The sequence below is a fragment of the Nicotiana sylvestris genome, chromosome 6 (genome assembly GCF_000393655.2).
Source record: "Nicotiana sylvestris chromosome 6, ASM39365v2, whole genome shotgun sequence".
Lineage (NCBI taxonomy): Eukaryota > Viridiplantae > Streptophyta > Magnoliopsida > Solanales > Solanaceae > Nicotiana > Nicotiana sylvestris.
Window position 1 is genome coordinate 34,059,288 of NC_091062.1, and position 72,089 is coordinate 34,131,376.

At 40.1% G+C, this 72,089-nt stretch overlaps 2 protein-coding genes across 2 annotated transcripts; one reads left to right on the forward strand and one right to left on the reverse strand.

Annotated features, from left to right (window-relative positions):
- Positions 1 to 19,739: 19,739 nt before the first annotated feature.
- On the reverse strand, positions 19,740 to 20,851 carry LOC138870463 (uncharacterized). The gene is made up of 2 exons (XM_070148268.1): positions 20,468 to 20,851; positions 19,740 to 20,291 (listed from the first exon to the last, which is right to left on the reverse strand). Exons 1-2 carry the CDS (start codon positions 20,849 to 20,851, stop codon positions 19,740 to 19,742), a joined length of 936 nt encoding a protein of 311 aa, XP_070004369.1.
- Positions 20,852 to 48,889: 28,038 nt separating this feature from the next.
- On the forward strand, positions 48,890 to 50,220 carry LOC138870464 (uncharacterized). The gene is made up of 2 exons (XM_070148269.1): positions 48,890 to 49,711; positions 49,801 to 50,220. Exons 1-2 carry the CDS (start codon positions 48,890 to 48,892, stop codon positions 50,218 to 50,220), a joined length of 1,242 nt encoding a protein of 413 aa, XP_070004370.1.
- Positions 50,221 to 72,089: the final 21,869 nt, after the last annotated feature.

Here is a 72,089-nt window from a genome sequence, read left to right on the forward strand (position 1 = left end):
TCCGGAATTCTCTGCCAGGCCAGTTCCAGCATATGCCCACCGTATCAATAACTACATGCAGCGCCAAAACATGACTGCATACCTTAGTTGAATTCACACCTTGCACCACTTTACTCACAGGACCACAATAATATTTTTTGATCAAATTATTCGAAATTCCACGAATTTGATGCTCCCATTTCACCTCATGACATACATAGGTCTTGCTCTAACTCTTACAATGCCGCCGCTACGGAAGAGATGTGTAGAAATTCATAACCAACTGCTGAATCAACAAATTATTGGGTCTATACTCTTGACAAGAACCATCACCTCATTCTGAACCAAATAATGGTCTTAGCTCTTTAATATATTTCATATAATCAGATTGTACTGGTTTCCAATGATCTCGTCTCACCCAGTACGAACCGTTCAGGAAATAAGCCATCTCGGACATGATCAAAGTCTCATATGATGCCACAATGTGCCAATAGGCTATGAACTCGAACGTGACAGAAGGAAAACGAACTCTGGAAGGAACTACTCAACCCACACACTAATATGGACTTTCCTTAGAAAATAGGAAATAAGGCATACAAAAATAGCATATAGAAAAATGTACTCAACATCACACTGTTGCGGCATGCAACTCGATCCAAACAACATACCCATGGCGGCGTGCCACCCGATCCACACATAAAATTCACACAAGGTGATACACACCGAGCTAAATTGCTCATTACAACAAAAATATCGAATATCGGTCACAAGCACGCTAAGTGCATAACACCATCCCTGGGGTGACATATAACACCAAAAGCTACAACTCAAGCACAACTGAGGTGCGATATACGATCTGAATCTCAAGAGCCATTATGCTCATATAACATCATCTCTACGCGGAACCTCAACACAGAAGAAATTCACCAAGCCGTCTCACAACTCACATGGCGCAATATATTATTACATGAAATAACTTACGACGAAATAACACCCCGACTACTCTTCCATAAGGAGCGCATTACTGAAATGAACACACCTGGCCTGATATTTAGCCCATATTTACATTTAAATCCATCCACAGACCTCAAGTTGATTATGATCGCACTGAACTAAGCTAATAACATTTCAAAGGTCCATAATAACTCCTCTTTTTCTCATAGCACACAAGAAAAACCATCATAACCGGAGTAATCCTCCACAGTCCACAACCCAATAGACCGAGTGCCCTCCAGGCATCAATTCTGAATTTAACGTCATCACCACAATCTTAATACTTGGTTTAACTCTTCAATCAATCAAGTGACTACATGCCACACTTATACAAACTTCCAGTGGGGCAAGCTCCTTCCGTGACAGACAACAAGTTTGTACATCCAAACCACCAGTCGTACTAACGCTGAAAAGCGATCAAGAATCCTTGACCAGGATGCAAAGCCTGGTAACACTGAAGGCGATACCCACTTACTTTAAACATCGAAACTCCTTTCCTGCTCATCCGAGCTCGTGACATCCTTGTCAACACCGAACTGCAACCTTGATCCTCAATTCAAATTTCATACCACTCACTGCACCCATCAAGCCAATATACAATAGAACACAATTTTCGTCATAACTCCGGAACCACTAATAGATTAATATTTCATCATATAAAACTTTTCACTTAACTCACTTTAGGAGAACCATAGCAACACACAGGTTAAATCTCATAACTGTTGAATATGCAAATCTTCAAGTAGTGGTCTAATCCACCATAGCCCTTGTTGGATCCACCTACACATAACATGTCATAACAGTGGAATACGTCTGAATAACATCAATTATGGCGGCCGACAGGCCTCACCCGTACCGTCACAAATCACTTGCATAACTTAATCACACTAAGGGAACTAGTCACTGCCATCATCATGCTAATTCAATCATGGTTAACCAATCTACTTCTTCTAACTTAACCTCAATTGCCTTAGGAATAATAATAGTTCCATTCAACACATAGCGAACTCAGTCCGCACTCATCCCGAGTGACCTTGAATCACGAGACCATATTATCTCAAATTCCGCAAACCATTTCATACCTCCCTTGTGCATGCATTCGCATCCTGAACTGGTGTGCCCATTCTAATAATCCCACTACGGATCCTAAGTCTTCTCTCATTTTCCTCCCAAATGCTACACTGCAAGTCAAAACATCATAAAACATCATGGGCCTCTTCTCATAAGCTGCTACAAAAGCTTGATTCTTAACCGTACCTATAGGCTCGAAATCATTAGGAACCACACTTTACCCCTTTGAATCTACTAGGACCGTTGTTGAGAGCCACCCGCTCTGACTTGACACCGAATATAATCAACTCCATGAATCTTCTAGTACATGAATACCTTCTCGCAAAACATCTGGCAGAATCACTTCCCTTGAAACCCGCATCTATACAAGGCATAAATCCTAAATCTTTCCCCAAGTCTGAACATGAGCCAATAAGGCCAACCATAGCACAACTTTAACAATTCCTTTGCTCAAATTACCACTTATGCTCCTTTCCCGTAGCTGAAATAACCCATCAATATGCTAATAATCAGAAACCTCGCAAGTAGTTAACCATGCAACCCAATCATAGGCCTCTCCCACTTAGCTTGGAGCTACTACTACACAACTCTGGAACCCACCAAGATTCTTTACTTTTTATTGACATAGCCTTACGAAATCAACCGCCAAATTCCTAGAAATCCTTCCGTTAGCATTCCATGAACACTCTGAATCTCTCGCAACATTCCCATGTTCGATTTCTTACTGGGTGGCCAGTAGGACTCTTCGCAGAAGCCACACGGCCGCTGATCCGCTCACAAAAGATAACCCACCTGAGTCCGAGCTCATTATCTAGATGCACAAGTCCCTTCACCCCTCATGGACATCAATTATTTGTGTAGCAACATCTTTCCAATTCAACGTTATGTTGTATCCTTCTTAATTTCAAGCAGCTCCTTTCGGTTATATCAAATCTGCTGCCGCATAATAGCCCATACTTCATATTAGACCCCAATCACCAATCACTAAAATTCTCAAATCATTCCAAACTCTCCTTAAGGTGCGTAGTCATCCTACCACAAAGCTCATATACAACTCCGCCACTCTCTCACTTTGGTGGAACTCACACCGTTAATCGACTACTCGACCCTTGCTTCTTATACCTGGCCTTTTAGAAATTTTTACCATCGCCTGACACTTCCCACATGTCATTCCTCATCCTTTGCTGCTCAGTTTTTGCCTTAAATAAAATCTATCTTCGTAGCACTTGAACCCACAAATCGTTACTAACTTTAAACCTTTCTGAAGATCATCTTTCTCGAGCCGTCAACATTAGAAACACTGATTCAAGCCCGAACCACCGCACCCCGCGATCTCTGACAGCCGTTTCTCCAATATTATTTTACAATATCTTACCCCAAAGGCGAATTGCAGAAGACCATATCACCGGTGAACTTAACACATTTAATCGAGGACAACGATAACACGTCGTAGATGAAAATTCCACCACACTTGGAAACACCAAGTCTCGTTACTCCATCGATCCAAATCTGAACATTCATAGTCCGATTGCCTTTCCTCTACCGAGAATAAAATACTGAATCACTGAATCACGCACTGAGAAGACCTTCTTTCAAGTCGTTTACCGCCCCAGCACATAGGCAAGAATCCTATCACCACGTCAATACCGTGCGATAACCAATCATAGTAATCTGTGCATAGCCTCAAAGCTCTAAGAAATGCAGCTATCGAGCTGAAATGACAGAGTATCCATCTGTAAGGCAATGACAATAGCCCAATCAACTATGCCGGGAGAACATCCCGCACGCATTTGCAGTACCATTACAATTCTTCAATTCTCGATTTATAACAAGCGCTTCGCGTCACATAAGATTGAGTTGGAAGGAAACAAGGGCATTAACCTCAAGAAATTAAGTCGCACGATGAGGAAATCAAAAAAGGAAGTGCTCCTAACAACCCTGTAGCCTCCCGAAGATAAGTACAGACGTCTCCGTACCGATCCGTGAGATTCTACTAGACTTGCTCATGACTCGTGAGACCTAAAGGAACCTAGTGCTCTGATACCATGTTGAAACAACCCAAAACCCGCTAAGGGTCGTGATGGCGCCAAACACCGCTGTCACGCAAGCCAACCAAAATACTTAATTAAATTCTTATCTAAATAAGTTTGAAAACATAAATTTTTCTTTCAATTCAGCTAGTAAAAGATAATCTTTGCAAAAGAAAGGTAAATAAAAGAATGTTTAGAAGGAAATACAGAATACCCCATAGTCATCCCAGAACCCGATGTCATAAGTGCATGAGCTATTTCTAGGAAGCAATACAACAATACAACCGTTCAGAATACAAATTGGACAGAAGATAAATACAATAATCTTGAAGAGACTCTACTGGTTGCGGGTCATCTTGAGAAGTGCAGCTCACCTAAGTCTCCGCATCAACCATGCTGCTACGCCCACCAGGCCACTAGTGACGCATGTGCCTGTGCAACAAAAATGAACAGCATGTGTAGTATGAGTACAAAAATGATGTGTACCCAAGGAGTATCCCATCTAATCTCGAAGAAGTAGAGACGAGAGGTCGACTTCGACACTTACTAGTGATCCAATAGTAATATATTATAAATGCGAGTAATCATGGATTTATTAAGAACGACAGTAATTTCAATTAAGTCACAAGCAGGTAAAAGTTCCTTTTTTATTATATTCATAATCTATTAATTTTTAATTATCTCAAGTCTAGGAGGGCAAATATCAATATCAATAAATTTCAAGGCAAGCAATACAAGCATGCGCAAATCATGCCGAGGTTGTATGGCCAGTTCCAACAATACTTAAAATGTGCACTGCCAGAGGGTCGAATGGCGTGAACCATAGATGCATCTATTTAATCTACCGAGGCGTTCGACCCATTCCGAAATTAAACACACATAGACAGTCAATCTAGAAGTCAACAGGGAACAATTATCCAGGGAAATGCCAATTCTCTTTTAAAGTTTTTTGAAAATAAAGTTTAAATCTTTTTAGAAATTCATTTACTAATCCGATATGATTTAAGCAATTCAAACTGTCAACAAGGTTATAAATATTCCAAGTACAACATGCTTTTGGGTCCTAGACTACCCAGACAATTGCATAATAGTAGCTACGCACAGACTCTCGTCACCTCGTGCGTACGTAGCCCCCACAAATAGGAGCACATAATCAATAAACTCACCTATGGGGACAATTCCCTCTTACAAGGTTAGAAATGAGACTTACCTCGCTCCGAAGATCCATAACCGGCATTCCATGCTCTTCCGAACACTCGAATCGATGCACAATGCTCCAAAACTAGCCAATAATAATACAAATCCATCAATATATGCTCAATTACCCCTAATGATCCAATTTATAACAATTCCTAACCCCGATCGAAAAGTTGACCAATATGCCCTCGGGCCCACGTGCCCGGATTCCAAAATTTTTTGAAGAATAAGTTTACCCAAAACCTCACAAACTCAAATATTTAATTTACTCTCAATTTCCTACCCAAAATAGCGGCCAAAATCCAAAAATACCATTTCTAGGTTTTTCAACAAAAACCCCAAATTTCTATAAATTTCATGCTCAAATCCATAAATAATCAATGTATTTAACTCAAAATAGGTGGGGATAGCTTACCTTGTCGTTGATGATGAAAACTCCCACTTGAAACCCTCCAAGAATCGCCCAAACCAAGAGAAAGATAAAAGAAAATGGCCAAATCCCGACTTTAAAACAAGCCACTGCCTCTAGCCCTTTCTGCACCTGCGGTGTCTTGACCGCTTCTGCGGTCTCGCAAGTGCGAACCAAACTCCGCTTCTGCGGTCCAGGGCTCCTAGCCATTCCGCTTCTGTGTCCTCTCCTCCGCAGATGCGGTCCCACATATGCGGTAAAACAACCGCATCTGCGGTCCCAGCCTAGCCGTCCATGTCCGCTTTTACGGCACGAAGGCCGCTTCTGTGGCTCTGCACCTGCGGCCCTAGTCTCGTAGGTGTGGTTAATGAACTCTAAAATTTCAAACGTATACTTTCGGTGTTTAAACCTATCAAATCACGTTCGATTGACCTCAAATTTTGTACACAAGTCATATTCGACATTACAGAGCTACTCCAACTTTCGGAATCGGAATCCGACCTCGATATCAAAAATTCAACTCTCGGTCAAACTTCCCAGAAACCTTCAAATTTCCATCTTTAGCCAAATAACTCCAAAATGACCTACATACCTCCAAATTTACTTTCGATCGCGCTCCCAATATCAGAATCGCCATACGAAGCTATTCCCAGACTCGAAATCCCAAATGGACATTGGTAACCTTGAAATGCACTTCAACCCAAACTTATGAGATTCTTCCAAAATGCTAACTTCCACAATAGGTGCCGAAATGTTCCCGGGTCTTCCAAAACCTGATCCGGACATATACCCAAGTCTTGAAATCATCATACAAACCTGCTAGAACCTTCGAATCCCGATTCTGAGGTCGTTTACTCAAATATCCAACCTTAGTCAATTCTTTCAACTTAAAGCTTCCGAAATGAGAATTCTCTTTCCAAATCAACTCCGAACTTCCCGGAATTCAATTCCGATTGTGCGCACAAGTCATAATACCCGAAGTGAATCTGCTCATGGCCTCAAACAGGCGAACGATGTGCTAGAGCTTAAAACGACCGGTCGAGTCATTACAATTGCAAAAGTTACTTGTTTATTACCGAGGAAGACCGGAATTGATGATAATTGATAAGCTAATAGAGATAACAACTATTGGATCTTTGGTACTTATAATTCCCCTTGCATTTTCTTCTTTTAAAATATTTGATATTACAAAGGCGAATTTAAGGTGAGAATTTTAAGTTCAGCTGAACAAATTGTTGTCTATTCGATATAATATATATAGATGCGTATATAAACTCACTAACACTAATTTCTAAATTCGCCATCATTTGACAATTGACTTGTCCTTTTTGGATTCCATTTATAGATTTTAAAAATCCATGTCAATCGAAAAAGTAATATTGGAGAATTTCAAACCAAACCAACTTATTTAAAATTTGAAAACAAGTCAAAATAAACCATAAAGTTATTTACCCGTAAAATGGTACCGTTTAATTTGTTACGTGGTTTATAGACAAGCGAAGTGATTTGATCCAAAAATAATAAATAAACTAGGTTAAAAATAAAACTTAGCATTAAAATAGAAGGAAATGGCAAGCCTGGCTTTGGGAGTGATGCTTTCGAGAATAGAAATAAGAACATTATAAAAAAAATAGGTAAAGTTATTTTATTTAGCTTGGGAATAGAATGTAGCATAAGTTTTGCCAAGAATTTCGTGTCTTACAATGGCTGTTGAGTCTACTATTTATGGCGATACCTAGGGAAACAAGATTCTAAGATCAAGCCCCTCTTAAATGACATATTACGGGGCCATTGATGAATGTTTAATGGCAGGCTATGAATGCAAATATTTCTTGCAACGACTGCCCATTTAATTCTAAGGAATATTCTTCATTAAATGCCATCCGGTGACAAATATTCGATTCGCTCACGTTGATTGTGCTTCCTTCGGGGTCAGTCCAATGTTAATTGAAGCTATTGTTCCCGGTACTGGTTGTTACTCAATTTATCTCTTCCCCATCTTCGGGTCCACGTGTCACCCTATCATTCAATAATTTAATATAAACCAATTTTACCCTATATAGATAATACTCCTGCTTTTCCGTGGCATATCTTTGTGTCACCATTAAGTTGGTGAAGATCCTTTCTTGGCGGGAAATCTTCTGAAAACCTTCTAAACAGTCTCTGACGCTTGATAGAACGCACGTCTTCTCGCATTTAATACCTGAGCCCACGATTCAGTAATATTTTTGTTGGTTCTCGAGGTGATCATCACCATGATTTTTTCCGTCTATATCTTTACTTATATTAATCATTTTCCCTCTCTTACTTCTAAAATTTTCATAAGTTCATTATCCTCTTAACACTTAACCTTCTTCTGATTTCATCTCTCTCGATTTTCTTCAAAACACTTCATCATCTTCTTACTGTTATGGCTTCTTTTACTGAGTCTTTTGAGAACTCTGGTCTTCTCTTCGGTAGTGGCCGAATAAAAGCAAAGATAAAAAGGTTGATGTTGATGCTGATCCTTCCATGGTAAGCACCATCATACCCAAACACTTGAGCACCGCCAATGACATCTAAGAGAAGTTTCTCTCCATGCATCCACGGACATGGACTGTTAGCAGGCATCCTTTATCTATTCTCCCTTCTAGTATTCCTATTGTGATGGAGGACTGTAACTATCCAGGCCTTAACATTATTGCTCCTGACCTGATAGAGTAGGTTACCTTCACCGAGGAAAGGTTTTGCGTATGTCTATACGTACCCATTCACCTTGGGCCCGTTTTCTTTGAGCGGGGGACTTGACCCCGTGATTTTGGAGTTATGCCATCGGTACCAAGTCTTCGTGGCACAAATATGCCCTTCTGTATGGCAAACGATGGCTTATCTACACCGGTTGTGCGTGGAGAATAGGGAAACCCTAACCCCGACACACATGATGAATCTGTAATCCCCCAAAATCTTCTGCGAGGGAGTAATAAATTTTAGTAAGCATGGTCACCACGCCCTACTTACCAGTGTAGATGATGACAATGACAATGGATGGATGGAGCGGTTTGTCATCATTGCTACTAGGGATATCATCCCGGCCACAACTCCATCCTTTCCTGAATCATGGAATCGTTCACGGAAGTTTGTAATTTATTAATCTCTCTCCTTCATAAAAAAGACCGGTTCCCATCATTGTTGACCTCTTTGTTTCCGTTATATCAACTGATAAGTGGACATCACCAAGGGTTCAAGGCCTGGACTAATAGGCTCAGAAGCATCTGGATATTACAATGCCATAAACCCGTTGGTGGAAGGAGATGTCCCCCGAATATGGGTGGAAGGCCAAAAACCAAAGTGAATTGAGTCCTTCTTCCTTCTGCCTCTGTATGAAGTGGATGTTTTGGCTAACCTGACGAAGGTTGTGAGATTGTTGCAAAGTGCTCTTGCTCGAAGTGCTACCCTTGGGTCTGCCTCTAGTGGAGGTGCTTCCTCTCGGAGTCCCCAGCCAGAGAACACGTAACCAAAAAGGTAGATTTCTTCCTTAGCTAGGGATAAAAATAAGAAAACAAAGAAGGCCATGACTGAGCCGGCCACGGTCACAGTAGTCATTGAAGATGACGGGGAAACTAGCGATGAAGAGGCTTCTCTTCAACGGATACAACGATCTTTATCAGGTAAACCGAATGCTCAATCGAGAAAGATTTTACAATCAGCCGATGAAGAGGTCCAAGAACTGTGGGGCGATATTGATCTGGTAGATAAGGCCAACTCCTACTGTTCTTTCCCCGTTGCTATTTTTGGTCCAAGGAGCTCGGACTCCAGGACTCCTCCGCCTTCGGTTGATGAGCAACCAATAATTAGCGCTGCTCCCATTGCAGCTGCTTCTCAACCTTCAACGCCAATAACTTTGTGCCTCTCTACCCCAGCTGCACCTTCACCACCAGCCTCTACTGCATCTCCTCCACTGGCCACAGACGCCCAAGAGAAGGGTGCTTCTCCTCCCCAATCTCCGGACCACGGGAATTTGAGGCATAATTATTCACCCCCTTCTCCAGATCCCTGAGGGAGGAGGAGTGTCACTCTCTCGGTTTCAAAGGGGTGCCATCTGATGTCTATGCCGGTAGAACTTACCAACTACCTGAAGTCACTAGCTTCAGAGAAGGATAAGAAGAAAATGCACTCCCTTTTCGGGGAATGCATGTTGAATAACATAATGCATAATACGTCAGCGGTATCGTATTTGCTCTCTTATTACTTGTTTTTTACTTATCTTCTGTGACGAGGTCTCTAATTTCAATAAACTTTTTTGCAGGCCAACGTTCATGCTTCGGAAGGCCTTCAGAGATTTATCCTTGATAAAGAAGGACTTATGCCCAAACGGGATCAGCTTTTGGCCGAGAAAAAACAACTTTCTACTCACCTCCCGGTGCTAGAGGCAAAGGCTGCTGAGGCGGGCGAGCTTGAGGCCCGGTTGCAGCTAAGTGAACAGGAAGTGATGGCACTTAGACAAGAAGCCACTCAGTTAAACGTACAATTTCAAGAGGCTAAGTCTAAGTGGGATGAAGTTCAGCATGTTGTGCTTATTACTGTCGAGCGCGAGTCTCCCTCCGTTGAAAAAGTTAATAATTTGGAGGCAACCTTGATCTCAAAAATTGAAGAGGCCTATGCCGCCAAGGAGAAGGCCAGGATGGAGGAGAGTTTAAGAAGATCATGGAGCAAAACTAGCTTCACATATCTACAATTCATAATCTTGATACTAACCTCGGTGCCATAAGATCCGAGAGGGATGGTCTTCAGGCCGAGGTTGACAGGCTTAAGTCAAAGCTCAAATACCAAGGGGATTCCCTCATATTCAAAAAGACATATGAAATGTATCATATGAGGAGAAAAACCTTGGAGAAGGCTGATCGGGTCCAACCCTTCACCACTATAGAGTGGCAAGAGCGGTCGATGCAGCTTTTACCCGAGAAGGTTGGGATCGAATCCATAGGGAGCTAGATGTATTTTGAGTTGGATTCCTATCTAATCAAGCAAAGTGTATTGCTATTGATTGCACTTCCAATCATTCTTGTTTGTTTGTTACTTCTAATTTTATACCAATGATGCACAAAATTAAACTAAGAAGATATTTTTGTAGGGTTTTCTAAATGGGTAAAAAGGCAATAGGGAAGTGACTTTCTCCTAGGTGAATATCTAATGGGATCTAAAACTTAGGGCAATAATGTTATATTTGGGATCACGATATAGCCAATGCACGAAGCTACTCACTCTATACCTTTCGGTAGTTTGAGTGACTTTGCTCTAATTGGCTTTCTCAAGCCCAATTGGGTGTTCAATTTGTGCAAGCAATGTTGGCTCAAGTTGGCTATTACAATCTCTAGGTTTAACCCTTTAATTGGGGCTATCAATCTCTTGAATACACCTCAATTCCTTGTTAGCTTGAAATTCCTAGACTTAGTCTCTCTTTCTCAAGAAGAGCCTAAGTAAAAAGGCACAAATTAGTGTTTGCAACCACTAATTCAAAATAGAAAGCATAAATCGGGCCAAATATCCATCACCCATGAACATCTAAGCCTTAAAATAAGAGACCCATTAAATATCCACACTAGGGTTGAGCCACAACCCTAGCTAATGGGTTTAGCTACACATAATTGAAGAAGAAATCATAGATTGAGATGAAAAATAACCCATAAAATGTAATTACAAGATAAAAAACTAAGATTAATTGCTAAACTAGCTACAAAATTACTCAAAATAGGTAAAAGTCGTTGTTCACGTGCTCACTACTGATAAGATGACCTAAAAATCTGAAAAGAAAGTATTTATACACAGCTAAATCTTCCGGACAAAAATGCCCCTGACGGAGGTACCGCAGACAACGAAAAATAGACCGCTGCAGCGGTGAGGCTACCACTACCGCTAAAATCAATTGCGAATCGCGGTCTTCAATCTCCTAGCTCAACTTCCAACTCTATGAACCTCTTTATCGTGGACTGTTGTCTCGGTAGGTCCTCCGCTGCGGTATAAAAGCACCGCGATCAGCGGTGATTGGAATTCCAAAAATGAAAACTCTCTGAATCCTTGCCACCGTGGACTTCGATAAAAGGATCGCGGTCACGGTGGGTATTCTGCGTCCGCGGTGGATTTTCCGCCGTAGCCCTGCTTTGACTTGGCTTTGAACTTGTGCAGGTTTCATTCCTTTTTGAGCTGGTTATGACATTCTTGTCTCTTCTTGACTAAACACTACAAAAAAGCACAACAAGTTAGCTTTTGGGAATACTTGTACACACTTTTACTCTAAAACTCAAGCAAAAATGACTATAAAATAGACTATAATCCCTAGTTATCAACTCCCCGAAACTTAAACTTTTGCTTGTCCTCAAGCAAACAAAGTAATTTCCACCTCTTCAAGATAAAACAAAGGAAAAATCAGTTGTTCTAAAGTAACTTCTTCAAGAATCAATTGGGACTAACAATTACCCTCAACTCAAATGCATCATTAACAACATTCAACCTTTTTAGCACCATGGCTTTAGTGCGACACAAAAGCATCAAGAGTTGACTCAACTCATCAAGGAAACTCTTTCTGTTACATTGGTCGTTGTGGTTCCCAAACTCATACTCCTCAACTATCCTCAAGCAAACCTCACTTTTAGATTGTAGCACTCAGAACGGGGGAAGTGGGGAATACACTCATCTTTCTCAATGGAAGGTCACAAGGGTAGGATATATTGGTCTAAGAAGGTTTCATCTTCCCTTAAGCATTTCATTTGCTTCATTTTGGTATACATGTTCTTGACTCTTTAAGTCATTTACTTCTTCTTTGGGGGCTAGAGAGACATACTATCACTCTTTTTTGTTCATTTCAATCCTTTTTCTTCTTTCTAATATTTCCATGCTTTTCATCTTTTTCTTTTATTGAATCCCTTCATTTCTTCTACATTGTTCACTTTCTTTTTGAATTTTTGGCTTTTCTTTTTTTTTTCTTTTTCTTTGCCTTTCCTTTTCCTCATTTTGTATCTTTTATCACTTTTGCATTCCTCGTCTCTCCCCCCAAACTTATTGTTTTGCCTTTTCCTAAGGAAAAATAGGGTGCCAAGAGAGGATCATTTTAGAACGGATAAAGGTTTGTATCATGGTTATTGAAAGAATAAGGGCTAAGGCTCAACGGGGTTGATTAGGGATATAATCATTAGTATGCTATGGATGTTTTCAAGTTTCACTTGGGATCAAGGAGGTCCTATAATCACTCCTGAAGTCGAGCTACACTTAGGATTTCGCCTAAACAAATATTCAGGGCAAGTTCTAGACTTATTGGAATGAGACTTGGACTTGAAAATCAAAACCTCACCACACAAGCTATAGGATTGCTAAAGAAATCGAGTCGGGGGACCACAACAACCTTAGCTATGATTTGAGCAACACAAATGGTTCTAAGAAACCACTCGATGATTGTTTAGTCAAAACAAGAGTCTCAACGTCACAACTATCACCATCCTATACACAACAATATGTTTTTAACCATAATGTCAAAGGTAAATGTGTTAGGCCCAAGTGAAGCTTTGCTTGAGGCACTATTGCTCACTAACTACTATTTACACAAAAACGAAGAAAAACAAACTCATACCCTTAAGAAGGTTGTCATGCCATCCATCATCGGGAAGAGACACCTGGTTCACATGAACTCCACATTTGGAAAAAACTGTGACATTAATAAAACCAAAGGCTTATTGATCACACCAAATTGTAAAATAAGAAGCTATGAACTGAAAAAGAAGCTATACTATTAAGGGAAATTGAAAAAGAAGCTATGAAGTAAAATGCAAAAAGTAAACTAAATATGTACAATAGGGGATTTAGATGAATATACATAAGAGAAAATGAATATATACATGAGAGAGTAACTTTATATACATACCAAAATCGAAAAGTAATGAAAAGTAAAATAAAAAGTAAAGTTATATACATGCCAAAAGTGAAAAATAAGCATAAAGAAAGAAAATAGTGTCATATTTACAAACCAAATCAAAGTAGGGACACCCCCTCAAATGAAAGCGAGCATTGCCCTCAATGCTAACTAACCAAAAATAAACTCAAAAGAAGGATAGAGAGTAAAAAAACCTCCCTATGGGTCCTCTATCTGCATCAAGGCCTGCAGCTAGGTGGGGTCCTCTGACTGGATGGGGTCCTGTGGCTGGCTGCCTGGATAACCTATGTCGGAGGCCTGTGGCTGGCCAGAAGCAACTTTATCAGTCTCCGACAGCTCAATCTCTACATCATCCACCTGGGGCATCAATCTCCTCCTCTTGGGAGCTCTCTCAATCTCCTGCTCCTGAACCTGCTCTGTCCGAGCTGCTGAAGGCTAGTCCTGTAATAGCAGATCCAATGATAGTGGTCTGCTGCCTTCATCTTCTCTACCTCCCCCCCTTAATTCCTTCACAGACTCCTTCAAGGCTCGAGTCTTTTTCAGCTTCTTTGTGTACTTGCTCAACTCTTGAAGTGATTTTCCTTGAACTTCTATAGCATCCATTATCAACTTTTGGTTCTCTAGGAGCTTCTTCTGGTTGTCCAGAAGCTTCTTAAGATACTCCTCTACCGAAGTTGGCACCCGTGGTTGTGGGGGCACTGACTGGGTGTAAAGCCCCAGAAAATTTTGCTAAGTAATTTAAGATTTTGTGGTACCAAGGTAGGCTAATTATTTTATTTGTGTGTGCAAATAAGGATTCATGATATAATGGATATCAATTGGATATATTAATAAGCGTATAAGTCATATTATAAGTGATTTGGGGTCTAAGGAGAGGCCTAAGTCTAAGCCAAGTTGGAAAATTTCATAATAGACTAAAGTTGTAAATGAGTACGCACAAGACCTCACTATGGACAAGCATATCTACATTTATATAAGGTTTGAGTCTAGTTTCCAACTCATCAAACCGTTAGTCATTTGGAGGTGTATACAAAAAGTTATGACCATTTTACCGGATCTGTGTCAGATGCGCGACAGTGGGAAAATTGAGAGTTTCTGCCTCCCGAGCGCGGCCCGAGTGCGGTACGAGCGCGGCCCGAGTGTGGCTATCGCATCCCTAGCACGGTTTGATCGCGGTCGTGCACCTAGCAGCTCTATAAATACCCCAAGACCGGGTATGGAGAGTCTCTAAGTCATTTTTTGAGCTAGGGCTTGTTCTATCAAGGGGAATCCGTCCCATACTTCCCTCCTATGATCCAAGGTAATGTTTTTGTAGTATTTTGAGTTGATTACTACTCCTAAACACTTATATTAACAAGGATTGATCTTGAAAATTCATAGATTCCCATTTAAATCCCTAAATTGGTCAAGAACACTACAAATGGGGATTCTCAAGATTCTTACTACAAGAGGTATGTCTATCATCTCTAACTACTCTATGGTGATTATTTATGTATGATATATATGTTAGAACTCATGGGATGGTTATTGGAAGCATAAGTGCCTAGCCTAGGTTGTGTTGGTGTTGTAGAGATTGTGAAATAGGTTAATTAAGGAGGTTGATGGTTGGGTGTGAATGAATGGTCATACAAATGTTGTTGGAAGTTATAAATTTGTTAGGAACGATGGTGGAATAAATTGTTGGTTAATAGTGATAGTTGGATGAACTAATACTACGGTTATGAGATGTAAAGATCTATACCTACAAGGTGTTTGATAATATTCCTAAATGGCATAAGTTATTGAATTTATTACTAATATTGGCCCTATTGAATGTTGTATTGTAAATTGAAGTTGCTTATGTGTATTGGATCATTGTAGTATCATTAAGGGGCAAATTTCAGGTATGTATGGCTAAAACCCCCCTCCTCTTAGAAATTGAGCCTCCATGTTGCCCGTGCAAATGTTGTAAGTCCGAAATTTGATCGATGTGCTACTTGTTATGTCAAATGAATTGATGTTGTGAAACTGTATGTGGAAGGTGCTTCTCCATGTGTTTAATGTGTTATTCTTTGTAAATTGAGGATGTGTGGAAAACATGAGCATTGTGCTAAATGCCTATATGTCAAGTCAAGGTTACATTGTGAGTAATATGCCGAACTAGATGAATTCCTCTCTATGCTTATAACTTAAATTGCTTTTGTATGTGCCTATGATCTTAAATGGCAAGGTCAATGTTGAAAATGGGAATAATGTGAAATGTGAGTTACGAAATGTGGTAATTTTGGCCCCAAGTGCCGAGGAACTAATACATATGAAACTAAATATTGAAGTGAGATGATTAACGGAAAAGGGTAACGTCTTGGTAAGACAGCTTAGCCGATCGGGCCGTTATCGGATGCCATGTTATACACACATGGTGGTAATGTGTTTATAATTGAAACTGGAAAGTGAAAATGAAATAAGGGTAATGTCATGGTAAGACGGCTTAGCCGATCGGTCTGTGATCGGACTCTGCTCAAGGAAGTGGCGGTAATGTGGATGATGATGCAACGATATGGAATGCCCCAAGCTACAAATTACAAAAATCATGTTACAACTATGTGAACCTCTTATATTGTTGATGTGGTGCTTATTTGAAGCTTTGTGTTTCTTATGATTTCTTTGTACTCTTGTATGGTTGTTCTTTCTAACTGGATGGTGTTTATTTATACATACTAGTACTATTCCATGATACTATGTCCCTTTTGCTTGGGGAGCTACATTTTTAAGTGAATGTAGGTGGATCCATAGCGGATAGTGCCGATCGCGCGTAGCGGAGCTTCCTCCTCTCAAAGTCTTGGTGAGCCCCTTTCTCCTTCAAGGGGTTATGTTGTACATCTTTTGTTATAGATATCCACTTTTGAGGTATAGCCGGGGCCTTGTTGCCGGCATTGTCATTATTGTCTTTTGTATCCTTAGAGGCTCCGTAAACATTTGTGTGGGTAAGGTAAGGGTGTTGGATGGGTCAACGAACTATGTTGTAACTTTTTACTCTAGCTCTTCTAAATTATAACCATATAAAATCTTGAAATTTAACCATGGTTTTTGATTTGTGACATGAAAATGGACTAACATTGTGAAAGTTCGATTTTGCTATTGTCTAAATAAAAGAAAGCATGGTTCCCTTAACCGTAGTGAGTTGGGTAGAAATGTATGAATAAGGCTTGCTCAATTGGGGTTTACTCGATTAAGCGTCGGTCGCGCCTCCCGAGGTTGGGGTGTGACACTGTGCTGCCACTGAACTAGATAACAAAGACAGCTTAGAAGTTGCTGCCTGCATCTAGTTATTGATATTGGATAGTGTTTGGCTCAATCGGTGGGCAATCAATGGGTATGCTGAGGAGGTTGGAATATCTGAAGACCTGGAAGTAGATGGTCCGGAGGTAGGCTCTAGTATGACAGTGGGAGGCAGTGAAGGACTGACTACTGCTACTTGCTCTTCAGACTGGCCAGTAGAAGTAGTATATTTTCCCTTGGATCCCTTGGCTTTTGGGTTTGTCTGGACACTTGAGGTTGTACCATGAAAAGGGCATTTTGGGTTTCACCTTTACATCAAAGTTTCGTTTCTACACCTACTGATCTTCGAAGTACATTGTGAGGAAGTTCAGGAAGGGATACGATCGATCACCCTCATGGACCACCCTGGTGATCACCTTAGACATGACATTCCCCAATTTATCGGGAACCCCGCCATAATAGCCGCCACTAATATCGCCCGAGAGACCGGCAAGGTGTTTTCATGGGTAGTGGGGTCAAGCTTGCTGCATACAAAAGTTTCCCAACCGTTCGCCTCAAAGTTTAGGGTGTTCCTCAAGATAGGAACCCATGTTGTCAACCATGCTGGGGTGGTATCTGGGAGTGCCAAGTATGATGCCAACCACGGGCGGGAATCCTCATCCATAGCCACCTCCTCCAATTATAAGGTCTCATCTTCCTCCTTGAAGCCCAGGTATTCATTTATTATTTTCCCATCAAACTTTACTTTCAGGTTTCACAACTTAGTCACTTTTGTATCCTTTTTGATGTGGGAAGTATTAGTTTAAAACTCCTTGATTAAATGCTCATTTGCATCTGACAATCTGCTGGTGAAGTAATATCATCCCACTCGTTCACTGAAATGCTGCTTCACGCTGGGGTTGTAAGGCAGAAGATCCCGCTCTATGAACTAGCGCTCATGAATAAGTGACCTTAGAGGCCACCACTCTTGAAACTTGTGATAAGCCAGCTCACTGACAAATATCCTTTGCCATACTTTTGGATTTCTAGTTCTTTCCACACCCTCGGTTTGTGCTACACCCCCTTTCTCTTCATCTGGTACCCCAACATCTACTTCCTTTCCAGGTGACAAAGGTGTAGGTGAGGTTGAAGATGAACTATCACTGCTCTCTGCTGAGCCCTCCGATGATTCAGAAGATATATGAACTAAAGCATGAGTAGTAGAAGAGGCTGGAGGTGTGGGCTCATCTCTCAACCTAAGTCTCCCCGGGAATTCTGGAACATATTCTGGCACTAAATTAGACTCTAATACCTCCTAGGAGGTCAAGGACTCACTTCCCTCAGAATGGGAAGTAGCTCTATCTGCAGCTCTAATGGTTTTCCTGGTTTCCCTAATTGTTTTCCGAACCGCTGGGGTCAATTTGATCTGTCCTCGTCACCTACCCCGGGAGGACATCGCTTTCCTTTTTTGTTTGTCACCGCCTCCTCTAGATTTAACCATTATCTGCAAGTATAATCAGTTGAAATTTGTTAGTGCAAATACTAGAAAAAGCAGTGCAGAATATTAGTTGATAGTGCAAGAACAAAATAGCGGACTGCGGACCGCGGAAAATGCATCGCGACCGCGGAGGTGTGGGACTTAGACTAACCACTCTCTGATTCAGTAGCACTGTAGACCAGGGAAAAAAGAGCTCGGCCACGGTAAGGGAACCACATGCCACGGAAAATCAACCGCGACCGCAGACCCTCAAAAGTACCTCTCTGAACTTTATCATCGCGGACCGCGGAAAATCCATCATGGCCGCGGAGAGGCACCATTGTCATCAAAAGTTGCTACTGCTGTCCGCGGTTATCAGGACTTAACATTCTTAGATCAAACAAATGACCGCGAATTGCGGAAAAATAACCGCGATCGCAGAATTCAAAATAGGGCTCAACAGACCTAGGGTTTCAAGTTTTCATGCATTTTATCATTCACATCAACATTATTAATCCTAGTAGGTAGTTAATAACCATTTATACCTAATTGAAACGTAATCTAATTAACACTATAGAACCCTAAGTTAAAATTAAAAGAAAAAGGAAGAAGAAGAAGTAAGAACTATCAATTTAAAAGTAAATAATTACAAAATTAGAGACTAAGGAATGAGTGGATTTACCAGATGTGAGATGAGTGGTGAAAATGCAATCTAATTCTTGTGTTTGTGAAACTAGGGCGTGGATGAACAGTAGTGAGTGTAGTTGTAGAGTTATAAGGGCAAAAAGTGTAAAAGGGTCTATGACCGCCTATTTATAGAAAAGACCCTAGGCCCACACAATCTTACCTACCGTGGCCACGTTAAATCACCGCGGACCGCGGTTGTGAAGTTCAGAAGGGCTGCAGTTTTGAGACCACCGCTGACTGCAAAAAATGCTCTGCAATAGTGGTAAGCCACCGCTAACCGCGAAAAATGCACCGCGGCAGCGGTTGAGACTTCAGAGAACTCCCACTTTGAACTGTTTAGCACCGCTAACCGCAATCAATTTCCACCCCCGCAATAAGGCTACCGCGGACCACAAAAAATGGAGCATGGCCACGGTCCAAACTTCAGAAAGTGACTCATTTTTCTAGCTTAGCCCTGCACTGCATCAAATATCCCTACATACATCTCATAACTAGTCAGTTCAAAAGAAAATCCTACACTAAGAAGAAAATTAACAAACAAACTTAACAAGCAAATCCTAGTCAGCTCGCGACACGATGCATGTTACCATCAATCACTTGATATGGATTATTTCCACCACGTGGCTGTCATCAAACTTGCCAAAATAGTGCTTGACTCTGTACCCATTAACTCTGAAGATCTCACCATTTTTGTTTTTCAAATCAAGAGCACCATACGGAGTCACAAGCACCACCTCAAAAGGTCCACTCCATTTTGACTTAAGCTTTCCTGGAAACAGTCGTAACTGGGAGCAAAAGAACTAAATCACCTACTTTGAACTCCTTGCCACAAGCATACTTGTCATGTAAGTACTTCATCTTGTCCTTATACAAGGCCGAGCTGGAATAGGCATGAAACCGGAACTCATCAAGCTCATTAAGTTTCTCCACCCGAAGATTTGCTGCAACATACCATTCAAGATTTGACTTCCTCAAAGCCCACATGGCCTTGTGCTCTAACTCAATTGGTAGATGGAAAGCTTTCCCAAACACCAACCGGTACGGAGACATACAAATCGGAGTCTTATAAGCAGTCTTGTAGGCCCATAAAACATCATCTAATTTCTTGGACCAGTCGGTCCTATTTGCATTGATGGTCTTCGACAATATGCTCTTAATCTCACTGTTGGAGACCTCAACTTGCCCACTAGCCTGAGGATGGTAAGGGGTTAAAACCTTATGATTGACACCATACCTTGCAAGCAAAGTATCAAATGCCTTATTGTAGAAATGAGAACCTCCATCACTGATGATTACTCTAGGAGTGCCAAACTAAGTAAAGATACTCTTCTTGATAAAAGCCACAATACTCCAGGCCTCGTTGTTGGGTAAAGCCATGGCATCAACCTACTTGGAAACATAATCAATGGCTACCAGAATTTATGTGTTACCACATAACTTACAAAAGGTCCCATGAAGTCGATGCCCTACACATCAAATATGTCAACCTCAAGAATAGTGGTGAGAGGCATTTCATTCTTCTTTGAAATTCTGCCAGCTCTCTGGCACTCATCACATCTCTTCATAAGATTACCTGCATTCTTGTACAATGTAGGCCAATAGAATCCGCAGATAAGCACCATTGAAGCTATCCTTGCCCTACTATGGTGACCATCGTAGGGATAGGAATGACAAGCATCAAGAATACTCAGTTTCTCCTTTTCCAGAACACATCTTCGGATCACACCATCATTGCAAATTTTGCACAAACAAGGCTCATCCCAATAGTAGTCCAAGCTATCCCGTTTGAGCTTCTTCCTTTGGTTAGAAGAGAGCTCACACAGAACAATACCAGTCACAAGAAAGTTGGCAATATCCGCAAACCAAGGCATACTATTCATATATACAGAGAGTTGCTCATCAGAATCATTTCAAGTCCATCACAAGGCCTTCCCTCCTCCTCCAAGCGGGACAAGTGGTCTTCCACTTGGTTTTCACTCCCTTTCCGATCAACAATCTCAAGGTCAAACTCTTGAAGCAATAGAACCCATCTCATCAATATCGCCTTGAAATCCTTCTTTGTCATCAAGTAGTGGAGTGCTGCATGGCCAGTGTGAACTATCACCTTGGCCCCCATGAGATAAGGCCTAAATTTCTCCATTGGAAACACAATTGCTAGCAACTCTTTTTCCGTAACCGTATAATTCATTTGAGCATCATTCATTGTCTTGCTTGCATAATACACCGGGTGAAATATCTTGTTGACTCTTTGAACCAAGACCGCTCCTACCACAACATCACTTGCATCATACATGAGCTCAAAAGATAAGCTCCAATTGGGTGCGGTAATAATGGCAGTGTCGCACCCCTTTTTCCCTCGCGGGAGTCTGGATTTCGACATTCATTGGGGGGAATAACCCGTTTTCTTTTAGGAATTGGGTGTTTTGAAGAGTCGCCACCTAACGGATTATGGTGTGTTAGGGTACCTAAAGCGATTAACTCATGTAAGTAGCTTGCATCACCAGAGATTAGGGTAAGGGATCTAAATAACCTTGAGGGGAAGGTATTAGGCACCCCTTGCAATCCACAACAGTGGGTCCCGACCGAACTTAAACTATGTGAATTAGTCAATTAAAAACTAAGCAAGTATTTGCAAATAAAGTAGCTTTCCCCATCTAAATGCATATATAATCAAGGAAGTTCAGATAATGAAGGTAAATAGGTTTGGACTGCTTACACATGTATATATAAAGGAAAGAAAGTTTAGAGAATTTAAAAACATATGTGAATTGGGAAAGGGAAGTCCTAAGTTGATTAGCCTACAAGATCACACCCATGCAATTCCCGGTAATCACTCCTCAATAAGAGGGGCTACACGTGACATTAACGTGCAGGTCATCATATCCTTTTACTACCCATTACCCTCCCATAGTGGTTATAAGCGAGTTTAATTAACGACCTCTAAGCGTGCTCCTACCCGTCCCCTCCTTATGGTCCTGGAGGAATTTAGGACCTCTAAATCTGGACAGTTCTAGACAACCTAAGGTTTTTAAAAGGTAAAAATCTAGGCGACAGGCAAAGAACATGTAAGACAAGCAAATAGGGACAAACAGTTAGAAGGCTCATATTTACCTCCGCATGTATATAGGCAATCAAACAGCACGTCTAAAACACAGATTATTGAAGAAGTTCAGAAATCCTAAGAACATGATATCTAGATGAACATCACAAAACAGAACATGCAGCGTTTGTTTTTTAATAGAAGTGGCAGGATCCTAACCAGATTGCCTACTAGTTTTACAACTTGTTAAAACTGGATAATTTCACATATAAAAGAACTGGTTTTACAAATTTTAACGCCCTAAGGCTTGCCTAAATGCAGTCACGATTCTGGGAAACAACTTGAAGTTCTTTTATCCTAAGGCATGCTTTCTAGTGACATTTAACAAGATACTGTGTGAAGTCCCAGTTTTAGCACTTAATGCACATGGTAATACCCCATGGACATGAATTCTATCTCTAATAAAAAAAACTATTATTTATTAGACACACATACTGACTGATCCAGTGTGACAACGAGTTAAACCTACATGCATGATTTTTAAAGAGACATACTTGGATATATGCTATAACGAAAACTGAACCTTAGATATTTTATTCCCTATTGACATGACGTCTAATCATGTAAAATAAAGTAGGCAGAACTCATTTCAACCAGAGCAAACCCTATAGGCAGGTTATCTAGCAAATACATTTAAACCAAAACAGACCTTATAGGCATGTTATCTAGCAAATACATTTCAGCCAAAGCAGACCCTATAGGCATGTTATCTAACAAACACATTTGAACCAAAGTGAACCCTATATGCATGTTATCTACCCAGCTTTACCCATAGTACTATATAACTACCCTACCTTTTCACTAGTCACTCCCATATCTGTTTAAAATTAATTATTACAGACCAATAATCGAATAAAAATTACATAAACAAAATATAAATTAAGCTATAGGGAGCTTGAAGTAGGCCCAAAGCAAATCCTGATGTACCAGGCCTTCAATAGTCTCAAATGCTCAAAGGTTTCATAGCCAAGTTCATGTCCAGGTGTGTCAAAGTTCCCTAAGGACCTCAAGGATCCCGAGCAGTGCTCACACCCAGACCTTCTTAAATAAGGACTGATTATGTGCAGTGTTGAAGTGCCATCCCTAATATGCCAGAGTTTAGAGAGGTCTCAAGAACCTCTAAGCAGTACACATACTAGAGGGGCAGGACTTAATAACCCAATAATAAGTGAGAGTTCTTGACATGATTTGAAAGAGTGTTGATTAAACAGTATAGAGAGGATTCTTAGAGGTGAAAAGATTTTCTGAAAACCAAGGCTAGTTTGGTGGTAAACAGCTTGAGAAAAAGCATGAAAAACATTTTTGACATCAGAACCCACGTCACAGAACAAACATTATCAGAAACACTTTGGGGCAAACAGATTCCACACATGGAGAGAGGGGTTGGGGACATATAGAATACACCCTAGTGTATAAGAAAATAGATGCACAAACTTCTCAAGAATTTGTAGAATTGATAGTTAGCTACAAAGATTAAAACAAAGACATGTTGAGAACACATAGACCTTAGACATGACCAAACACACAACTAGAATTACCCTGAAGGGCTAGATGACTTAGCAGGGTCTCATTAATAAAGTAGAGTAGGAAAGACTTAAATGAACAAACTAGGCAAGCACAACATAAACATTCATAGTTTAGAAATACTAATCACATATAGAACAAGCAGAATTTAGACATGCTGGGTGAGACAGTAAATAAGCAATGTAGTTTGGACATGCTAATGAGCAAACAAGATGCATACAATTACCACAAAATAGGATTGGGCATTCTAAACAAAACACTACGTAGATCATTGTGGGTAAATAAACTAGTCACAGATTCTAACAGGATAAACTCTAACATGCTAAGTGAGACAGTAGTTAGGCAGTGTGATCTAAGCATGCTGGTTATACATTAAGCAACATGATAGTAAAAAATAAATAGGATAGGAAGTCATAGCTAATGGACTGAAAAAATAATGAAACACATAGAGTCTTGGACTTTGAATTGAATCAGGACATACCAGTTAACGAGAGAGAATATAGAGTATAGAGCAGATATGGTGAAAATAGCTAGCCTTGGCTTATAGCCGGCTAGGTCAGTGAGGATTGCAAGTAACAGAGAAGAATAGAGAGAGAGAGCTTTTAAGAGTGTGAGAGTATTTTTTTGAACCAATGTTAGTGTCTTGAATTGAGTGTAGAGGATAGTATAGATAACAGTTTAAGAGTGGAGCAGAATAAGGTAAAAGAAATAAAATATCAGCAATTAGGGACATTACCAAAATCAATCACACACGAAATTAGCATAGTCTTCCTTTAACTAAGGACAACTACTCAATTGTTAAAGGACAGGAATCACATAAGGCAAGAAAATCAAATCAGACCTAAGTAAAGAGGTAAACAAATAGGAGTTTAATTAAGGAAATAATCGTGAAGAATCAGTGACATTACAGGCAATAAGAATAATTCGAGTCGTAAACAAGGGAGTAAATCAAGAATCAGCACATAATTTTTAACCAAGCAAATCAATAAATCGAAATTCAAAATAATACTTATTTAAAGGGAGGGAAAAATATCAATTTTCCACAAATAGATGAGTAGGCTGAATAAAACTCCATAAACACACATAAATTAGCCAAGAGATCGACTCAGGAACCCTAGTAGAAATGAACTAGGGTAAAAGTCACATGATACTAAATTAGACAAAGAAAAAATCATGAAAGTCAAAGCACAGAAATAAACAAGGTAACAGGTAACACGGGAAGACTCAAAATTGGAGCAAATATGTAAGAAATTAGGGCTTTAGCATAAATCGACTAAGGTTCAAACAATATTAAGATGAATCAGTCAGTAACACTTAAGAACCACGATTAAACACTTGAAAATAAGAAAGTCTTTGAAAAAGCGAGTTCAGTAAACCCTAGTTTTTTTAGGAAGAACGGAGAATCGATTAAAAATCATAAGACTTTCGTGAAAACATGTGTAATGGGTTCGATTCACCGCAGATCTGGACAAATCTGAGAAGATCAAAGGGTAAAAATTAGGTTTTTTTGGAAAAGCAACAGAGACATGAACAAACTTAGGAAACCATGGATCCACGATGAAAAATGAGAAAGATCTTACTCAAGATCAAGCTAAATAGCCCGAAACCAGCAAGAAAACCCAAGGTGTAAACATACCGCCTAGGTCCCTTAAGGATCTCCTCAAGGATCCAAGAAATGGAGGCACCACAACAAGCAGATGGCCATTAGATTCCTGAGGTGGTGAAGATCCACCATAGGAGGGCAGTAGATGAATAACGGTGCCTAAAGATTAGGGTTTAGGTAGAGAGCATTCAAGAGAGGAGGGAATGAGATGACGACAGGGAAGGGTGGTAAAATGATTAGGATTTGGGGGTATAGGTTAGCTTAATTATGGTAAGGGAAAATCTGGACCATTGTTCAAAATGATCAACGACCAAGATTGGCCAGGGTAATGGGTCGGGTAGGCTTAAATTGGGTTAGGGTCAGATGGGGTTTGGGCCTGGTAGATTTGGGCTGGTGTGGGATTAAAATTGGGCTATCTAATTGGCTAAATCCGAAAATAAGAGGGTCATTTATCAAATACCTATTTAATTGATAAAAAAATTTTAAAAAAATAACTAATAGGTTGTAAAAAATGATTTTCATGCCTGAAAATATTTTAAAAATATAAAAGGCTATTTTCTGGTAAAATAATGTTATAATGCATACATAGGCTATAATTGCAATTGCATCCTAAAAATACAAATGTGGCTATTTGTTCAATAATTGAAACTTAGTACAAATGCAAATGATAAAATTAAGCTACAAAAAATTATTATAAAACTATTTGTGATGCAATCAGTAATTGTTTTATCAATAAAATGCTGGGATAAATTAATAAAAATATTTAAAAATGCAAAAATTGTGTGAAAAAATACTAATTGATGCCAAGGCATAGTTTTGAAAATATTATGGGAAAAATTGGATAATAACAGCTGTCCCTCTTTACCTGAAAAGGATGAAAGAGACTCCGGGTAAAGAAATAATGGCCAATTTTGACCTAATGAGATGTTTTGAAAGATAGAGTCCGGACTCTGGTCTTTGATCTGCCTACATATCCCTAGTTTTACAGTAATGAGGCCATGTGTAGTTCTAGATCCATCAGCGAAATGTACCGATGAAGTCATTACAAGAACGGACACGGGATTGCGGGATGAATGTAAGAGTGGATATGGTGAATGGTCAAGTTTGAGATAGTGAAGGAACTAGAGAGAGGTCACTCCTGTCGGGATAGAGGTTGCTTACTGGTCACCTGCAGATAAAGAGATGCTACAAACATGCATTTGTGCGAACATTTAAACATGATGCAGATTCCCTTTTGGACCATGAAAGTTGTCTTCAGACGATTAGGGTGACGTCCTCAGACCATGATGTCCTGGCCATGTATTGATCAATGAAAGATTTGTAGGCCATGAAATGATGTTCCTGGGCTATGAAGATGGTGCCTCCGAACCATGACGCCTTTGAATATTGATATGCAAATTTGAGAGATCCTCAGGCCATGGCATAGTGTCTTCTGGCTTTGAGGATGATGCCTTTAGACTATGACGCCCTTGGATAGATTGGCGATATTTCAACCCATGAAATGCAATAATATGATTTTAACAAGAGAAGGCTTAGTCTTGTGAAATGAAGGGCAGAGCTTAGCCCGATAGAAAAACAAATAGATAGTACCGGAATAGAGCAATATTCATGCAATAAGGGACAATGCTTAGTCCTATGTAAATGTGGAGGCAGGGATTAGCCTCATGCAAATATGGAGGAAAGGATTAGACTCATGCAAGTATGGAGGCAAGGATTAGCCTCATGCTAGTATGGAGGTAGGGATTAGCCTCATGCAAATGTGGAGGCAGGGATTAGCCTCATGCAAATATGGAGGCAGGGATTAGCCTCATGCAAATATGGAGGCAGGGATTAGCCTCATGCAAATACGGAGGCAGGGATTAGCCTATCACGACCCTGGTTCGCCCTCCGTGAACCACCGTAACAGCACCTAGTCCCTACGACTAGGTAAACCTAAATTGCGAAAAATAAACTAATTTGCAAAAGTAAACATTTTAAAACAGAATTATAGTAATAAGACAGTGTTTAAAAGTGTCGCTCGACATACACAATATTTAACTCTCAGAAACCAATACATATCTCCAAGACTCGAAAACCCATGAATCACAAGCTAAGGATCACTACATAGTGCTCTAGCTCCAGAATAGTCTAAAACAAAATAAATACAGAAGGGCAGTAACTATAAGAGAGAGAGTGGAGAGAGACTCCTCGGTCTGCGGACATGGTAGATATACCTCGAAGTCTCCGAACGGTCTCCTCACCTCAATGATGATAAGTCTGAGTCAAGGTACCTGGATCTGCACATGAAAAACATGCGCAGAAAGGGCATGAGTACACCACAACGGTAATCAGTAAGTGCCAAGCCTAACCTCGGTCGGGTAGTGACGAGGAAGGTCAGTGCTCCACTGAGGATAAATAAAATACAAAGTATAATAGCGTAGTACAAGACAATATAATTACGTGCAACAATAAGAAATAACATAGAATAAAAAGAACAATAATAACTAGAACAGAGGCAAAATAATCACGGAAAGGAAATACAACTCAACACAGAGATAACAACCGGGGTACCTTCTAGGATACCGTCCTATAGTCCCAATTACATCTATCTAGTGGATCTCCTGGGATACCGTCCCGTAGTCCATCATATATATCCGTAGGATCTCCCGGGATCTCGTCCCATAGTCCAACTATCAGTGCGCGAGGATCTACCGAAATCCTGATCCGCAGTCCCAAATATAAATGCCCAGTATTAGGGGAATCTACCGAGTGCAGTCCCGTAGTTCCATCTAACTGTACAGGGGGATCTACCGGAATCCCACATCCGTAGTGCCAAATAAACAGACAAGGGGGATCTACCAGAATCCCACATCCGTAGTCGCAAATAAACAGACAAGGGGGATCTACCAAAATCCCACATTTGTAGTCCCGATGTAAATACACAGCAACAACAGAAAAATATTCAGAAATGGCAAATTTCATATTAAGGCAACAAGTAATTCTAGCCTAGCATGCTGCACATAATTTAGGTAAGTTAGTTTGAGCAAATAAAGCAATTAAATCTCTTAGACATGCTTTCCTAAGCTAACAACAGGCTTAATGGTGCGAGTAATAAAAATAGGAAAGGAAACATACTAGTAATTACTTAATAAAAACCGTATTTCCAATAATTAGCACAAGTACGCACTCATCGCCTCACGTACAAGGTATTTCAATTACCAAATGTACCAATTCTTGAGGGGAAAGGTCCCCCACACAAAGTTAGGCAAGCCACTTACCTCGAACTAGCTCAAATCAATCTGAAACCACGCTCTTACCACGTATACTCGACTCCAAATGACCCGAATCTATTCAATTCAATTTCATAATGTAAATACCACTTCAAGTAACTGATTCTACAAAGAAATTCTAAGCTAATACGCGAAATTAGGTAAAATAACCAAAACGCCTCTTGGGCCCACGTCTCGGAATCGGGTAAAATTTATATTTTCATAATCCTCATGCTCTCACGAGTTCATGCATACCAAAATTATCCAAATCCAAGGTCAAATTCCAAATCAAAAGTCAAATTCTAGGTCTAAGAATTTTCTTCCAACTTTTCCCCAATTTTCATCTCCAATCCGAAATTAAATGATGAATTCATGTTTAGATTAATGGGTTACAAGCAAAAAAGAGTTAAGAATCATTACCCAATCGATATCTCTAAAAATCCCTCCAAACCTCGCTCAAATCCGAGATCCCAAGCTTTAGTTTTCACAAAAATGGCTAAACCCTTGACTTTGAAATTTTATTTTCTGCCCAGACGCGTTCTTCTTCGCGAACACGAGACTACTATCGCAAACGCGATGCACAAAAATCCTACTGGCCAACTTCCTCTTTCGTGAACGCATAGCTTACACAGGCAGACCCTAAGCGAATGCGAGGACCATGTCGCAAATGCAAAGACCAATAGGTCCATACCTTCGCGAACGCGGGACATCATCGTGAACGCGAAGAACGATTCAGCTGCTTCACCTAGATGTTATACGCGAAAGACCCTCTCACGACGCGATGAATGTTTTCTCTGCAACACAACAACAGAAAATCTGCAATCTTTCCCAAGTCTAAAAATGGTCTGTTGAGCATCCGAAACACACCTAAGGCCCCCAAGACCTCAACCAAACCTACCAACATATCCCATAACTTCATTCGAACTTGTTCCAATCTTCGGAACGTTCAAAACAACACAAAAACACCTATTTTTCATTGGATTCAAGCCTAAGAACTCCAAAAACTCAAAAAATACTTTTGATCATAAAGTCTATCAAACCTCGTCCGAATGACCTGAAAGTTTGCACACACATCACATTCAATACTACAGAGCTACTCCAACTTCCAGAATTCCATTCCGACCCTCGAATAAAAATCTCACTATCGAACCGGAAACTTCAAAAATTCAAATTTCGGCATTTTAGGCCTAAATTAGCTACAGACCTCCAAAATACAATACGAACATGCCCCTAAGACCAAAATACCCAACGAAGCTAACGGAACCATCGGATTTTCATTCTTAGGCCGTCTTCACACTGTTCCGACTACGGTCAACTTTCCAACACTTAAGCTCTCATTTAGGGACTAAGTGTCCCAAAACTCTCTGAAACTCAAGACCGAACATCCCGCCAAATTAAAATGGCAGAAATAAACTCGGTGAAAACAGTTAATAGGGGATTGGGGCGTAAATTATTAAAACAACCGGCCGGGTCATCACATAGCCTCATGCAGATACGGAGGCAGGGATTAGCTTCATTCAAATGTGGAGGTAGGGATTAGCCTCGTACAAATACCGAGGCAGGGATTAGCCTCATGCAGATACGGAGGTAGGGATTAGCCTCATGCAGAAACGGAGGCAGGGATTAGCCTCATGCAAATACAGAGGCAGAGATTAGCCTCATACACATATGGAGGCAGGGATTAGCCTCATGCAAATATGGAGTTAGGGATTAGCCTCATGCAAATACGGAGGTAGGGATTAGCCTCACGCACATACGGAGGCAGGGATTAGCCTCATGCAAATATGGAGGTAGGGATTAGCGTCATGCAAATATGGAGGCAGGGATTAGCCTCATGCAGATATGGAGGCAAGTATTAGCCTCGTGTAGGATGGAGGCAGGGATTAGCCTCATGCAAATATGTGGGACAAGGCTTATTCCCATGCAAAGAACAAGTAGCAAATAAGAGTAGCATATTTCTTAGCTGGAGATATATTCGGTGTCTGGTGGCCCGATTGATAGTGATCTTTCTACGTGTATATATTTGCGGATGTTTACCGTTACATCAGATGTGTTTGTGCTCAAAGAAAAATTGTATGTTTTGTGAGGGGGAGGTTGGTTCGTACCTTTGTCTGCTGGCCTTGCTATGCTCCATTTTGGAGGCCTCGTTTGAGTTTCAAACTTGACTATTATGAAAAGTAGAGTTTTCAAAAATATGAAATTATTGATAAAAATAGAGTTATTTAGGAACATATTGAAATATCAAGTAATTTTGGATGAACTAGTGACTGTAACACATTTCAGAGACATTGCAGCTTTCCTATATTAGAATTTTGAGGGTCCTCCTCAAAATTCTGCCCCAGTTTGGTAGATGATCCTTCAGTTGTTTGCGGGTAATGAGCCTTGTTGATCCTTCTTCAGAATTTTGAGAAGGATTCTCAAAATTCTGCCCTAGTTTCTTAACTGATTTCTGATCGTCTGGCATATGTTGGTGTTGGCTGGACTTGTTCCGGAATTTTGAGGGTCCTCTTAGATATGAGGTATGTGGTATAGGCACAGAAGTAATGCCTCAACTTCTGGTCCGTCCAGGTCAAAGCCCAGCAAGTGCGCTCGAGCAGAGCGTACCGTGCTTCGTAAGGTGTGAACTTATTACTCATAATATATGGCTTGCTCGTTTCTTTCTGTCTCATCATGTTTTCCCATTACACATCCGAAAGCTCCATCCAATACAGATAGATAGAGTAGCAAAGGTCGTCCTGGTTTTGGCGGGACCAGAACAGGTGGTGTGGATAGGTACTCCTTGATTTTGTCGAAAGCTTTCTGATAATCCTCGGCCCAGCTTGTCTCGACATCTTTCCTTAGCATTTTGAAGATGGGTTCACATATAACTGTGGATTGTGCTATGAAGCGACTGATATAGTTGAGACGTACTAGGAAGTTCATCACGTCCTTTTTGCTCCTAGGTGGCGGTAATTCTTGAATAGCCTTGACTTTAGACGGATCCAGCTCGATCCCTCGGCGATTGATAATGAATCCCAGTAGCTTTCTTGCGGGAACCCCGAATGCACACTTTGTGAGTTTCAGATTCAAATTGTACCTCCTTAGCCTGTCAAAGAACTTTCTCAAGTCCGCTATGTGACCCGCGGCCTTCTTGGATTTGATAATGACGTCTTCCACATACACTTCTATTTCTTTGTGTATCATATCATGGAAAATGGTTGTCATGGCTCTCATGTAAGTAGCCCCAGCATTCTTTAGACCAATTGGCATCATGCTTGGCACAATATTCGATTAGGATGTGTATGTTTGGAAGTGGAAAGTAGTCCTTGGGACTTGCTCTATTTAAATCCCGATAGTCAACACATACTTCGACTTTCCCATCTTTCTTGGGAACTGGCACAATGTTGGCTAACCAGGTTGGGTACTCAACAACCCTGAGAACTTTGGCTTTGATCTACTTAGTAACTTCCTCCTTGATTTTCAGACTCATATCTGGTTTTAATTTTATGAGTTTCTATTTTACTAGCGGACACATGGGATTAGTAGGCAACTTATGAGCCACTATGGACATGCTCAGATCAGTCATGTCATCATATGACCACATGAAGATGTCCTCATACTCCTTTAAGAAATGAATGTACTCCTTTTTCTCTGTTGGCGATAAGTGAATGCTGATGCAAGTCTCCTTGACGGTCTCGATGTTCCCCAATATACTACTTCTGTTTCATCCAGGTTGGACTTAGGCTTATTCTCAAGGTTTTCAACCTCCCTGACAACTTCCTCAGGTATCTCATCTTCTTCATCTGAACCACTATCCTCATGTTGCATTGCCTCATTACATGTCACAGTCACCGGTTCATCAGGAAAAGTAACAATAACGTTGTAGAAAGAAAAATATGGAAGATAATGATAAATAATAAAGAGCAATGCATTTTATTAAGACTTAAAACATCCAAACAAGTATGGCTCGATGAATTGAGCATTTATTTTGAAACAAGTGAGCCTTTAAAACAAAATTACTGAAAATCTTAGATGCCTAGAATGGCTATAGAAATATAATCTGCCAAGTTACCCAGGGACTCGACGGGCCCGGGATTGTATGGCAGTCTAGTTCCTGAGAACAGCTCCCTTCTTCATAGTCTGAATAGTGAGGCTTTCTTCCTCCTCCTCCTCAATTATTACAATGCAGTCCATGTCTTCATCCTCCAAGAACAGATTCCTCAGCCCAGCTAATGCCTCTTCTTCTGTAGTTCCCCATATTGTATCAGCTTGGTGAAAAGCCTGATCCAAATGTGGCACTAGTTGCTCGAGAGGGTAATAAAGCCCACTCCATGGAGGCGACCAATCATTATACTTTTGCCATGTATAATGATATCTGAGCCCGAAGGTAGTACCATGATGCTTCAGCTGTATCAGTTTAGTAATACCCTGGAGATTCTTCCCAAGCCCTTTGTTGGGTTCATACCCAGACCATGCTAGTATGCTTTCTATTTTGCTACTCCACCATTTGTCTTTTTCAACGACATTGACAAGTTCGATGTGATGATAGGTTTCCCCTCCTAACATTTTTCTATTTTCAATAACCAAGATGGTTTGACTGGTGTAAATGGGGTTACTCCTATCTCCGTGGATGATCACCTCCTGATGGTTCCATTCAAATTTCACGGCTTGATATAGTGTGGAAGCCACAGCCTCAACGGCATGTTTCCATGGTTGGCCTAAAATAAGATTGTACGAGGCCGATATGTCGACCACCTGAAATTCAACGTCAAACCAAGTTGGCCCCATCTATAAACAAAGACTAATTTCCCCAATCGTGGCCCTTTGAGACCCATCGAAGGCTTTCACGTTCATGCTACCTGTCCGTACTTCATGGAAACCTTTGCCTAATATTTTCAGAGTATCTAACAGACAAATGTTGAGGATTGAACTCCCATCAATCAAGACCCCGAAAATGAATTTGTCTTCAAATTGCACTGTGATATGCAATGCTCGGTTGTGATTCAACCTTTCAGGTGGTAGCTCATCCTCGTGGAAGATTATTTTGTGACTTCACAGCACTGCCCTACCATATTGGCCATCTCTCCACAGGTGATATTGTTGGGTACATAAGCTTCACTCAACACCTTCATCAAAGCATTCTTGTGTACCTCTGAATTTTGCAATAGTGACAGTATGGATATCTGAGCTGGGTTTTATTCAGATGATCGATGACAGAGTATTCCCTTGCTTGTACTTTCCTCCAAAGGTCATCTAGTCCCGTTTCAATGATAAGTTGTTTGGTAGTGGCATCCTTACTTGGTCCTCCCAAGTGTTCAGGTGTATAGATTCTCCCGGTCCTAGTCATTCCTTGCGCAGCATCGGATTCCTCCATCTTTGCCTTTCCTTTTTGCCTAGCTTCAGCAATGTAATCCCAAGGTATTGCTTTTGAGTCGAAAGGAGGTGTGGTTGATACTGTCACCGTGAAAGGTGTAGCCACTTCCACTTCAAATGGAACAGGGGTGGCCGCGGGAGGAGGTACATCTACCTAAAATGGAACTGATGCATGTATCTCAACCTCGATCGGTGATTGAGTTTGCACTATAATGGGAGTAAGTGTGACTGATGGTTTAAAGTCATCGCCTTCTCTAATAAGCCTAACTAACCCCTCAAGATCCTATTCTTCATCCATCTCTATCATATGTATCCCACCACCCCTATGATCCAGGAAACGGTTGTTGCGAATATTGGGTGCAACTTCTTTCGCCTGTATAACCTTGTTGTCAATTAGTGTCTGGATTTTATCTTTCAATGTTCAGCACTCGTCAATAGTGTGCCATTTTATACCGGAATGGTATGCATAGGTTTTGTTTGGGTTGACCTATTGGGATGGATTCTCTAATACCATAGCGGGAACAAGGGTGACGTAACTAGCAGCTTTCAACCTTTTATACAGCTAGTCGATGGGTTTAGCATTAGAGGTGTATTGTCTAGGTAGCTTGTGGTCAAAATTGGGTCATGGTCTTGGATAATTTTGGCGCGTTGGAGGTGACTGGAAATGAGATGGTTGGGAATTATAGGTATGATAGGCAGTGGCTGGTTGGGAGTATCTGAGAGATGAGGATTGATATGTGGGTGGTAGTGCTGGTATGTGGGTGGAGGTATTTGATATGTGGGTAGAGGTGATTGATTTGTAAGTGGAGATTTCGGGCCTCGAGCCACCATTACTGCCCAAACGTCTCTTTTCTTTGATATGCTGCCTGATTGTAATGCCTTGTTTATGGCCTGTAATGCCTCAAAGTTTGTTACCATCCCTCTTTTGATGCCTTCTTTGATTCTTTCTCCGAGTTTGATGATATCAGAAAATTTATAATTTTCAATAACCATCAACCTTTCATAATATTGCGGATCCTATGCTCTGATGAAGAACTTGTTCATTTGTTCCTCGTCCAAAGATGGTCTGACCTTGGCTGCTTCTGACCTCTAGCGGGTAGCATACTCGTGGAAAGTCTCGGTGGGATTCTTTTTAAGGTTCTGAATGTAAAAGACATCTAGTGCATTTTCTGTGTTGAACCTGAATCGTTCCATGAAATTAGATGCCATACTCACCCAGTTGGACCATTTCTTAGGATCCTGGCTGGTGTACTAGGACAAAACATCTCCCATAAGACTTCTCATAAAGAGTTTCATCCGGATCCTTTCATCCTTTCCGAACCCAACATACTTGTCACAATAGGTCCTCAGATGAACCCTAGGATCACCTGTACCGTCAAATATCTCAAACATGGGAGGTTTGTAACCCTCTAGCAGTTCTAGATCTGGCGGTATGCATAAGTCTTCATAGTTCAAACCTTCTACTCCTTTGCTGCCTTTGACACCTTGAACTTGACTTGTCAACTTCTTGAGTTCCTCGGCCATGTTTTTGATGAGCAAGTCCTTCTCGGCGGATTCTGGTGTATAGGAAGTTGGTTGGCTAGAGTGAGGTACGGTTTATACGTATATAGGGTTGTTTTGGTGAGTGCTAGGTGCATGGGTGTAATGGTGGTCATTGGTTGAGTTTTGAGGATCAGGAATGGGTTGTTGTGTGTTCTGGGGAGTGTGATAAATGACGGTTGATGTGTATTGGATTGGTTGATGGTGGTGTTGTGAAGGAGTTGGTATTGGTAAGGGATTGAGATTTTGGGGTGGGGTTGTATATTGATGCGGTGCAGGAGTGTTTTGTGGATGTTGGTATGGTGTGTTTTGGGGAGGTGTTGGGTTCTTTGTGTTTTGTTGGTTTATGCCGGGGACATTCAGGGTGAGTGATAGGTTTGCCAAGTTGTGGACCTGCTCAAGTTCTCCCTGTAATTTCGGTATCTTTCGTTCTAACCTTAAAACTAAATCATTTGGTGCCGGAGTACTCCGACCATCTGAAGTTTCTATGTTCTCAGTATTTTCCTTTCGAATACCACTTAGGTCGTCCATATAGCTTTTCATTTGCTTTTTGTATTACTTGGAAGAGGAGGAGGTGGAGGGCCTCTAGATCTGGTATGATATACTGATGATGCCAGTATGAGCGAACCAACCTTAGGGGAAGAGAATAAAGAATAAAGAAAAACAAAAGGCAAACAAGTCAGTAAGGGTTCTGAAATGTTTTGCGGTCTTTAAACACATATTGCAGGAATGTAAATTCGCGTCCTAATTTGGGAACCTCGTTATGCCTGAGGTAGGCCTAGCGACAAATGAATTTGGAGAAATTTAGTGCCAATAACTGCCTCATTTCATTAATGTAAAAGTAAACAACCCAAAATGAAACTAAATAAGATAATGTTGCTAATGGAACTTGGCCTTATTACATTTAAAAGGAAAGCAAGTAAATCTAGTCTACTTGGTCCCAGAAGGACCCTCTCCAGACCGGATGTTGTTGTCGATCAACTCTCCCAACTCGCGCAGGTTCAGCAGTAGGAATGCCCTTGCCAGATGCCCTCCTTCATTTCCTTTAGTATTCTGATAATCGGTGCCCCTCTTCCTTATCTTCCCTTCCAATTCTATTAAACCGTACTCCAGATATTCAAGTCTCTCATTGGATTTAATAGTTCTTTCTTTCCACTCATTAATCATTTCCATGTCAGTCTTATGCTGCGCCATATACTCAGCTTTAGACTCTCAGACTCTTTTGCGCAGCTTGTTGTACTTCACCTTTGCTTAGCAAACTCATTTATGACCCTATTTCCTGGACCAACCCTTCGCTCAAAGACTCCTAATAGATTATCATCCAACCATGAGGGGTAAAAGAATGAGTGACCCGCATGGTATCAGTCTAGCTCGATGATATCCTTCTCCACAATTATCTTCAAAGTCCACATGCGCTTCATTCTTATATGGGATGGCGTCACCCTAGAAATTAGCTCTGAAGTGGCTTATCTTAGCAACTCGTGGTATGACTTGTCTCCTACCTTCCTGTCTCATAACTCTAAGGGAAGCATAAAGGTATATCCCTTTTAACACGATCAACACCAAATACGGGACATCTCTGGATCTTATGATGAACTCGTCGGTGGGGAACCACTCAAACATCCACTGAACCTGGTCCTCAGTCAGCTTGTTGAAAAACTGCACCCATCCTACAGCATCCTTAGGTTGATCGAACATGTCCAGAATGTAGGTCATTCTCTTAGAATGATGGAAGGCTATGTGATCATTCCATGACCTTCGTAGAAACTCTTGGCGGTGTTGGCCCCTTAGGAGATGTTCTAATAGCTAGACTTGTAACAGTAAGTTGCAACCCTCAAAGAATCTGGACCCCTTCTGACAGTGTTCCAAGGCCTGGTACATATCCGCAATGATTATAGGGACAATAGTATATGTCTGCCCCTCGATCCCATCCATCAGAGTTTTGGCCACTATGGCCAGCCTAGTATGGATTCTATCCCCTTGGATTTGCAATACCAGCATGCCCAAGAAGCACACAATAAACACGAAGACCCTGCGATGAACCCAGCCTAAAGAAGTAATTAGGAACTCATTATCAAAAATACGGTAAGAGCTATTGTGACCGTATCTTTCATAAAGGAAATCAAAAGGTATGTAGGAGTTTTTCAGGCACTCCAAATCATCATTTTTCTTTAGCCCCATCATCTTAAGGAACCCTTTGGTGGTACGATTTTCAGGTGCTACCTGACCAGGGCTATCCCAAGGCAACCCAGCAAATCCCCATATTTCTTCTAGGAGGGGAGTCATTTCTATGTCTCCAAAATGGAACACAGCCCTTTCCTTATCCCAAAACAGAGTGGCAGCCTAGATTAGCATCTTGTTTGGTTGAAGATCCAGTAGTGATGGCAAATTACCCAAGACTCGTTTCACATGATTTTGATCACTTGAGGGAAGATCCCTCCACCAATTTATCAAAAGTGGAGGTATGCTACCGACCATACCAAATATGGGGACCTCGTGCCTCATTTTCTGCAAAACAAGAGAGAGTTAGGCCCTCTCCCCCTCTAGGTTTGTCTATTTATACAGTAATGATTAGCATATTGGCACTTATTTCTCCAAATTAATCCACACAATCGTGGTTACGTCCATTAGGATTGTGGAAAACTCGATGGACTTTTGGACAAGGCTTGTCTTAAAGGGTTATTATGCAGATAACATATTAACCCGACTAGGTTTGACTATGATGCATGTACAATTAATCAGAGTAAGGTTGCTATAGAGGTCTAGATCGGGGCACTCAAGCGGACAACTTGAGGGGGAAAAGCACGGAACCGTCAAACGTACCGCTGATTGACTAGTTTTACCGCAAATATGCCTTTCCGAATTTAAAGGGTGATATATAGGAAGTGCGTAAACACTCATCAAGCATTACTATAGGATTGATTACGCACAAGTGGAATATGATGTTGAGAATGATTTATGCAGCAATAAATAGCTTGTTGTCAAGTATTTGCACGTAAAAAATGATAAATGCAGTATTTAAATAATTGAAAGATGGTTACGGAAAAAGAAAACAAAAAGACAAATCAGTTTCAGGTAAATAAAGAAATCATAAATTCGTGAAATAGACAGTTAAATTCAAATAAGGGGAAAGGGTACGTGGGATAGAGTATGCTTGGACTAATTCACAAAAAATAAGTTCGTTATGGTAAGAGCCTAAAATATCCCTAAGGGAGTCTCCATGCTGTCCTTCCCCCTTTTTCCCTCGCGGGAGTCCAGGTTTCAACATTTATTGGGGAACAACCTATTTCCTTTTGGAAATTAGGTGTTTTGAAGAGTCCCTACCTAACGGATTATGGTGTATTAGGGCACCTAGAGCGATTAACTCATGTAACTAGTTTGCATCACAAGAGATTAGGGTAAGGGCTCGAAATAACCTTGATGAGAAGGTGTTAGGAACCCCTCGCAGTCCACAACGGTGGGTCCCAACTGAACTTAAACTATGTCAATTAGTCAATTAACAATTAAGCAAGTATTTTCAAATAAAGTAGCTTTCCCCATCTAAATGCATATATAATCAAAGAAGTTCAGATAATGAAGGTAAAGAGGTTTGGACCGCTTACACATATATATGTAAAGGAAAGGAAGTTTAGAGAATTTAAAGACATATGAGAATTGGGATTGGGATGTCCTAAGTTGAATAGCCTACAAGATCACACCCATGCAATGCCCGGTAATCACTCCTCAATAAGAGGGGCTACACGTGACATTAACACATATGTCATCATATCCTTTTACTACCCATTACCCTCCCATAGTGGTTATAAGCAAGTTTAATTAACGACCTCTAAGCGTGCTCCTACCCGTCCCCTCCTTATGGTCCTGGAGGAATTTAGGACCTCTAAATCTGGACAGTTCTACACAACCTAAGGTTTTTAAAAGGTAAAAATCTAGGGGACAGGAAAATAACATGTAAGACAAGCAAATAGGGACAAACAGTTAGAAGGCTCATATTTACCTCCGCATGTATATAGGCAATCAAAAAGCACGTCTAAAACACAAATTTTTGAAGAAGTTCAGAAATCCTAAGAACATGATATCTAGACGAACATCACAAAACAGAACATACAGCGTTTGTTTTTTAATGGAAGTGGCAGGATCCTAACCAGTTTGCCTACTGGTTTTACAGCTTGTTAAACCTGGATAATTTCACACATAAAAGAACTGGTTTTTCAAATTTTAACGCCCTAAGGCTTGCCTAAATGCAGTCACGATTCTGGGAAACATCTGTTGATACCCAATTTTTCCCCAAAATATTTTAAAATTGCATATATACCTTCAAAATCATGCATTAATAGCAATTGGCATTTTTCTATAATTTTCCTATATTTTTATTAATTTATCTAGCATTTTAGTCCCAATAAATAATTACAAAATGGCATTACAAATGATTTCAAAAGCATCTCTTGATTTAATTTGTTATCTATGGTCCTATGTGTTGATACCCAATTTTACCCTGTATATTTTTAATATATATAAAATACTTTCAAAATAACATATGTACGCATATATAAACATGCCCAAGTGTTTATTTTTCCCAATTTTTAAAAGATTTTTAAAACCAATTTATTGTCCATTTTAGCAGTACAAAATCAATAATTACTCCCAAAATCATCAATTTTGGTTAATAATTTATTTTATTCCCATATTTATATCAAAATATAGTTAAGGTAATTTTTATATATTTTTACAAATTTATTTGGTATTTTTAAAGCTAAATTGCATATAATTGCAATTCTAGCCTACTTTAAGATTTAATAGCATTTTTATAATCATAAAATTGGTTCCAGTATTTTTAAATTAATATTTGTGTGTTATTAACTAATCCAGTGCTTTTAATTTGTTATCAAAAGCATTTTTACTATTTTTTGTAAAATAAAAGGGAAAAATTGGCTATGCAAATTTTAGCCTCATTTCGTTTCAATTTTAGCCCCATTACATTTCAATTTTAGCCTCCAATTGACCCAATCTTAACCCCCAATTGGACCATCCCAATTTCAATTTTAACCCGACCCCCTTAACCCGTTCACTAACCTGCCCGACCTTTCATTTAATCCAGGCCGTTGATCGAAACGATCAACGACCACGATTGTCCCTTACCATTTTAATTCACCTAACCCTACCCTAATCCCCCATTTCATTCTGATAGCCGCCTTTGGATACTCTTCTCTCCCAAAACTCTCTCGAAGGTTCCTCGGAACCCTAGTCATCTTCTACCCTTTTCAACCACACTTTCACCGGAATCCATGGCTTCTCAAGCCATGGATGGCCTGTACTTACCCTCCTCCACCATTAAACCCTGGGTGTTCGAAGTTTCGAGGTCCCACCTCGATGGTGTCCTTTCAGATCTCTACAAATCCAAGGTTCCATGGCCTCTCCGGCTTGGCTCCGGCGTATTCAGGCATCAGAAGCCTATTTCTGTCCTCTCCGACTCAAGATCGGACCTTCTTCCAAACCTTTCTCATTTCTAGGGTTTCTCTGAAACCCTAAGCTATTCGAGGTTTTTCGCTGGTTGTTTTCTTATATCTATGCTACATCTGTGTTCTACTGGAGTTTTGAAACGTTTTCCCCAATCTTTTCTTTCAAAATTTGTTTCTCTTCGATTTAGGGTTTCTGGAAAAAATTTCTTAAAATGTTTTCTGACTCTTCTTCTTCTTTTCTATGCTATGTGAATCTGTCTATGCTATGTTTATATTTTCTCTTTTCCTACCTAGCATGTTCTTCTCTTGTTTTTATGTTTGCCTTATTATGCATGTTCTTCTATTGTGCTTCGTTCTTCCTTTTACTGGTTCCTATATCATGCTCTCACATCTCTATCTTATGTGTTCCTTTACTGTATTTTTCTACTAAGCTTTTAGTCCTTTGTTTGCCTTTACTAGACCTTTGTTTGAGTTCTAAACATGTTTCATCTACTGTTTGTTAAATTTATATCACCTCTTTTCTCTTTTGAACTTGCTTGAGTTCCGAGCTTTTCTTAAAACATGTTCTTTATGCTTCAACTCAGTTCTGCATTCTATTTGCCTCGAACCTGCTATTACATATGTTTTTTTTCCCATAAGTCTCTGAAAAAGACCTTTGAGCCTGTCTCCGTTATTTGTCTTCTTTTCTCTGTATCTGACTCGAGTTGAAAACCCTAGGGTTTGGGGTTTTTGGCGAGTTTTGATCTTGTGTTTGAGACTACAGTTCTATTTTGGAACTCTAGGTTTCTCATACTCGTTTTGAGTCTTTGTACTGAACTCGAACTTCTTTGACTCTGAACTTTACTATGCTAGGCTTTTCTAATTAGCATGACAACTCTTTCTTGATTCACATGTATGTTCACTTTATATATGATGAATTATTCCTTCAAAAAAGGTTTTGCCAATTTGTGATTGATGCAGAATTCCTTTTAATAAGGATTGATTGATTGTTACTGATTTTCTTTAATTAAACCTTTCTTCACCTTTTCTGGTTGGATTCATTCATACCAAAAATCAATTTCTGATTTTTACTGACTGTTGATTGATTGCCTTTCCTTATTTGCACAAACCATGTTGATATCAAACTTTTTCCTTAAATAGTTTCTGTGAATCTGCCCTTCTTGTACTACTTTGGAAAATATTTTGATGAAACTCTTTCCTTAATTATCCTGTCCGTTTGAAATCAGAATCCCTTAATTGAATGGAGACCTTATGTGATTGATTTCAAAATTATTCTCTTACCTATTTCTACTTGCTTTCTGCATTATAAAGGGCACGACCCTTTTGTACTTTGTGGAGACTTCCAATTCAATACTCTTTAAGACCTTGAGTTCAACACTTACATAACACTTATTGAACACTTTCAATTCAATACTCCTACATTCTCAATTCAACACTCTACTCTCTTCTAAAATCTTCTGGCTGGTTGTTTGCAATTTGGCTTTACTACTGCTCTTCTCTTCTTATTTCCTTGAAACTGGTATGTTCTAATTTAACTTTCGGCTTCATCCCTATGTGTTTGCTTTACTGTTTCAATAATCTTATCTACTTTGCTATTTATGTTCTGTATTGAATATGTCGTTCTCTTTGCATCTGTTGTTGTGTGAATTCCCCATACCCTTATTCCCTTCTATGTGTTTGAGTTAAGGTTCAGGCATGGCAGTATCTAAATTGCTGCTCATGTCTAGACCTGATCCTTTAATGGATCCTAACTCCCAAACAATGTGGCTAACAGGCTGGTTAGGGGTGTGCCAGCACTCCTAATTGCTGGGTATGACCACCATCCTGTCTTGGCCTTCCCCAAAATCCCCTCTATGAACTTGCACTCTCTCTTAGATTCTAAGTTTTGTCCCCTTCCTATGAGCCTTGCTTTGGGACCTTGTGATCCCTCTGAACTTGGACATTTGAGGGTCGGCCCTTCCATACTGCACTATAATCCAATTCTGCAATATATTTAGGTGTAAGCACTGCCCGTAGTCTACTTGAGACTCTTAGGGAAATCTGATACAACCCAAATAGGAGAAAGGCTTTGGAATTTCATCTTTGGAGTTGGTTTACTTCATTCTTCAGACAGAAGTTTGAATCAGGCTCTCCTTGGTTGGGACTTTAGCTTTCTGATGTAATTTTTACTTTCTTTTCTTCATTCTGGGCTGTAATAATTTGTAATAACTCATGGGGGCTTATGGTGAAAAGGGGAGGGGTACTCATGTATGCATAAGGGTATATATCATGCTCATTAGGTCTTTATTTCTGCAAATCATGGCAAGTTCTGCATTTCGACATCTTTGAAATCCTGTTTTAGGTTATGCACTTCTACATTTTCATATAGAAATCCTGTTTTAGGTTCTGCACTTCTACATTTTCATATAGAAATCCTCTTTTAGGTTCTGCACTTCTACATTTTCATATATAAATCCTATCTATAAACTTCTACACTTTTGCATCTTAGAAATCCGGCCTATAAGTTCTGCATCTTATATAGAGAACATGACTATAGGATTCTGCATTTTGCCTATCATATAGAAAGCATGTCTATAGGGTTTCTGAATACTGCATATGTATCCATCACTAGGCAAATGATATATAGGCTTAAATAATAAAAATCAGCGTTTTAGATGCCATGCCTATAGGATTTCTGCATTTTCGTAAAGGTTAAAATCAGTCACATGTAGAAAGCATGCCTATTGGAATAAGCAACTAATATGAATCCCTCAACTTGCTTATAAGTTTAAAATCAGTAATACCATTGCTTAAATGCTTGCAGAACTTATGTTCCTGCTGTTAATAAATCTGCTTCTGAAATCAGTATCTTTCTGTCGTATTTAGATATCATGCCTATAGGTTTCACCTAGGCAAGCTATAACGCAAATTAGCTAATTGAATCAGACTCTATTAGTTCCAACAAGCAGGCAGGTCTGATTTCGGTTTCTTATCTGAAATGTGTAATAGGCCAGTCTGCCTCCTTAATGTTTAAGTTTAATTTAGACCATAACCAGTATCTGCCAGACATGCTAAACAATCTGTCTTTAAGTGAGGAGGCATGTCTGAGCCTTTTAAATTGTTATGTGTTTCCCATAGCTGCCTTATGTGTTTTTGTTTGTCGTTTTAGAATTTTATCCTTTTAAACCATACAAAGCCCAAATTTCCCTTCCCTTTAGGACTAGTAGTCCCAAATGCCTTCGGGATTGATAGGATTGGGGCGAGTACTAGCATGCAATAAGTAGACGAAACCATTCCGCGTTTAATACCTCAACAGGGTGGGAAAGGGTAGATATTGATATGATGACTGGTGCGCTAATACCATGTGTAACCTCTCTTCTGAGGAGTGATTACCAGGTATTGCATTGATGTGATCCATATTATTTATAAACCTAGGACCCCCTTCCCTTTACTTGTTTATTTTATTACTTTCAAATTTTCAAAAACTCATTTTTTCTCAAATTTCAGCTTCCTTGTTTCTTCAAACATTAACTTATTTGCAATCACAATGTGACAACCCCTCATATTTGAAACCCTTATTTGCTTATTTATTGTTTGTACTTAAGTCACAATTGTAGCATGGCCGGAAACCACACTAGTGGATCTTGAGGGGTGCCCAATACCTTCCCCTCGAGATAATTTCTAGCCCTTACCCAAACTCTGGTTTTTCTAAACAAATTCTTCCTCCTAATGCACTTAATCATTAGGTGGCGACTCTTCAAATCAAAAAACCCAATTCCCAAAAGGGAACGAGTTCTCCTCCCAAATGTCATAAACTCAATTTCACGAGAAAAAAGGGGCGTGACAGCATGGCGACTCTGCTGTGGATTTCTTTAAGGCTTTTACCATTTCATGCTATTTGTGACTTTATGCTTCCTTCAATGTCTTTAATGCCTTTAAGTATTTATTTTGCTCTCCTACTTCGAAAACTGAATTGGCTCTTCATTTCTTCTCTTTATTTCTCTTAATGCTTTCTTTACCGCTTTCCTTTAATATTGTTGTAATTTTGAGCAATTATTGTAATTATTGCCTTATGAATGTGCAAATACATGACAATTTGTTTAATTATTGTAACTGCATATTCAACATCATATTCCACTCGTACCAAACAAAATACCATAGCAACTCTTATAATGAGTGGTTGCGCCCTTCCGATATTATTACCCCCTAAATTTGGAAAAGGCGTATTTTCAGTAAAACCAGTCGATCAACGGTCTAGTCGACGGTTCCATGGCTTTCCCTCTTGAGTTGTCCGCTCAAGGGTACCAGTCTAATACCCCATAGAAATCCTACTTTGTTTAATTGTGCATGCATCACTGTCAAAACCTAGCCGAGTCAGTTATGTTGTCCACATAGTGACTCTTTAAGATAGCCTTCTCCAAAGTCCACTGGGTTTCCTTGGAACCCAAATGGACATTACCACATTCTGTGCATTTATTTGGAGAACTAAATGCTGCTTATGCCAATTATTGATAGTTAAATAGTCGAGTCTGGCAGGGGTAAGGGCCTAACGCTTTTGTTTTGTAGATATGAGGCACGAAGTCCCCAGATTCGGCATGGTCACCAACCCAAAATTGTTAAATTGGTGGGAAGACCTTCTTTACAGTGATCAGAACCTCGTCCAAAAATACTTGGGAAATTTACCTTCCCTTTTGGAAATCCAACCCAACAACAAAATTATTGAAGCTGCCACCCTGTTCTGGGATTGCAATAGGTCTGTGTTTCGCTTCAGGGAGATTGAGATGACACCCCTACTAGAGGAAATAGGAGGACTGGCTGGTATACCATGGGAGACTTCGGGTTGTTAATGCCAGAGAATCGCAAAGGTAGAGGTTTTCTCAAGATGATGGGTCTAAAGAAGAATCCGAATTTAACTTGTCTGAATGAGTCGTACATTCCCTTTGATTATTTGTATGAGAGGTACGGTTACAGCAAATCCTACCGTACCTATCCTGATGAGTTCTTCCTTACGTTATTAGGACATATCTATCAAAGGGTCTTCGTCTTTATGTTCTACTTTTTGAGGATGATAGTATTTCCTATGAAGAAGGCTAGGATCAATACCAGACTAGCCATGGTCACCAAGACCTTAATGGAGGGAATTGGCGGGCAACCATTCAGCATAGTGCCCATGATTATTACAGAGATGTACTGAGCCCTAGAAAAGTGTCAACAAGGAGCCCCACACTTTAAGGACTGCAACTTGCTACTCCAACTCTGGCTCATGGAGCATCTTCAAAGGGGTGAATATCGGCAAGAGATTCAGCGTAGAGACTGGGATGATCATATAGTCTTCTATCAATCAAGGCGAATGAACTACATGCCCAACATGTTTGCTCAGCCAGGAGATGCCAAGGGGTGGGTGGAGCTGTTTGAAAATCTAACTGGGGATCAAATACAATGGATGTTCGAGTGGTTCCCTATTGAAGAGTTCATTGCCCGATCCATGGACGCTCCATTTTTGATACTGATCGGTTTAAGAGGAACCTAACCTTATGTCCCTCTCCGAGTTATGAGACAGGTTGGTAGGAAACAGGTTATACCAAGGGTCGACAAGATGAGTCACTTCCGGGCCGAATTCCAAGCTGATGACAGTCCTTATAAGTGCCAAGCTCATCATATGTGGCATTGCAAGATCATCATGGGGAGAGATACTATCGAGCCCGACAGATACCATGCTAGCTGCATACATACTATTCAGGCTAGCTGGAGGATAATCACAATGGTCTAGGCCAACCCGGGTTTGTTCGAGGTCACAGAATCATCGATGAAAGGGTAGAAACACACGTCAAATACAACCAACTGCGCAAGAGGATTCGGAAATGTGAAAGCGAGCACTGGGAGATACAAGAAGCCAACCAAAAACTGATTGAAGAATGGAAAGACATGGCTGTCAGTGCCAACAAATGATTAGGATACTTGGAGCGGGGTTTAGTGGAGCTGGAAAGAAAGTTTCTCAAAAGGATCGAGGACTGCCAGAATGCTGAGGGAAACGAACGTGGACACCTGCTAGAGCCTACTTGCTGCTGGGACTTCGTGAGCTGGTGAAGCTGTTAGATGGAGCCAAAGATGCCGAGTCTGGGGAAGGTCCTTCTGGGACCAAGTAGTTAGGATTCCTTTTCTTTTGCTTTAAATGTAATAAGGCCAATGGCGAGTAGTGATATTTTATCTTCTGCTACTTTTGTGTCGTTTTTGGGTTAGTCTTATTTTTATCAATAAAATGAGGCATTTAGCATTATATGTTCTCCAAATCAACTTGTCGCTAGGCCTACCTCGGGCACAACGAGGCTCCCAAATTAGGACACGGTTTATATTCTCGCACTATGTGTTTAAATATCGCGACATCTCTTCCTTATAATCCGCACTAACTTGCTACCTTTTTGTTTTTACTTTTGTTTTATTCCCCTCCCTAAAGGTTAGTTCGTGCACTCTGGCATCGTCATCATACTTCACAAGATCCAAGGGCCCTCCACCCACTCCTCCTCCTAGTCCCGTCAGAAACAGGAACAAGGGAAAAATGGAAGATTTGTGCAACCTCAGAAAGGAAAACTCGGTTGAACGGGTAGAAATCACTCAGGGTACTCATGTCTCCAAAGAAGGTGCATCCCAACTCGAGCAGAACTGCTGAAATTTCAGGAGGAACTTGATCAAGTCCAAAATTTGGCAAGCTTGTTGTTTTCCGTCACCACCCCAGATGTCAAATTTCCTAACACTCAAAACCCCACACCTCCACAAAACATACCAAAACCACAAAACCATCCCGCTCCCCATCACCACTGTAACACTTGCCACACTTCCAACAACACCCCACTACTCATCCCTGAACCACTGAACTCCGCAAATGATCATCTCCACACTCACCATAACACCCTCATCTATGTGAAAACCATACCACACTCCATTGCACCTATCTCAAGCACACCTGAGTCCGATGACAAAGACTCCCTTATCAGGAACCTGGCCACAGAACTCAAGAAGTTGACTAGCCGAGTTCAGGGTGTTGAAAGAAGCAAGGCAATCGAGGGATTGAAATACGAAGACCTCTGCATACAACCAGATGTCGAACTGCCCGAGAGGTACAAACCTCCGCTCGAAATGTTTGATGGTATAGGGGATCCCAGAGTCCGTTTAAGGACATACTGTGACAAGCTAGTCGGATTAGGGAAGGACGAAAAGATTCGCATGATGCTTTTTATGAGAAGTCTGAAAGGAGATACTTTGTCTTGGTACATTAGCCAAGACCCAAAGAAGTGAGTATGGTGTCCGATTTCATGGACAAGTTCAGGTTCAACACGAAGAAGGCGCCAGATGTGTTCTACATCCAGAACCTAAAGAAGAAACCTACGGAGACTTTCCGTGAGTATACCAATCGTTGGAGATCAGAAGTTACTAAGGTCAGACCAGCTTTAGAAGAAGAACAAATGAACAACTTTTTCGTCCGAGATCAAGACCCACAGATCTATGAAAGGTTGATGCTGATTGAAAGCCAGAAATTGTCCGACATCATCAAGTTGGGGGAGAGGATCGAGGAAGGTATCAAAAGTGGCATGGTCACAAACATTAAAGCGTTGTAGGCTACCAACAAGGCTCTATAGTCTGGTGGCACGTCCAAGAAGAGGGACATGAGCGCTGTGATGGTTGCACAGAGAACCAAATCCCCTATAAAATACCAAGCCTACCCGATGCCTCCACTCACATATCAACCTACCCCAAATTACCAAGCACCCTCGCCCTCTTACCAAGCTCCACCACCTACTTAACAATCACCTCCACCACCCACATATCAACCTACTTCACCCAGATACTCCCAACCCACACATGTCTACCAAGCCTACAACACCCAACAAGACCACTATCAATCACCTCCCTCTCGCCAAAACTTTCCTAGACCGCGACCAAATTTTGACCGTAGACCTCCCAAATAGTATACCGCCATTGCCGAAGCAATTGACCAGCTGTATGAAAGGCTCAAAGCTGCTGGTTATGTCACCCTTATCCCTGGCATAACCCCCGAAAATCCCTACCAATAGGTCAACCCAAACAAAACTTGTACATACCATTCTGGCATGAAAGGGCATACCATTGATGAGTGCCGCTTTCTGAAGGATAAGATCCAAGCTTTGATTTACAACAAGATCATCGTGGAAAAAGATCCAGCTCCGAACGTCCGCAACAACCCTCTACCAGACCACAAGGGTGGAGGCATTCACATGATTGAGATAGAGGATGATTGGGACCCCAAAGTATCGATCGGATTAATCGCAGAAGGTGACGAGACAAAGAAATCAACAATCACCCTTAACCCGATTGTGGTCCAGTTTCAGCCTTCTAGGGACACCGAGGTGAATATGTATGTACCACTTGAGTTTGAAGCATCACCCCCTGCAAAGACGCCAACACCAATTGAGGTCGAGGTTGGGTCCCCAAAGGCACCTGCGCCATTTGAGGTTGTTGTGTTACCTTCCAAAGCAAGGGTTCCCATTCCGGTAGTAATGACATCTATAACACCGTTCCACACAAAAGCTATACCACGAGATTACACAGTCGAGGCAAGAAGGAAAGGGAAAACCAAGTTCGAAGAAGCAGTTGCGGCACAGGGTATGACAAGGACCGGCAGGGTTTATACTCCAGAACATTTGGCTAAGTCGATTAAGCAGGCACCTGGAAGGCCAGCCATCACTGAAGCTGGGCTCGACAATCTCTGGAGGAAGATACAGGCCAAAGAGTATTCAGTCATTGATCCGTTGAACAAAATACTGGCACATATCTCTATCCTAGCTTTGCTACAAAGCTCTGATGCCCATAAGAATGCTCTGTTAAAAGTACTGAGTGAGACATATGTATCGAGCAACATCACTGGAGGAGAGATGGCAAATATGGTGGGGCAGGTATTGGAGAGTCACAAAATCACTTTCTATGAAGATGAGTTTCCACCAGAAGGTTTGAGTCACAACAAAGCATTGCACATTACTTGCAGTGCAAGGATTATTTCATCACCAGAATCCTGATTGATGGAGGGTCCAGCCTCAACATTTGTCCATTGGTAACTCTCAAGACTTTGGGAAAGAGCCTGCACAAGATCAAGGATGGGTCCATCAATGTCAAAGCTTTTGACGGTTCCCAAAGGTCCACTATTGGGGAAATTAGTTTGTGCTTGCAAATGGGGCCTACTTGGTTCGACGTTGATTTTCAAGTTATAGACGTGCCGACATCTTACAACTTACTGTTGGGATGGTCGTGGATTCATGCCGCTGGGGCCATAGCATTGACACTGCATCAGGCGGTAAAATTTGAATGTAATCACCAAGAGGTGATCATTCACGACGACGGTAGCAATCCCATATACAGTCACCAAACCATCCCAACGATCGGAGGTAGAAGAAAGATAGGTGGATAAACCTATCACCACATCGAGAGAGTCAATGTCGTTGACCAAGATAAATGGTGGGACAATAAAATTGAAAGCATATTGAACTGGAGCGGATACGAACCTGGAAAGGGACTTGGCAAGAACCTCTAAGGAATAGCTAAGGCTATCAAACTAAAGAAACATAGCACCACCTTCGGTCTGGGATATGAGTACACTTAGGAAGAATTCAACAACTGGTCGCCACCATGGCGCGGTCCTTACTATCCGCTGGAGCAGCCAATACCACATTTGAAGCAGACTTTCCAGCCAGCCGATATTATCTATGGGTTAGAAGAAGAGGAAGCACTTGCAGCAGTATGGAATTTGTTCCTGAAAGACAATGATATTGATTGTTGTGTTGTTTTCGAGGAGGAGGGGGAGGAAGGCCCTTCCATACAGGCAGTGAGTGGAGGAGCATGCCTCAATAACTGGACCATCAGAACCACCAGAGCCAGGAAAGCCTCGGGTATTACTATTACTTATCTTGATGAACCAACGACTGTGACATGTAACGAGACAACGCGACAAACGGACTCAGAGGAAGATGATATACCAGAAGAGGTTGTTAAAGAGGTTGAGGATTTTGAGAACAGACCTAAGTCCAACCTGGACGAGACCGAGATTGTTAACCTGGGAGATGCAAAAAATGTCAAAGAAACTTGGATCAACGTTCATTTGTCACCGACAGAAAAGGAAGAATACACAGAATTGCTGAAGGAATATGAGGACATATTTGCCTGGTCATATGACGACATGACTGGTTTAAGTACATCTATTGTGGTGCACAAGCTGCCAACTGATCCGACATGCCCACCAGTAAAGTAGAAGCTCAGGAAGTTCAAGCCTGACATGAGTTTTAAAATCAAGGAAGAAGTCACCAAGCAAGTCAAAGCTAAGGTTCTTAGAGTAGTAGACTATCCAAAATGGTTACCAACATCGTGCCAGTACCAAAGAAGGACGGGAAGGTCAGAATCTGTGTCGACTACCGGGACCTCAACCGGGCCAGTCCCAAAGACAACTTCCCCTTTCCAAGTATACACATTCTAATTGACAACTGCGTCAAGCACGAGCTGCAGTCGTTTGTTGATTGTTTTGATGGGTATCATCAGATCTGGATAGATGAAGAAGATGCTGAGAAAACGGCCTTCATTATGCCATGGGGAATGTATTGTTACAAGATAATGTCGTTTGGGTTAAAGAATGCTGGGGCCACCTACATGAGGGTCATGACTACCATTTTCCATGATATGATACATAAGGAGATCGAGGTATATGTAGATGACATCATCATCAAGTCCAAGAGAGCCACTGATTGTATGAAAGATTTGAGGAAGTTCTTCAATAGACTAAGAATGTACAACTTGAAGCTGAATCCCGCAAAATGTGCATTCAGGGTTCCTGCCGGAAAGCTAATTGGGTTCATTGTGAGTCACCGAGGAATAGAACTAGATCCGTCAAAGGTCAAAGACATTTAAGAGTTGCCACTGCCAAAGAACAAGAAAGACGTAATGATTTTCTTGGGAAGACTTAACTATATCAGCCGGTTCATAGCACAATCTACTTTCATCTGTGCACCAATCTTTAAGATATTGAAGAAGGACACCGCTGCCAAATGGACTGACGACTGTCAAAAATCCTTCGACAGAATTAAGGAGTACCTGTCCACACCAACAGTCTTGGTCCCGCCCGAGCCGGGCAGACCTCTATTGATCTACCTTGCAGTATTGGATGGAGCATTCGGTTGTACTCTGGGGCAACATGATGAAACGGGAAGGAAGGAGCAGGCCATCTATTATCTCAGCAAGAAGTTCATCCCATACGAGGCCCGATATTCTCTGTTGGAATGCAACTGTTGTGCTCTGACTTGGGTAGCCCAGAAGCCGAGCAACTATTTCTGTGCCTACACTACATACCTCATATCCAGAATGGATCCGTTGAAGAACATCTTTCAAAAGCCCATGCCCACTGGCAAGCTGGCCAAGTGGCAGATTCTATTAAGTGAATTTAACATTGTCTATGTGACTCAGAAAGTAGTCAAAGGACTGGCAATGGTAGATCATCTTGCTGAAAATCCTGTGGAGGGAGAATATGAACCCCTGGAAACGTATTTTCCTAACGAGGAGGTATCCTTTATAGGAGAAGACATTGCAGAATCCTATGATGGTTGGAGAATGTTTTTCGATGGAGCAGCAAATTTCAAAGGATTTGGCATAGGAGCAGTTCTAGTATCAGAAACCCGTCAGCATTATCCAGTGTTCACCAAACTCATATTCCCGTGCACCAACAACATTGTCGAGTACGAAGCCTGTATCTTAGGGCTCAAGATGGCCATTGACATGAACATTCAGGAATTGCTAGTGATCGAGGATTCAGACTTGCTTATACATCAGGTCTGAGAAGAATGGGCAACTAAGAACTCCAAGATACTCTCGTAATTGCATCATGTACAGGAGTTGAGGAAGAGGTTCACAAAGACAGAGTTCTGGCATGTTCCCAGAGTCCAGAATGAGTTTTCCGATGCATTGGCTACCCTGTCCTCTATGATACAACACCCAGATAAGAGCTTCATCGATCCTATTCCGATGAAGATCCATGATCAGCTAGCTTACTGTGCTCATATCGAGGAAGAAGCGAACGAAAAACCTTGGTTTCATGATATCAAGGAATACCTAGCAAAAGGAGAATACCCAGAGCTTTCCAACACCACTCATAAGTGCACACTTCGGAGGTTATCTAACAATTTCTTTCACAGCGGAGGAATCCTGTATAGGAGGACTCCTGATTTGGGATTATTAAGGTGTATCGGCGTAAGGGAAGCATCCAGGCTACTAGAAGAAATCCATGTTGGGACCTGCGGTCCACATATGAATGGTTTTGCCTTAGCCAAGAAGATACTCCGGGCTGGTTACTTTTGGATGAATATGGAAACAGACTGCATCCAGTATGTCCGAAAGTGTCACCGCTGCCAGATACAAGCAAACATGATAAAGGTGCCTCCAAACAAGCTTAATGCGACAAGCTCGCCGTGGCCATTCGCCACATGGGGAATGGATGTTATTGGACCAATCGAACTCGCCGCATCAAACAAGCACAGGTTCATTCTAGTGGCAATTGATTATTTCACTAAATGGGTTGAAGCAGCATCATACAAAGCAGTGACTAAGAACGTTGTGGCAGAATCATATGTCGGTTCAGAATTCCAGAGTCAACCATTAATGATAATGGATCTAACCTCAACAGTGATTTGATGAAATCCACGTGTGAAACCTTCAAAATTAAACACAAGAATTCTACAACTTACTGACCTCAGATGAACGGAGCCGTAGAGGCTGCCAACAAGAATATCAAGAAGATACTAAGGAAAATAATAGAGAAGCATAAGCAGTGGCAAGAGAAGCTCTCATTTGCTTTATTGGGATACCGCACCACAGTCCGCACATCAACTGGGGAAACTCCCTACATGTTGGTATATGGTACAGAAGCAGTCATACCCGCTGAAGTAGAAATTCCTTCCTTAAGGATCATACAGGAAGCAGAGCTCGACGACGCAGAATGGGTGAAGAGTTGTTATGAGAAACTAGCTCTTATAGATGGAAAGAGAATGAATGCAGTTTTCCATGGTCAGCTCTATCAGAACAGAATATCCAGAGCCTTCAACAAAAGAGTCAAGCCAAGACAAGTCACACCGGGGCATCTAGTGTTAAAGAAAATTTTTCTGCATCAAGAGGAAGCCAAAGTGAAATTCTCTCCCAACTGGCAGGGTCCATACATGGTTCACCAGGTTCTAACAGGAGGAGCCCTCATACTTGCAGAAATGGACGGAGACGTTTAGCCAAAACCGATCAATTCAGACGCAGTCAAGCGATCCTATGTGTAACCTTAATACTTTCTTTTATGATGTAATTTGAACTACGCCTGACCTGATTCCCGTTTAAGAGAGGATACATAGGCAGCCTTATGGTTTCGGTCACAATTTAATAAAATTTCCATTTCCCCCGCTATTGGAAACTGGGGCAGAATTTTGAGGAGGACCCTCAAAATTATTAGCAGTCGTCAGAAGCAGAAGCTCAGCAAGCTAGGGGAAAATTTTTTAGGAGGACCCTCAAAATTCCGTAACGAGAGAGGTTGCAATGTTTTGGACCACGTCGCGGTCATTGATTTATCTGACGAAAACTATTCTCGGTTATATATTTATCATGCATATCTATTATCAAAATTGCTTTGTAACGCTACCCTAGGAAAACATACAGTATCACCGAAGCAGAGCTGAGCAGGTCAAGCAAAGCCAACAGGAATACAAACTAACCTTTTCCCCTTTACAAACTCACGATTTTTCTTTGGATGCATGCAATTGAGTTGCAAAATCATCAAATATACTATACGCTCACTCACAGTGTTTAGGAATACAACTCTCTGAACTGTTGCACTTGCTCGCAACTGCTATCCGCACAACAGTGTCCCCAGCAATCACGATACCGCAATCCGCTATCAGCTAAGAAAACTCTATTGCTATTTGCCATTTTTACTTCCTGCATAAGGCTACCATTCTGCCTTCCGAGGTTAGGCTCTACCTCCATCTGCATTCTTTGCATTGCATAAGGCTACTATTCTGCCTTCCGGGACTAAGCTCTGTCTCCACATGCATTTCTTGCATTGCATAAGGCTACCATTCTGCCTTCCGAGACTAAGCTCCGTCTCCACCTGCATTTCTTGAATTGCATAAGGCTACGATTCTGCCTTCCGAGACTAAGCTCTATCTCCATCTGCATTTCTTGCATTTCATAAGGCTACCATTCTGCCTTCCGGGACTAAGCTCTGTCTCCACCTGCATTTCTTGCATTGCATAAGGCTACCACTCTGCCTTTCGAGACTAAGCCATGTCTCCACCTGCATGGCTGAAATATCGCCACTTTATTTATGCCTCGTGTGGCTGAAATATCGCCACTTTATTTATGTCTCGCATGGCTGAAAGATTGCCACCTTCATCTACATCTTGCACGGCTGAAATATCGTCATTTTTATTTTTCTTGCATGGCTGAAATATCGCCACTTTCTATTTACATCTTGCATTGGCTGAAATACCGCCACCTCGTTTACATTTTTGTATGGCTGAAATATCGCCACTTTCTATTTACATCTTGCATCGGCTGAAATACCGCCACCTCATTTACATTTTTGCATTGGCTGAAAGATCGCCTCCTTCTGCATCTCACGGGCTGAAAGATCACCAAATTGTTCGAAGGAATCATTGTTCGGAGGTACCATTTTCATAGCCTGAGAACGTCATGCCATGGCCTGAGGACCCCATTTTATCTTTTTCATATCATTATTCAAAGGCATCATCCTCATAGCCCTAGAGCATCATTTCATGGCCTACGAATCCTTTATTATTCGCTTCATGGCCCAGGACATCATGGTCTAAGGACGTCATCTTAACCGTCCAAAGACAACATTCATGGTCCAACGGGAACTTGCATCACGTTTAAAATTATGCACAATATATGTTCGTATTGCTCATTTTCAGGTAAAATTGCTAGCAACGGTCATCTCAGCATGAGTGATCCCACTCCAGTTCCCGCAGCCCTACTAGACTATAACCATCCACCCTAACCCAAATATCTCGTCCGTTCTTGAAAAAATCTCCGTCAGCATATTCCGCCGATGGATCCTGAACTACATATGGCCTGATTCCTATAAGACTAGGGATATGTAGGCAGCTCAGGAACCAGAGCACGGTCAAATTCTTCAACTCATTTCGTTCGGTCAAAATTGGTCATCATATCTTTACCCAACAACTCTTTCATCATTCTCGGGTAAAGAGGGGCAGCTGTTGATACCCAATTTTTCCCTGTATATTTTTCATATATACAAAATACTTTCAAAATAACATATGTATGCATATATAAGCATGCCCAAGTGTTTTAGTATTTTTCCCAATTTTTAAAAGATTTTTAAAACCACTTTATTTTCCATTTTAGCAGTGCAAAATCAATAATTACTCCCAAAATTATCAATTTTGGTGAATAATTTATTTTATTCCCATATTTAAACCAAAATATAGTTAAGGTAATTTTTATATATTTTTACAAATTTATTTGGTATTTTTAAAGCTAAATTGCATATAAATGCAATTCTAGCCTACTTTAAGATTGAATAACATTTTATAATCATAAAATTGGTTCCAGTATTTTTAAATTAATATTTATGTATAATAAACTAATCCAGTGCTTTTAATTTGTTTTCTAAATCATTTTTACTATTTTTTGTAAAATAAAAGGGAAAAATTGGCTATGCAAATTTTATCCTCATTTCGTTTCAATTTTAGCCCCATTACATTTCAATTTTAGCCTCCAATTGACCCAATCTTAACCCCCAATTGGACCAGCCCAATTTCAATTTTAACTCGACCCCCTTAACATGTTCACTATCATTTCGATCAACGGCCACGATCGTCCCTTACCATTTTAATTCACCTAACCCTACCCTAATCCTCCATTTCATTCTGCTAGACACCTTTGGATACTTTCCTCTCCCAAAACTATATTGAAGGTTCCTCAGAACCCTAGTCATCTTCTACCCTTTTCAACCACACTTTCACCGGAATCCATGGCTTCTCAGGCCATGGATGGCCTGTCCTCACCCTCCTCCACCATTAAACCCTCGTTGTTCGAAGTTTCGAGGTCCGACCTCGATGGTGTCCTTTCAAATCTCTACAGATCCAAGGTTCTATGGCCTCTCCGGCCTGGCTCGGGCATATTCAGGCATCAGAAGCCTATTTCTGACCTCTCCGACTTAAGATCGGACCTTCTTCCAAGCCTTTCTCATTTCTAGGGTTTCTCTGAAACCCTAAGCTATTCGAGGTTTTTCTCTGGTTGTTTTCTTATATCTGTGCTACATCTATGTTCTACTGGAGTTTTGAAACGTTTTCCCCAATCTTTTCTTTCAAAATTTGTTTCTCTTCGATTTAGGGTTTCTGAAAAAAAAATTCTTAAAATGTTTTCTAACACTTCTTTTTCTTTTCTTTATGTGAATCTGTCTATGCTATGTTTGTATGTTCTTTTTTCCTACCTAGCATGTTCTTCTCTTGTTTTTATGCTTGCCTTAATATCATGTTCTTCTATTGTGCTTCGTTCTTCCTTCTACTGGTTCCTATATCATGCTCTCACATGTCTATCTTATGTGCTCCTTTACTGTATTTTTCTACTAAGCTTTTAGTCCTTTGTTTGCCTTTACTAGACCTTTGTTTGCGTTCTAAACATGTTTCATCTACTGTTTCTTAAATTTATATCACCTTTTTTTCTCTTTTGAACTTGCTTAAGTTCCGAGCTTTTCTTAAAACATGTTCTTTATGCTTCAACTCAGTTCTGCATTCTATTTCTCTCGAACCTGCTATTACATCTATTTTTTTCTCATAAGTCTCTGAAAAAGACCTCTGAGTCTGTCTCCATTATTTGTCTTTTTTTCTTTGTATCTGACTCGAGTTGAAAACCCTAGGGTTTGGGGTTTTTGGCGAGTTTTGATCTTGTGTTTGAGACTACGGTTCTATTTTGGAACTCTAGGTTTCTCAGACTCATTTTGAGTCTTTGTACTGAACTCGAACTTCTTTGACTCTGAACTTTTCTATGTTAGGCTTTTCTAGTTAGCATGAAAACTCTTTCTTGATTCACATGTCTGTGCACTTTATGTATGATGAATTCTTCCTTTAAAAAAGGTTTTGCCAATTTGTAATTGATTCAGAATTTCTTTTAATAAGGATCAATTGATTGTTACTGATTTTCTTTAATTAAACCTTTCTTCACCTTTTCTGGTTGGATTCATTCATAACAAAAATCATTTTCTGATTTTTATTGACGTTGATTGATTGATTTTCCTTATTTGCACAAACCGTGTTGATATCAAACTCTTTCCTTAAATAGTTTCTGTGAATTTGCCCTTCTTGTACAACTTTGGAAAATATTTTGATCAAACTCTTTCCTTAATTATCTTGCCCGTTTGAAATCAGAATCCCTTAATTGAAGGGAGACCTTATGTGATTGATTTCGAAATTATTCTCTTACATATTTCTACTTGCTTTCTGCACTATAAAGAGCATGACCCTTCTACACTTTTTGGGGACTTCCAATTCAATACTCTTTAAGACCTTTAGTTCAACACTTACACAACACTTATTGAACGCTTTCAATTTCAATACTCCTACATTCTCAATTCAACACTCTACTCTCTTCTCTTTTTATTTCCCTGAAACTGGTATGTTCTAATTTAACTTTCTGCTTCATCCCTATGTGTTTGCTTTACAGTTTCAACAATCTTGTCTACTTTGTTGTTTATGTTTTGTATTGAATATATTGTTCTCTTTGCATCTGTTGATGTATGAAATCCCCATACCCTTATTCCCTTCTATGTGTTTGAGTTATGGTTTAGGCATGGCAGTATCCAAATTGCTGCTCATGTCTGGACCTGATCCTTTATTGGATCCTAACTCCCAAACAATGTGGCTAACAGGCTGGTTAGGGGTGTGGCAGCACTCCTAATTGCTAGGTATGACCACCAGCCTGTCTTGGCCTTCCCCAAAATCCTCTCTATGCACTTGCACTCTCTCTTAGATTCTAAGTTCTGCCCCCTTCCTAGGTGTCTTGCTTTGGGACCTTGAGCTCCATCTAAACTTGGACATTTGAGGGCCGACCCTTCCACACTGCACTATAATCTAATTCTGCAATATATTTGGGTGTAAGCACTGCCCGGAGTCCACTTGAGACTCTTAGGGAACTCTGACACATCCCAAATAGGAGAAAGGCTTTGGAATTTGATCTTTGGAGTTGGTTTACTTCATGCTTCAGACAGAAGTCTGAATCAGTCTCTTCTTGGTTGGGATTTTATCTTTCTGATGTAATTTTTACTTTCTTTTCTTCATTCTGGGTTGTAATAATTTGTAATAACCCATGGGGGCTTATAGTGAAAAGGGGAGGGGTACTCATGTATGCATAAGGGTAGATATCATGCTCATTAGGTCTTTATTTCTTCAAATCATGGCAAGTTCTGCATTTCGGCATCTTTGAAATCCTATTTTAGGTTCTGCATTTCTACATTTTCATATAGAAATCCTGTTTTAGATTCTGCAATTCTACATTTTCATATAGAAATCCTGTTTTAGGTTCTGCACTTCTACATTTTCATATAGAAATCCTGTCTATAAACTTCTGCACTTTTGCATCTTAGATGCCTATAGGTTTCACCTAAGCAAGCTATAAGGCAAATTAGCTAATTGAATCAGACTCTGTTAGTTCCAACCAGCAGGCAGGTCTGATTCCTGTTTCTTATCTGAAATGTGTAATAGACCAGTCTGCCTTCTTAACGTTTAAGTTTAATTCAGACCATAACCAGTATCTGCAAGACATACTAAATAATCTGCCTTTAAGTGAGGACGCCTGTCTGAGCCTTTTAAATTATTATGTGTTTCCTATATCTGCCTTATGTATTTTTGTTTGTCGCTTTAGAATTTTATCCTTTTAAACCATACAAAGCCCAAATCTCCATTCCCTTTAGGACTAGTAGTCCCAAATGCCTCCGGGACTGATATGATTGAGGCGAGTACTAGCATGCAATAAGTAAACGAAACCATTACGCGTTTAATACCTCAATGGGGTGGGAAAGGGTAGATATGGATATGATGACCGGTGCGCTAATACCACGTGTAACCCCTCTTCTAAGGAGTGATTACCGGGTATTGCATTGATGTGATCCATATTATTTATAAACCTAGGACCCCCTTCCCTTTACTTGTTTATTTTATTACTTTCAAATTTTCAAAAACTCCTTTTTTCTCAAATTTCAGCTTCCTTGTTTCTTCAAACATTAACTTATTTGCAATCACAATGTGACAACCCCTCATATTTGAAACCCTTATTTGCTTATTTATTGTTTGTACTTAAGTCACAATTGTAGCATGGCCGAAAACCACACTAGTGGATCTTGAGGGGTGCCCAACACCTTCCCCTCGAGATAATTTCTAGCCCTTACCCAAACTCTGGTTTTTCTAAACAAATTCTTCCTAGTGTCCTAATGCACTTACTCATTAGGTGGCGACTCTTCAAATCAAAAAACCCAATTCCCAACAGGGAATGAGTTGTCTTCCCAAATGTCATAAACCTAATTTCGCGAGAAAAAGGGGGCGCAACACTATGTAACCCAAATTATTTCATAATTAGCCAAATTGGCATATTTTGGCTATAATTGCAATAACTTTGCAAGTATAGCCCAATCATATGATTTTATTTCATTTTTTGGCCGAAAATTAATCATTTATATTTTTAAATACTAAGTAATCATTTTTAGCTATTTTATATGCATAAATTTCATTTTGTATAATTATTAGCCAATTTATAAATTATTTTATATTTAACAAATAGCCCCAAACTTAAATCCTACCCGACCCAATCTCTGGTCCAATCTGGACCATTTATCAATTCTAATCAACGGTCCAGACCCCCCATACCATAATTAACCTAAAGACTACCCCCCAAACCCTCATTCCCATCCTCTCATTTTGTCTCACCCTCTCTTCCGTTACATCTCTCATCTCTCTCAAAATCCTCTCTGCTAAACCTAGCTTCTCTTACCAGTCATTGGCTCGCCGGTAATAATGAAGGTTCCATCACCATCCCTAGCCTCCATGGATCTTTTCATATGCCGTTTGTTACTGCCCTGAGGTCCTCAAATGAACCAGAAGGCGGTTCACTCATCTCCCATGGTTTCTAAGTCATTCTCAGGCCGTCTATGGCGGTCCGAGTAAGATCATTCTTTTTTCCGGCAAAATTCATGGCTTCTAAGCTGGAATCTCTCCATATCTGGTTATCTCTCTCTCAAACACTAATTTTATCTCTTGACTTCTTAGATCTGTAAAAGATCTAAGAGTTTTCTGAGTTATCTTTACTGTTTTCTTAAGAATCTCTCCAATTTTTCAAAAACGTCTTTTCATCTTCAAACTAGGGTTTCTTAACCCTTTTTCAAAATGACTTTCCCTCTGATTTTCTGGTATTATTCCATGATTTTTTCTATGTTTAAACGGTTCTTTAAGTTTTTCCCTTTTATCTGATTTATCATGTTGAAAACCTAATTATTTTGGTCTTAATCCTGGGTTCTGAGAACTGTCCTTGCTTATTTGTTCGTTTAATGTGCTCGCATTTCCGTTATTCATGAATATGTTCTATGTTTCTATGATTTTTACCCTATTATGCTCATTAGGGTTTTTGATTTTGCTTCTTCCGCCTATACTATGTTTATTCTGTTTAAGAAATTTGTGCTAATTCCTCTAGTCAGTACTTTTTTCTGGCTGAATTCCTGACTTTATGTGATTTTTACTTGACTATGCTTATTAGGGTTTATGATTTTATTCCTTCTTTCCTATACTGTGAATATTTCATTTATTTACAGCAATTTGTGTTAATTCCCCTTAATCATTGCTACTCCTATTTGAATCCCTAATTTTCTATAATTGATGCTCTTCACTAATCTCTTGTGATGATTTCCTTACTGATTTTCAACCTCTAAGATATTTTCTTGCCTTATTTTCAATCGACTATGCTGTCAATTGGTTCTAAAGTACTTTCCTTAATTAGATTTTCTAAACCTAGCCTAATTACTTGTTCTATACTTGCTATGCCTCAGAATATTTCCTTATGTGCTATATTCCTGTCTTATAAGATCTCTTTCCTTATTTGTCTTTACCTTTTGAAATTAACTCCCTTAATTAAAGGAGTACTTATACTGATTTTATACTAATTGATACCTAGTTCCATGATTACTGCTTGATTTTGATTCTTACCTTATTATTCTTCCTAGTTTCAAACTATATATACATATGCTCTCTCATTAACAAAGACACGAACACATTTAGTTCAAAACTCTCTCTCGCACAAAATACATTCTTCTGCTCTTTTTTCTCTAGTTATTTGTTATTGTTCTAAGTCAGCCGGCTGTAAGCCAAGGCTTATTACTCTACTCTCTTGTCCCTCACTTTGTCTTTACTATCTTCATTACTGGTATGTTCTGATTTCAATTCAAGTTTCAAATAATATGTTTCTTTTACTGCTTCAGTTCATCCTGTTTCTAGTATGTTTTTCACTTATGTTTCTATTGTTCAACTTGTAATTAATATGTTTACTTCATCACTTCATCAGCATGCCTCTGAATGTCTCCCCTCCCTTAGACTCATCATATTTATAAAAGAGAAATTTTCATAAAGCACTATCTTTTAGTAGGTAATTAGCTATTTATAGATACCATTTGCCATATTACAGATTATAGATACATTTTCTGTTGTTATAAGATGTATTTGATGTATTTAAGCTACTGTATTCATGAATACAATAGTATTTTTAGGCGTGAAATAGGGGATTACAGCTAGACAAATTTTTGTATTCGACTGTATTCATGGCGTGAAACATGGAATTACAACTGGACAAATTATTGTATTCGACTGTATTCACGGCGTGAAACATGAGATTACACTGTTTTTAAACAGAAAGTAAATCAATTAACATAATAGACTCCTAATATAACTCAACAAACTCAATTATAACACACAAATTTTGTATTTCCAGTTATAAAAATTATTCTCAACCGAAAAATACCCCAAAAACATAGCAATCTTCAGAGAAATTATATAATACATTTGAATACATAAATTATATTAATTAAAATTTTGTGGCATACAGCGAGACAATCAATACAATGAAATACATAGAATACATCAGGATACATAATCTAGAGTTTGAGGTTGGTGATTGGGTTTTCCTGAGGATCTCACCAATGAAGGGTATTATGCATTTTGGGAAGAAAGGTAAGCTGAGTCCAAGGTATATCAGGCCGTATAAAATTCTTCGACGAATTGGACAGGTTGCTTATGAGTTAGAATTGCCATCCGAATTGAAATTTGTCCACCCGGTATTCCATGTATCTATGTTGAGAAAATGTATTGGAGACCCTTCTCGAGTCGTCCCTATAAAAGATGTACAAGTTACAGAGGACCAATCATATGAAGAAGTGCCAGTGGCGATATTAGATCGACAAGTCCGCAAGCTGAGAACAAAAGATGTAGCTTCCGTCAAAGTATTGTGGAGGAACAAAAATATGGAAGAAATGACATGGGAAGCAGAAGAGGAGATGAAGTCTAAATATCCTTACTTATTCCAGAATGAAGATAACAAGGATGCTGGTGGAAGACAGGATACATTGGAAGGTGAAACGGCTCTATGAGGTAAGCAATAATTTGAGAATACTCCTCTTTAATACAAAATGGTGATATGTATATAATGTAAATACGCATAATGCTTTATGTAGCCTTGTGAAGCCATATGTTGGGCTTAATTACTTGCAAGTTTTGCTAGTGACATTTTATAGGGGAAAATTGATCGGAAATTTCCATTGGAATCAACGATGATTTAAACTCCCCATGAACCCTTACATTCGAGGACGAATGTTCCTAAGGGGGGGAGGGTGTTACAACCCATATCAATATGTGTTAGTTCATGCCATATATTAGTTAACATAAATCCAAGAAGGAATTATCTTTGAGATGATAAGAAGTCAATCCTATTGGTCTTAAGTGATACAAGAGTGTATAAGGGTGATTAACAAGTATTAGAAGTTAAACGAATCAAGGATGTTGTAACTCGTATTTTCAGGTAATCTAGCGGTGCTTAATACACTCAAGAGGTCATTTATTAAGTTATTTTAATCATATAATATCCGTATCATAAGTCTTGAAGTCAAACGAGTTATGAAACAAAAGTCGACAAAAGTTGTCGCAACTTAGGTTCATAATTTTACTTAAACATTAGGTCAAATGTTTCTAATCTTTTCTCATAATTTACAAGGAATTACGGGGTGATCTACCCACCAAATTAAAGATCTATGAGTCTAGTTTCCAACGCATTAAACCGTTCATCGATACGATCTCGGAGTAGAGAGATATTCGCGTTTTTGCGAGACTGCGCCAAGCACCTCTCTATGGGGCCCACTAAGTCGGTTTAAGATATTTGGACCTATATAGGATGACTACAACCCGTTTTTAGTCATTTCTTTTCACTATTTTCAGACCTTAGAACCCTAGGAACATCCTCTCAAGGTTCTCTCAAGATTCAAGACCCAAAAAAAGGGCAAACAACACAAATCAAGTGTCGGGAATTCCGTGGCGCTAGTAAGTCTCTTGTTCTTCTTGTTGTTGCTCATTTTTGTGTCGTTCCAGCTCATGTGGGAGGTTGTTTTAAAGGGTTTATGTTCTGTAAATACTCCCTCATGTTCTTAATATCAATCCTAGGTGATTTCAAGCCTTCTAAAGTGATTCTAGTGCCGAAAAACACTAATTGATCGCTAGTTTCGCTTTTTTGTTGTTGTGGCAGCATTGGAGGGATATTTCATGGAAATTTAAGGTCAAATTGGAGTTGTTCTTTCTGTATAAAGGTAAGGAACCTCTTACTCTATATGTATTTAAGATTATCCAAGTTGCGGCTAAGCCATTGAAGCTAGAACTTGTGAAATATATATCGAAAGGCTTGGTAGTAATGTTATTGTTTTGTGGACTGTTTTGCGTTGTTGTTGGGCTGCGTATTTTACTACTATCTTGTGGAGTTTTGGAGGAGGAAGGGTGTGGAGAAACACCATATATATGTAGGGTTATGGGCTGATAGTTATTCGTAACATTTCCAGGTTGTTTGACACGACTACGGTGGTCGTCGTATGTATGGAGTGATTAGGCTGTGTGTGGACTATTTTGGGAGGCTCAATATGTTTATTATTGATGTTGTTTGGGCTGTTTGGTGACTGTTTTGAATGGTGTGAGGTCATATATATAGGGGAGGTGCTGTCCGTTTCATCATAAAATAGGTTGTGGTCGATACATAATAGTTATGACGCTTAAATGATAACGATAGTATCGTTTCTCTTATTGTAGACTAAGGAGTTTTGACAATTGCATAGCTTGAGATTGGGGCAGTATATACAAGGTATGTGAGGCTATCCCTTTCCTTCTTTTGCACGACTCCGATTGTACATAATGTAATGAATGAGCTTCCAAGATACTTTGAAAAATATTAACAGAAATTCAAGTTGCTCAACCCCAAACTCTGTTGTCTTTGTTCAAGAACAAACCCTAATTTTCGGCGAATCCACCGTCGAGCAAAAACCCTAAATCTCACTATTCCCACACATCCTGTAAAGTAGATAATTTTGATGTATTGTAAAAAAACACAATAAAACAAGAAGATAGATAATTTCGTTGGAATTGATAACTGTAAATTCCATGGTAATCCAAGAAATTGAATAAGCAGCAAATTGGCCACCTCCCTCTCACTCTCGTTCTCTCTATTCGTCCTCTTCTTATCTATTCCTCTCTACTATATTTGTGTATGTGTATATTCAATTTTAAGGGAAAGAATGATGAAGATCTAAAGGGGTGTGAGGCGCTGAAGATGTCTCTTTGTATTAGGTCCACTCTTTGTCCAGCCGTTCTCCTCTCTTCAAGCTGTTGTGCCAGTTTTTTTCTTTTTGTTACTCTAGGTATTTTTAGGGAATGGGGAAGAGAATGACATGTATCAAAGTAGAGAGAGAAAGAACTTAGAGTGAGATGTTTATGTGAAATACGATAATTATGTGAGAGAAAAATCTGAAAAAAAGGAGAGAAAAATAAAAAGTAGCGTATTTACTGGCTTAGGGGTAGGAGGTAACCAAAATTACATATTTTGCTATAAACATTAAAAGGTATCTATAAAATATAATTTTTTCAAATGGTATTTATTTAAAATAAATAAGCTGTTAACCTTTGCTATAGGAGGTAAAAATTCCTTTATAAAATGTTATTCCCCCTCCTAATATACCCCAAGGTGGCCCTTCCGTACTTATGTTTCTCTGATTTCCGGCATGAACCTCTATGTGCAAAATAGTTGGCTATACTTAAGTTACATGATTCTATGTTAAATCTGAAGTTCTCTAACCCCTTAGCATATTGCTGATTCTATACTTAAGTGCTCCTGTAACTATGTGTTTACTTATGTGACCTAGGTGTCCCCAAATCCCACTACCCCTGTTTGTGGTTGCTGAAGCTGCCTTGGTCCTATGTTCCTTGGTTATGTGTGAACCTGTTTTGGGTGTTGCATTTGGACCGTTGCTTGTTACTCTACTCTCTTTTCAAAACTGTCCTATTGAACAACTCCCCTGTTGTATTACAAAACTATTTCAAACTATTCTCCTGCTTAAATCTTTTCAAAACTATGTCAAGCACTCTCACTCTACTCTTAGACCACTAAGTTCTGCCCCTTTTGTGTGAGCCTTACCTTGGGACCCTTGAGCTCCCTCTGAACTTGGACACATGAAAGCTGGCCTTTCCACACTACACTTACTCTATCTTGGCAATGAAATCTGGGTGTGAGCACTGCCCGGGATCCCTTAAGGTCCTTAGGGAACTTTGACACACCCGGATATGAGAAAGGCTATGAAACAATCTTAGCATTTGAGGTTCTAGAAATTTGGGTCTGTTTTAAGGCTCTCCATAGTGTAACTTCTTATTTTTCTTTTCTACTTATATAATTCATTTCGATATTGTTCTGTAATAATCTGTTGTAAACAAATATTGGGGTTGGCTAGTGAAAAAGGGAGGCTAATTATATATGTTATCAACATCAATGGGTAGAAACCATGCCTTAGGTTTACATTTCCTATATGCGCATTAGAATCCATGTGTAAGACCAACACATTCAATGCATGTCATGCATTAGATACCATGTTCTTAGGTTTACTGCTTCAGCATCTCATTTGACATCATTTAACCACCTAGAAATCCTGCTTTAGGCTAAATAACAACATCAACATAAAATTGTTGCTCCTGCACATCTTGAAATCATGCTATAACTTTTTGGGCATTTAGAAATCATGCTTCGGGAATTTTGCATATCCTGAAATCATTCTGCATTTTCATATGTGCATGTTAGATACCCTGTTTTAGGATCTCATTCACACTCGCTCAGTCACACCTAGTTAAACTACTGATGCATGAAAAAAGGACATAAAACAGACTCATGTTTGATTATCCTGTTTGAGTGAAATTTGTCACAATCCCTACATGTCTTTGCAACATTTAGAACAACGTGCTTTAGGTAAAATAACTTCTAAATTGTTTCAATGATTCTGGTAACTGCTGCATATTATTTTACGCCTAGGCAAGCCTTAGGTAATCAACTTTAAAATAAAACCAGAACCGTCTTTGTGATTAGTGTTTAACTGTCAGCGTGTTAAAATCAGTAGGCAAACTTGATTAGGGCTTCTTCTCTGAGTCATGTAATAAATCTGATTCTACTACCATGCTTAGGATTTGAATTAAGACCTTAATTGTATGAGTCATGCTGTTTGTGTGTACTATGTGTGGAGGTATAGATGAGCCTTTATTTGTCTTCCATGCACCCCTTTAGTTGAAGTCCTATCTGTTTATTATGTGTCGCTTTAGTATTTTACCTTTAAACTTGTGGGTCTGCCTAGAACCCCCTTTTATAGGATAGTAGTCCTAAATTCCTCTAGGACTTATAAGAAGGGACGGGTAACAACATGCGATAGGGGTTGAGACCAACCCTCGCTTTAATTACCTTCAAGGGGCGGAAAAGGGTAGATATGGATATGATGACCGGTGCGTTAATACCACGTGTGGCCCCTCTTTGAGGAGTGTCATACCGGGTATTGCATTGATGTGATCCATGTTATAAACAAACATATGACACCTCCCTTTACATTTACAAATACGCTTAGATTGTAATTCTTTTCAAAAATCTTGCTTTTCATTAATTGTTTTTCAAACACCTGTGTACTTAAACTTAAATCCCCTACTATTTGAGCCATACTTGTTTATTTACTAATTGTACAAATTCACAAAAACTGTTTGGCCGGGAACCATACTAGTGGATCCTGAGGGGTGCCTAACACCTTCCCCTTAGGATAATTTCAATCCCTTACCCTATCTCTGGTTACAAAACGTAGTTATAAATGAACCTTATAGGTGCCCTAATGCACCTTAAATTGTTAGGTGGCGACTCTTCAAAAATGCAAACCCCCTTTACAAAAGGAAAGAATTGTCCCAACCAAAATGTCATAAACCCGATTTTGTGAGAAAAAGGGGGCACGACAACATGGTGACTCTGCTAGGCACCTTTACGCTTTTACCATTTCATACCGTTTTTGTGAATTTGTACCCCCCCCTATGTGCAATTATTTGTTTAATTCCTTTAAGCATTTAATTTCTTCTTCAAAAGCAAAACTCACATTTCTTTCTTGTTTTCTTCCTTTATAACTGCTTTAAATTATAAAACTGTTGTATTTATCGCTTTCTTAACGCGCAAATACGTGTCAACATATTTTAATTATTGCATAATCATGCTCAACATCATACTCTACTCGTGCCAAACAAATACTATAACAACGCTTAATGAGTGGTTGTGCCCTTTCTATATCATTACCCCCATAAATTCAGAAAAGCTTATTTGCTGTAAAACTAGTCGATCAGCGGTACAGTCGACAGTTCCGTGCGTTCCCGCTTGAGTTGTTCCGTACTCTTTTTAAATTGCGCATGCATCATGGTCAAACCTAGCTGGGTCAGTTATGTTGTCCACATAATGATCCTTTAACATATCCTTGTCCAAATGTCCACTGGGTTTCCCTAAACCCAAACGGACGACATCACGTTCTGTGCATTTATTTGGAGAACTAAATGGTTCATACTAATTGTTGATGTTAAATAGTTGAGTCTAGTAGGGGTAAGGGCCTAACCTTGTTTGCCTTGCAGAAATATGAGGCACGAAGTCCCCAGATTCGGCATAGTCACTAATATCCACCCAAGATTGCTAAGTTGGTGGGAAGATTTACATTCTAGTGACAAAACCCTCATCAGAAAATATATGGGTAATCTACCATCCCTCTTGGAGATCCAGCCTAAAAACATGATAATAGAAGCTGCTACCTTATTTTGGGATTGTGAAAGGGCTGTGTTCCGCTTTGGGGACATCGAAATGACACCTTTAGAGGAGATAGGAGGACTAGCCAGTCTAGTATGGGAAACCCCGAGTTTGCTATTGTCTGAGAACCACACATGCAAGGGGTCCCTGAAAATGATGGGTTTGAAAAAGAATGTAGAATTTGTATGCCTAAAGGAATCATACATCCCTTTTGACTACCTGTATGAAAGGTACGGTCACATCAAATCATATCGTACCTACCATGACGAGTTTGTCTTCACATCCTTGGGACATATCCATCGTATGGTATTTATCTTCATGTTTTGCTACCTAGGTCTGATCGTGTTTCCAATGAAGAAAGGGAGAATCCATACTAGGATGGCTATGGTAACCAAGACCCTAATGGAGGGGATTGGTGGGCAGACATTCAACATCGTACCCATGATCATCGCAGACATATACTGAGCCTTAGAGATGTGTCAACGAGGAGCGAGACACTTCGAAGGCTTCAATCTACTACTTCAGCTTTGGCTCATAGAACATCTCCATAAGGGTGACTACCGGCAAGAAATTCAGCGAAGGGCCTGGGATGACCACATCGCTTTCCACCAACCAAAGCGAATGAATTACATACCCGACATGTTCGCTCAGCCTGAGAATGACAAAGGATGGATTGAGCTCTTTGATAATCTAACTAAAGAGCAGGTTCAATGGATGTTCGAGTAGTACTGACAGAGGAGTTCATCGCCTGATCCAGAGATGCACCTTTCCTGATACTGATTGGTCTAAGAGGAACATACCCTTACGTCCCTCTTCGAGTTATGAGGCAAGTAGGTAGGAAGCAAGTCATACCCAGGGTAACCAAGATAAGCCATCTTTGAGTTGACTTCCAAAATGATGATAGTCCCCACAAGTGCCAAGCCAAGCACATGTGGCACTGCAAGCTTGTAATAGGGAAAGACATCATCGAGCCAGACAGATATCATACCGGTTGTACCCCTTTCTATTCTGGTTGGTTGGAAGACAACTCGGATGGTCTAGGCCAGCCAGGGTTCGTTCGAGGTCACAGAATTATAGATGAAAAGGCTGAGGCACAAGTCAAGTACAACCAGTTTCACAAAAGGATCCGTGAATGCGAGAGCGAACATCGCGAGATAAAAAATCCAACAAGAAGCTGATTGAGGAATGGAAAGACATGGCTATCAGTGCCAACAAAAGGCTAGGATACTTGGAGCGAGGTATAGTAGAACTAGAGGGAAAATTTCTCAAAAGGATTGAAGACTATCAAAAGGCTGAAGGGACCGATGGTGGACATCTAGTCAGAGTATACCTGTTACTGGGACTTCGCAAATTGGGGAAGTTGTTCGACGGAGCCAAGGATGTCGAATCTGGGGAAGGTCCTTCTGGGACCAAATATATAGGAATTTACTTTTTCACTTTATGAATGTAATAAGGCCAATGGCCATTAGTGACTTTTATTTCTTGCTTATTTAGTGTCATTTTGGGATTCCCTATCATTATCAATAAAATGAGGCATTTAGCATTAAAAGTTCTCCAAGTCTATTTGTCACTAGGCCTACCTCGGGCACAAAGAGGTTCCCAAATTAGGACACGTTTTACATTCCCGCACTATGTGTTTAAATATTGCAATACTTTTTATAATCCTCACTGACTTGATTACCTTTTGTTTTATTTTGTTTTTATTTATTCCCCTCCCCAAAGGTTAGTTCGTGCACTCTGGCATCATTATCTTATTTCACAAGATCCAGGGGCCCTCCACCCACTCCTCCTCTTAGTCCCTTTAAAGGAAAGAACAAAGGCAAGAATAAAATGGAAGATTTAAACTACATCAGGAAGGAGAACACAGTTGAACGGGTAGAGGCCACTAATGGCTAGGGTATTCGGGTTCCTAACGAGAATGTGTCACGGCTTGAATAGAAACTGTTGAAATTCCAGTAAGAGCTCGATCAGGTTTGAAATCTAGCAAACCTGTCATTTTCCCTCAACACCCCAGATATCAACTTCCCCAACGCTCAAAACCCTACACCTCCTCAAAATATCCTTGTGAGCACGTGATTTTTGTTTTTGCGCAACAGTCGCTCCAAAAGAATAAAATTGGTCCTGCTGTACAATTTTTGGATTTCTGTGCGGCACTTTGTTGATTTATTTGTGACTTTGGCCCATTTTTATTTATTTACTTTGTTAAAACAAAATTCGAAAAATGTGTGTACGGGTCATGCATAATCTGAACCGTAACACGGTTTAAATAGAAAAGCATAAACAAGCATCTTTGTCCGTGATTTTTGTTTTGTTTAATTTTACCTGTTTTGAATTATTTTAATGTGTGTGCAAATAATTGTACTAGGTGTTTATTTTTTAATTTGATTTTACTTATTTTTGTATTTTTCATAATAAAAGAAAAAGAAAAAAAATATAAGAAAAGGTCCCTTCCCTTCCGGACTTGGGCCAATTTGTTAAAATTGGTCCAAACAAACAGCCCAAAACCCAAGCCTGCCCAGGTCCAACACCACCTGATACCCAGGACGTCCAAACGACGACGTTTTGGTCCAGTGTGATCTGGGCCGTTGATCTCAGATTGATCAACGGCCAAGATCACTTCCCCACAACCCACTGAGGAACCCGACCCGTTTACACCCGGACCGAACCCAAACCCTCAACACTTGAAACGACACCGTTCCACTTAACCATCAGATCCAGACCGTAGATCTAAATTGATCTAACGGTCGAGATCCGTCCACCCACTAACTATATAAGCCCATAATCCTACCCTGCCCCCCTATCCGAACCCCAGCCTTCGTCTTCAACCTCATCCCCTTCAAACCCTAGAGCCGCCCCTGTATCCCCCAC

Excerpts from the sequence above, each read along its gene's own strand:
- LOC138870463 (XM_070148268.1), bottom strand. The coding sequence starts at position 20,851 with ATGCCTTGGTTTGCGGATATTGCCAACTTTCTTGTGACTGGTATTGTT. Across the intron at positions 20,292-20,467 it reads CTCTCACCACTATTCTTGAG|TTTGGCACTCCTAGAGTAAT; the intron begins GTTGACATATTT and ends ATCTTTACTTAG.
- LOC138870464 (XM_070148269.1), top strand. The coding sequence starts at position 48,890 with ATGAAAGGGCATACCATTGATGAGTGCCGCTTTCTGAAGGATAAGATC. Across the intron at positions 49,712-49,800 it reads TGGCAAATATGGTGGGGCAG|TGCAAGGATTATTTCATCAC; the intron begins GTATTGGAGAGT and ends CATTACTTGCAG.